Source organism: Hyperoodon ampullatus (assembly GCF_949752795.1).
Source record: "Hyperoodon ampullatus genome assembly, chromosome: 13".
Lineage (NCBI taxonomy): Eukaryota > Metazoa > Chordata > Mammalia > Artiodactyla > Ziphiidae > Hyperoodon > Hyperoodon ampullatus.
In genome coordinates this window covers 24,611,170-24,680,459 of record NC_136926.1, presented here as the reverse complement: position 1 = coordinate 24,680,459, position 69,290 = coordinate 24,611,170, and the positions used below count along the sequence as shown (strand labels likewise).

Sequence of the window (69,290 nt, the reverse complement as noted above, 5' to 3'; positions counted from 1 at the left end):
GACCATATGACAAAGTTAGCAGGGAAAACATTCTCTGGTCTGCTGGGCTCCCTCTTATCAGATCAAGAGAATCGGAGAGCCCAGAGTTGGGTTTCAGGACTGGAAATTGGGCTCTACCCCACTCTGCTGCTGAGCCTGTGTGCGACTTGGGGCGCATGCCTACTCCACTAACAGAAAGTTGGACTACGTGGTCTCTAAGATCCAGTTCTGACATTCTTGGATTTCCCCTTTCTCCTTTGGCAGCTAGGAGCCCCAATCCTAAACACAGGGGCTTCCCTGGTGGTGCAGTGGTTAAGAATCCACCTGCCAATGCAGGCGACACGGGTTCGAGCCCTGGTCTGGGAAGATCCCACATGCCGTGGAGCAACCAAGTCCATGCGCCACAACTACTGAAGCCTGTGCGCCTAGAGCCCGAGCTCCGCAACAAGAGAAGCCACTGCAGTAAGAAACCCGCGCACCACAACAAAGAGTAGCCCCCGCTCACTGCAACTAGAGAAAGCCTGCGTGCAGCAAGGAAGACCCAATGCAACCAAAAATAAATACATAAATCAATAAAAATTTATAATAAAAAAATCCTAAACACAATGCTAAATTTTATAGTAACTGTTTAGAGTTTAGCTTTGTATTTTTTTGTATCTCTACTCCCCCTCCCCATCACATATGGTAAGATGGTAAATAAATAATAAATGAATGTGAATGAATGCTACATGGGATTTGAGTAAATATTTTGGTGGCTGGTCTTATTATATATGTGAATTTTAACATAAGTTGCCCTAAGCCTTTCTCAGAAAAGGGGCATTAGAGATTAATGGAAAAGGTATACCCTTTGAAATCAGACTAGCCAGGGTTCAAATGCTAACCTTCCCTTTAGTAGCCATGTGACCTGGGGCAAGGGGTGCTGTGTCTCTGGGCCTCAGTTTTTTCACCTGAAAATGGAGATCATAGGACTTCCCTGGCAGTCCAGTGGTTAAGACTCTGAGCTCCCAGTGCAGGGGGCATGGGTTCGATCCGTGGTCCGGGAACTAAGATCCCACATGCCACGTGGTATGGCCAAGAATGAATGAATGAATGAATGAATGAATGAATGAATAAATACATAAATAAATAAATAATGGAGATCATAATCCCACTCCCTGTCTGCTGTGACAAGTGGATGCTACTGAGGGCAGGTGTAAGGGGTTACCGGGGGGCAGTGGGATGCTGAGCTGGGCCTGGGGATGTCATGCGGGGAGCATGAGGCCAGGACTCACGTGCAGGACGAACTGGGCAGCCACGGGCTTGTGGTCGCTGACAGTGTATTCCATGTGGCTGTGGTAGCTGTGCTGGGTCACCTGGAGCCGGTGGCTCTCCCGTCCCGAGGGGCTGGGACCTCCACCTGGAGCCTTGACCTTCCACAGGATACGGTCTGTCCAGGCTGGCTTCCGCTTCTTGGCACTGCGGTGGGCAAGGGTAGGCTGAGTATCAGGGGTTGGGGGTCAAGGCACATCTGCCTCCTGTCTCTCTTTCCTGTCTCCCTTATCCAGAAGACCTCAGCCCACATCCCCACCTCTCATCCCAGTTCTGAGCTCACCTGGTATCATATTTGTTAGTACCCACGTCAAACTTGAAGGTGGGCGCAAAGTTGAGGGGCCCCTCCTGGAAGCCCCTCAGGATGGGCCAGGTGTTCTTGGCCATGTTGAGCTGTGAGGGTCCAGAAGCACAGAATTGGACAAGAGCTTGGGCAGTGCAGATGAGGGCAAGGACCATAGCCTAGGGTACAGGTGGTCCTAGGGCATGTTCTGTGTGCTTGGGGTTTTGGGGTCCAGGCTGGGATTCCCCACCTGGTCTTTCTCCCAGAGCTGGTGGAGCTGCTCGCTGTCGATGGCAAATTTGACGAAGTGCAGGTCGTAGCTCTCGATGCGGAAGTTCAGGTCCCCGAACCAGAACACGAGGCTGTTCGGAGGTGGGGGTCAGCGGGGTCCATGGGGTAAAGAGCCCAACCCAGATCCTTCTCTGCCCCCATCCAACCCGACAGCTGCTCCCAGTGATGACGCAGAGGGTGGGTGGGTTGCTGCAGAGCCTCCAGCCCACCACGGAGCAGCAGGGGGTGTAGACCTAGAAGTTAGGTTCCGACCCCCAGCAAGGCCTTGCCCCTCGGCAAAGCTCCACCCTGCAGGCTCCACCTCCCCATCAAACTTACCAGCTTTCTTGTTCCTAGCTATAGTGTGGGTGGTCTCCACCCCCATAGGCCCCGCCTCTCCCCACAAGGCGCACCGGCCTCGCCCCTGAGGCCCACCCCTCCTTCACTAGCCCCGCCCAAGCCCCATTAGGTCCCGCCCCGGCCCATACTCGTGATCCAAGATGCCTTGAGCTCCAGGCCCCTGGAACTGCTGGAGGCTGAGGATGGTCTGGAAGTTGTCCTTGCGCTGCTCCGCTTTGTCCATGTGGGCCGGCAGGTGGCAGTTCAGGAAGCACAGCATGTGCCCGAAGGCGGCCAGTCGCACACTCACTCCACCCTTGTTGCCCTTGGGAAACAAGGTTGGGTGGGTCATGGGCGGGGCCTAGGCTAGGAGGTGAGGCCCGCGGGGCTTAGGTGGGCGGGGTCAGCGGGTGAGGCCCAGGACCCGTGGAGGTGTGGAGAGGGGTGGGTTCTAGGGATGGGAGTGGAACACTAGGAGGGGCGGGGTCTAGAAAACAAGGGGTGGGGGTGGGTGGGGAGAGGCGGGCCTCAGAGTAAGGGGTGTAGCTTGGGGTGGGGATATTGCCAGTACGCGGGGGTCCGGGGACTAATCTACGGATCCCTTAGGGCCCTGTACCCTCCCAGGCCGCTTCCACGCTCACCCAATAGCCACCCAGGCCAGTGCGCGTGCAATCAGTCTGCACATCCCTCAGGAAGGGCAGATGGTAGTACTTGGCGAACAGCAGCAGGATGACGCCCTGCATCCGCACAGTACTTACCTGCAGCAGAGGCGTGAGGAGGCTGAGAGACAGGACACAACTCCCCCGCCCCCGCCCTCGCCTTTTCCGGTTCTTAAAGGTCTGCTCCTCCATCCTCCCATTTCATGGACCCGGCCACCGAGGCCCAGCGGGCCCCACGGTGAATCAAGGCAGAGCTAGGGCCGAGAATCCAGGGGTCTCCACCTGCCCGGGGGTTGAGGGAGGAGTTACCAGCACGAAGTTGAAGGGCCCCAGTGCGTCCATGAAGAGCTCGCTCCACTGGTCGGTGAAGAGCGCGTCCTTGAGCCGCTTGTTGATCATAGAGTTCACTTCCTGCAACCTGTGGGGGACTGTGAGGCGGCCTTCGGATGGGGGGGCGCCCTAGAAACCCCTCCCGCGGGAGAGGGTCTGGGAGGCAGGAGGGGCTCAGGAGGGAGTCTACTCGCCCTGTCCCCTCACCCTATGGCGATCATGTCTGCCCTGTCACTGTCATCGCTGCTGCTGCCCAGGTGAAGGAGGGATGTGACATCATCGGGGGGCATGGCGGTGCCCACGTTCCATGTGACCACAGTGATCCTGGGGATGTGGGGGTACAGAAGGGGTTACTACTGGGGACCACTCTCTTACCCTCAACCTCCCTCCCACAGGGCTTTTTCTGGGGAAATAAGCTTGACTCTCAGCCCTCAGAAGGACCCACAGTGGGCCCAGGGTCCCTTTCACCAGACTCTTCCAGGGGAGATCAACTGAGGGGGGGTAGGCAAGTCCCTTAGGAGAGGATGCTGTCTTCCGAGGGCCCCAGAGTGGGCCTAACACCCACAGGGAGTCTTCCTCAAGGAGGTCAGCTGGGGTGGAGTAGGGTAAGCCACCCTAGAAGGATGGCTAGTCTTAGAGTTCAAGCCCCAGCAATGTCTTGGGAGAGGGCCCCTCACCAGAAGCCAGGGTCGCTCTTGCAGGTGGGCTGAGCTGACCAAGAGGAGGATGACGAGGTGGATGTAGAAGAGGAGGTGGTAAGAGGGGCTGGGGTTTCTCTGGGCTGAAGGTTGGGGCTCAGATGCCCACCAGGCCCGGCACCCAGGGTGCCGGGCCTGGGGAGGGCCATCTCAGGAGCTGGGGGGACACACGGGGAGTGGTTTGGAGAGCGGCTGGGGGAGCGGCTGGGAGATCGGGGTGGCTTGGGCAGAGGTGGGGGCACAGTCTGGGCTAAGGGGGCCCCTGGCCGGAAGGTAGGGTAGAGAAGTCCGGGGGAGCGAGTGCCAGGCTCTGGAGGACCCTGGCCCACATCCAGGGGCAGAGTCTGTGGTGGCCAGGACGAGACAGGATCCTCAGGGCTGCTGTGGGGGGCCTCAGGCCGGGCTCTGAAGGAGGGGGAGATCCAAGGGTCTGGGGGGGCTTGAATCAAGGATGGGGAGCCCACAGGACCAGATGTCTGAGTCGGGGGCTGGAGATGCCCTTCTGAAGGGGAGAGAGGTCTAGGGGCTGGGGCATCCCTCTGTTTAGCTGGTGTCCATCCCACAGAGGCCAGGGCTGATGTCATGGATGCTGGAGTCAGGGCCTGTTCCTGAGAGAGTGACAGAACTGGACTGGGCACTGGGGAAGAGCTGGAGGGGGGCTGTGGGGGCTGTTTCTCAGATGCCACAGCCAGGCTCAGGCCTGAAGCAGCCAGGGCTGGCTTGGGTCCCATGAAGGCAGGTGGCACCTGCTTCTGGTCCCTGGACAGTGGAGCCAGCCTGGGCCCCAGGGTAGCTGGAGGAGGCTTCGGCCCAGCCGAGGCAGACATCACCAACTGGCCCATAGATGTTGGAGCCAGGCTGGAGCTGCGGTGGGCAGGAGCTGTTTTCTGCCCTCCAGGGGTAGACATTGGAGCCAGGATGGGTCCGGGAGATGCCAGAGCCAGCCTTGGCCCCTTTGAGGAAGGTGGCATTGCTGCTGGTGGCCCCACAGGTGTCAGAGCCAACCTTGGTTCCGAGCGTACTGGTGCTGCGTCCTCCTTCGCTGGGAGCTGAAAACATGAGTCCATCTTGGATATAGGACAAGTCAGAGCCTCAGAGTCAACCCTAACCCGGCCTCCACTTCCATATAGACCCCAGCAGACTCTGTCTAGCTAAGAAAGGCCCATCTTTCTGAGGAAGTTCTTCCTAATTTCTCACCTCAATCCATTCTGCTGTGAATCAGCTTCTCTTCTGGAGGAAACAAGACATGGAAACCTATCCCCTCCCTCACCTGTGACACCTCTTTCATAGATGGGGAAACTAAGACCCCCAACTCAAAGGAGGCAGAGTGTGAGCCTGGACCCGAGGGCTCTCCTTGCCTTCCTGGCTGACACCCACTCCCTGGCCACCCTGGAGTGTTGGGTGGCTGGAGTCAGCTTCCCTGAGCACCACGCACCCCTGCAGTCCCTGCTGCTCCCCTAGCCAAGGGCTACTGATCTGACACCCCCCCAGATCTTCCCACTCAGGACACCCTGGGGCCAGCCTGTTAAACACCACCCCCTTTCCTCCACAGTACACAGGAACCCTCAGGTTCCCCCTGCCAAACATCCCCAGTTCCTTGGTCACAGCCCTCTCTGTCCTCGTCACCCATTCCCAGAGCTCCGTGCAGGAGCAAGAGCCTGGGTTAGGACTGGCCATGTCGATTCCCAGCCCAGCTCTGTGTGACCTTAGGCAAGCACTTCCCTGCCCAGGGCCTCAGTTTCCCTGTCTTAAAATGAAGGAACCTGGTGAAGAATCCCTGGCCACACCTTATCCTGGGAAGCCTAAGTCTCATATCCTCTGCATGTATGAGCCCAACATTTGCTAGGCTTCTATTTGAGCTCCATGGAATAGTCCATCCTCCCAAGTGTGATTCTAACACCCAGAGCAAGTCCAGGATTCTGTTGATCCTGGCACTGCACCACTGTGCACAAGTTGTACCCTCTTACCCTTGTCACCCCACCTGTGAGGACAGGCAAGCAAGTATCCTCTTTATGTCCAGCAGGTGGAGTGGCAGGGCGGGTGGGGCCCTGCAGGGACCTCCTCTTCCTTTCCCATCTGTCCCTGTCTGATGTCCCTGTCTCCAGAAGTCAGGATAAAGTGTTCCTGGCCAGGGAGGGTAGAAGGAGGTTTACACTCACCCTGGGGTGGCCCCATCCCTGCCTCCAGAGATGCAGTTCTGTCTGCATCCCGTGTCCTGCTTGGTTCAGAGAATCTGAAACTCTGCCTCCACCTCTGTCCCCAAACTCAGCTCTTTGAGGCTTGCATTTTGGGCATCCTCCTTGGTTCCTAGTGTCCCACTCCAAACCCCCACCCCAAACACCACACCGCCTCCAGCACTAACAACTTAGACATCCCAGATGTCACAGTTTCAGTCTTCAGGGACAAGCCTCCTCATTTTGCATTAGCTCAGAGAGGACAAGCAACTTGCCCAAGGTCACATAGCAAAGCTGGAGCACAGCTGGGTCCCCTGATACCTGGTCCAGGGCTTTCCCAGGAGGTCCTGGAGACAGCTAACTCCACCTCTCTCTGAGTGTCCCATCACTACCCCCTCAGCCCCTAGGGTACCCTGTTTGCCCAGTCCCTGCTTGGTGGGCAGAGAAGAGTGCCAGCCCCTCAGCTGGGGCACCAGGGTGCCTGCAGTATGTGGGGGGGTGTGGGACTAAGGATCAGGAATGGGGGAACTAGGATTTAGGGGTCTTACCTTGGAGGGTGCCCCAGTTTGGGAAATCCCATGGGGCATGGGCAGGGGGCCCAGGCCAGCCCGGGTCCCCGGCCTCACGCTGCCACTGATGCCCTGGCCCTCCATGTCTGCAGCCCCCGGCAGCCCGGGTTCCCTTGGGCTCCAGCTCCTCCGCTAGCTCCCGGGAACCAGTGATGTCATCAGCCGTTTCAACCTGCTGAGAATTTAAAGACACAGGCACCGACTTCCCAACATAGAGGTGGCCAGGGCAAGGTGGCCTACCCTGGGGACTGGCTGCTGAGCCTGGAATGGTCATGGTGGGGGAGGAAGCGGGGGAAGTGGGTCCATTGGCCTGGCACAGGTCCCAGCTGGCAGCATAGTGGAAGCTGTCTTTCTGTTCTTACCCTCCAGCCGGTAGGCCTGGCCAGCGCTTGCTCAAGGGAGGGGCATTGACACACCTGAGGGTAAGGTAGCTCAAAGGTCAGCCCCCTCTCCAAGGCTTCAGAGACACGTGAGTCCCTGCTCTGATCCTGTGACCTTCTTGACTCCCTGCCAGCTCAGGGCTTGCCTTGGCCCCCACCCTTGCCCCATTTTCAGGCCTTGGTGCCCGCCCCTCGCCTGGCTCTATCCTTCCCATCCCAGAGCCAGACACTCAGGCTCCAGCAACTGGAGTCTTTCCCATCTCAACCTCAGCACTGACCCCTCCTCTTCTGCAGACACCTCGCGCCTGCCCTTGGATGTCCCCACAGCCAGGCCCAGCCCAGCTCCTCTCAGCTTTCCTCCTCCAAGACTCACTGGGTGTGGCTTGGGAGAGGGACTTGCTCAAGGTCACCTGGTGAGCTGGGGAGGTCCCCTGATGAGCTGGGGAGGTCCCCTGAGTCTCAGTGAGGAAAGGGAGCTGCCTCAGTGACCCAGGAACCACAAGAGTCAATTGGGATGTCTGGGGGAAGGGAGCTGGGGTGGAGAAATGCCCAGCAGTGGGGGAACAGACTGGCAGGAGGGTCAAAAACAGGTCTGGGAACTTCTTTGGCCAGGACCCAGCATAGGGCCTGGTCTCCAACAGACCTAGGGAAGTGTTTGTTGAATGAATCAACCAATCAGTGAGAAGAGTGAATGAGTGACATGTTCAGATACGGCCGGAGATAGCTGTGGGCTCTGCTTCTGCCTCTTCTCCACTCTCACTCTTATCTGCTAAGCAGTCCCTGAAACCCTGATTCCTCCAGAGCTGCTTGGTTGCTTACAGAGGAGTGATCTCACTCAGTTTAGGCAGAAAATGATCAGAGTTTTGTGCTAAGCAGTCCCTGAAACCCTGATTCCTCCAGAGCTGCTTGATTGCTTACAGAGGGGTGATCTCACTCAGTTTAGGCAGAAAATGATCAGAGTTTTGTGCCCAGAGCTCCCTGCTGATCAAGTCACCTCTGTATCCTCATGGACCAGTGTGGTCCCCTGCATGAAAGTCACGTGGACAGATACCTCATTCTCTCTCCTGGATGGGCTTCCCACCTCTGCTTGACTGTCTCTGGGTCTAGTCTGTGTTTCTGGGCTAGCACCTCTGTGAGGCTGGAATTTGCAGGGGCAGAGACCCAGGCCATATTAGGGTTCTGGGGTAGAAATGTTGTGATGGTGGAAGTGATGACGTTGGTGATCGGGGAGGTAATGACAGTGGTGATCGAAGGGGTGGAGATGATAATGTATGTAATTATGATAATGGAAGTGAGGACTGACAGTGCTGGTGGTGGTGGTGGTGAGGTGACAGTGCTGGCAAAGTGGAGGTGATAGTGGTGGGATGGATATGATAGAGGAGGTAGTGGAGGTAATGGTGATGGCAATAGAAGAGATGATAACAAAGGTTGGTGATGGTGGAGGTGGTAGAATAAAGAGATGAGGGTTATAGTAACAGTGGAGGAGAGATGGGGGCCGATGAGGTGGTGAGGGTGTTATGTTGATGGAAGAAGAGGTGGTGGTGGAGTTGGAGGTGAAGATGCGGGTGGTGGTGAGGGAGGAAGTGAGTGTGAACAGGGTGGTGGTGCTCAGGCCACCAGAGATGGAAGGAAATTTTGAACTTACCCTGCCTAGCCCTCTGACTCCTATTTTACAGATGAGAAAACAGAGGCTCCCAAGAGTACTTGGCTTCTGTTGCAATCCTGGAAGTGATGGGAGACAGATCCAGGTCCCTGGAACCAGTCCTAGGGCTCAGCCATCCGGGCTGAGACAAGGGCATCAATGTCCTTGAGAAACCAGGCAAATGTCATGCAAATAAGTATGCAAAGGGCTCCTCTGCCCCAGTGGGGCAGCCAGGATCTCCACCATGTCCCCTCCCTGAGCTCAGATCCTGCAGGGGACTTTGTTTCTGTCTCTGCCACTGACTTACTTGGAGAGTCACTCAGATTCCTGGTCTGTGTAAGGCAGATAAAAACAGTAGATACCTCCTAAGATTGCTGTGAGAATTCAACAAGATAATACATCTGAGGAGTTTAGCACAGAGCCTGGCACAAGCAAGCTCTCAGTAAGGGCAGCTGTCCTGGAGTTACCACCATCACCACCATCACCACCACCACAATCATCATCATCATCATCATCCCCACCATCATCATCTATTCCAACCTGCCCATTTGGAGGATGCTGAAACTGAGGCCCAGCATAGTTGCATTCCTGGGTCGGGGGGAAGGAAAAGGGGCTCTGAGACCCAGACATGGCCTTGCTAGGGGAAGGGGGCAGGGGGCGGACCTCGGCTGAGAAGAGAACAGGGTAAGAGCTATATTTGAGCTCCTGGTGTGATGACTAAGGAGGTTGATAACAGGCTCTGGGGCTCAGGGTGGCAGGCTGGGGGCAGCTGCCAGGGAGAACCACCCCCCTGGAGATGACTGTCTCTGGAGACACCTCTGGCTCCCTCCCTTCCCTCGCTCCTGGGGGTAGGGGGTGGTGTACTGAGGCAGAGAGTACATCTTGTCCTGCCCCATCCTAGAAATCTTAGTGTTACCCTCAAGGCTGTTTGGGTCAGGGATAGGAAAGGAGGTGGTTGATGGATTATCTCAGTTACTCTCCATAGTAACCCTGTGATGTTGGTAATAAGATCCCCATTTGACAGAGGAAGAAACTGAGGCCTAGGGATTACACAGCCAGCAGGGGACAGAGCATGGGGTTCCCAGGGAGATGGTGGATAATTCTCCCCCACAGAGGTTCCTGTTGAACCTGTTCTTTGAAGGAGAATCTGTATTGCCAAACTGAAAAGAGAAGAAACACCCTGGGAAGCAGAGGGAGCAGCAGGTGCAAAGGTATGGAGTATGAAAGGTTCCAGCTGTGAAAGGATGCAACCTCTGGACACGTGCCCTCATGGCCCTTTGGCTCAGAGTAAATCCCCCAGAAGTAGGGAAGGGAGAGAGAGACGTGCTTCTTCCTCTTTCCTCTTCCTCTTCCTCGATCCACCGCCCAGGGGCACCTGAGGATGGTAATGGTACAGAAGGGTCTGTCCTCTTCGTTTTGCTCGCTGGTCCCCTGTGAGGGAGGTCACACTGTGGCCACTAGTTGAGAAATGTTTTGAGACAGAGGGTGCTACAGGGTAGTGTGGGAAGGTGGAAGAGGTAAGCATCAGGGAGGGCTTCCTGGAGAAGAAAGTATACAGGACCTGGAGGAGCATTTCTCCTCCCAAGGCTTTACTCCAGAGTTCCTTATCGGTACCAACTGCCACATGTTATATCACTCTCCCCTTGTTCTCACCCTCTGGAGTAGGTGTCATCCTCACCTCCCATTCTGCTCCTCAGGAATGGGTTCAAGGAGGAGGAGTGACTTTCCCAAGGTCACACAGCTGGGGCCTGAGCTCAAACATCCTTCCTTCCTCTCCTCAGCTCCCCCTCCTCCCAGGCAGCCTGGCACCCGCTGTCAGCTGCTCTGAAGTGAATGGCTATTTTTATTCTGGTTTGAGGGGATCTCGGGCAGCAGAGACATGTAGGTTAGAAGGCTCTAGGACAACTGGCTTCAGCAGGCAAAGAGAGGTTTACTGCAGGGACAGAAGCTTGCCTGGGGGCTCTCCTTTCTTGCATGCTGACCTGCCCTTGGCGCCCAGGTCTCCAGAAACTTCTATATTGGAGCTCAGAACAGAACACAGAGCCAGACTAAACCCTAGCCCTGATCCCAGATCCAACTTGAGCCCTAATCTTGGTGTTAACTGAGCCCCGATCCCACACTAAGACTGAGCCTCTACCCCAGCTCTAGATTGAGCCTTGGTTCTGGTCAAGTACTGAGCCTGATCCAAGCCTGACCTAGCCTGATTCCAACTGGAGACCTCAATTCTGGACCCAGATTGAGCCCTGATCCTAGCTTAAGACTGAGCCACAGTCACAGACTGAACTTTAACCCTGGTTTGGACTAACCCTTGATTTTAGACTGAGCCCCAAGCCCAGGTCTAGACTGAGATCCAAGTCTGGTCATTAACTGAACCTGGTGGCAGACTGAGTCCTGATCTTGGTCACAGACTGAGCCCTGAATCTAATTATTGACTGAATGCAGGTCTCAAACTGAGCTCTGACCCTGGGTCACACAACTCTGGTCACATACTAGTCCCTGACCTCAGACTGTGCACTGAATCTGGTCAAAGGCTGAGCCCTGAACATAGTCACAGATGGAGACCAAATCCCAATCACTGACTGAGCCCTGACTCCAGCCCCAGACTCAGTTCTGAATCTGGTCATAGGCTAAGGACTGACACTGACCTTGTCTGAACCTGGTTTTATCACAGACTAAACCCCAAACCCAGCCCCACCTGAGGAGGGCTGCTGGCCTAGATTACAAACTGCTCCATAAAGGCATGGATTACGAGCAGAGCTCTGTTCTGGGAGATCCTGGGCCTCCCATGACTGCTGATGCTGGAATGTTCCCGGTACTGTTGTGGCTAGTCTCTACCATCAGTTCCACTAGCTGGCTAGTCAACACTCAGCAGCCCAGGCTATGGCCCCTCCAGGACACAGAGTCCAGGTTAATGCAATGAGGCTGGTTTGGTGGCACCTGTCCAGTGAACAGCGTGGGCCCATGGGGTGCTGAGGTTTGGCTCTGTCAGCAGAAAAGCCACGGGCTCCACGGGGCCTCTGGCTTCAGCCAATCTGAGGTCCTTGCTGGGGTGTGAGGTGGGGTAGAGGGAACCCATGGCATATGACCCATTCTTTTTGTAAACAAATGTTACTGTTTGTGTTTAGGTAATACATGTTTATTATAGAAAACACAGAAAAATATTGTAAAGGAGAAAAAAAATTCACCTATAATTTCATCTACCAAGAGATGACCATTTTGACTTCTTGGGTTGTTTCCTTTAGATTATGGTTTTTGGTGAAGGCATATGTATTTATATATACATATTTTATAAAATCCATTGGCTATTCTGTTGCCGCCACACATCCATTGCAGCTCATATCCTTGACAATCTTCAGGAATGGGTCCCAACTGGTTAAGCCAGGGAGCATTTGCATTTCCCCAGCCACTTGATTAGATCATGGATGGACCTAGTGAGATATAAGGAGACTTTTGCTGGGGGTTTTGGGAAAGAAAGTTTTTTTCCTCTCCTGAGAAGTTTACAAAAAAAAAAAAAAAGATTTCCCCTTAGTTAGTTATGAATGAAGAAGTCTGTGGTGGTACTGGTTACTACTGGCAGCCATCTTGACACCATGCAGGTAATTGGGCTAATGATAAGCTGATGTTCTGGAAGCAGAATGGAAAGAGATAAGGTCTTGGTGACTTTACCAACCAGATCAAACCTCACCTGAAGCCCTCCCTGCCTGGACTATTTTGTTATTTGAGCCAACAGATTCCTTTCATTGTTTAAGCCAGTTAAACTTGAGGTTTCTGTGACTTGTAGCCCAGCGCATCGCAACTCCCAGCTGATATTACTGTTTCATAGCTTTTTAAAAAAATTTGATACTACAACTATGAACATTCTCCATGTCATTCAACAGTATGCTGCATCATTTTAAACAATTGCTTGGCTCTCTACCCTAAGGAGGTATCACCATTTATTTAACTCATCCCCTGCTGTGACAGGCTTCTGTCTTCTCTCCAGTTTTTCACCATGATAAACAGTGTCTTGATAAACATCTTGACCTAACAATTGATTCCCTCTCTGAAGATTACTTTGGGTCAAATTCTGAGAAGTGGAATACTGGGTAGAAGAAATATTTTTAGGGTTTTGATTTATTGTGTCAAATTGCCTTTCAGAAAGCTTGGATGAATTCCCACTTCCACAGCAGTAAATAGAGTGTTAGACATAGCCTGTCATTTCAATAATCTGGATAGAACCAATTATATTTACTGTGTCCTCATGCATTTATAGAGAATGGATATTAAATAACAGCCCTAAGCCTATTATTATTATATCTTCACAATCAAGTCAGTGAATGGGAGGTAGCAGGGTATGAACAAAGGGCAGAACTGACTTTTCCACTAGGCTCAGTGTCTAGGGCCCATCATACTTTTAGGGGTCCACAAAAATATTTTAACTTCTTTTAAAATCGGAAGAAAAAAATGAATAAGTAATCATGAATCCAGCCTGGATTACATTCATTTTTAAAATCAAAGCAGTTGTAAAATCCAATATTTAATATATGTTTTTTAATAAAGGAAGGGGCCCAGGAAGGCAAAACTGGTCATAATACAGCCTTGGTTTGATGTTGAGGAGGATTCTGAGTCCCAGGCTAGATTCAGTGGGGAAGAGCATTGTGATCAATGTGCTGTGTCTGCCTTAGGCTTGAAGAGGGGAAGTAGCATCCTGATCTAGTCATCTTTGTCTTGGTGAGATGAACACAGGCATGTTTTAGGTTCAAATCCCAGATCCACAACTTAATTGTTTTACCTTTTTGAGTCTGTTACCTAACTTGTAAAACGGAGTTCATGGGGCCTTTCTGAGGTACTGTGCCAGGTACTGTTCTAAAGAGCTTTCTAACGTGTATTAACCCTTTTATCCTCCCAGCCCCGACGTAATATTCCCATCGCCACACGTGTGCTCAGGAAATTGAAATCCAGATCGGAATTTCATCCAGAGGAATAAAAAACACAAAAAAGGATTCCCCAGGCCTCAGTTTCCCCATCTTCAAATCGGGTGTCTGACCCAGAAACTCGCGTGTCCGTCCGCCTCCCGCCCGCGCCCCCTGCCGGCATGAGGGGGCACTGCCTGGCCGCATGCTGTCAGAGCGTCCATGCTCTCGGTCAGCAGAGGGAGGGTGGACACTCTCGGGGCTGGGAAAGTAAAGGGCTGAAGGCCGGAGAGGAGCCCAAACCCCGCCGGGAGACCGCGGGCGGCCCCCACGCAGGCCCTGGGCGGAGACCGAGAGCTGGGGGCGTGGTCCCGAGCGGGGTGGGACCTCAAGCAGGGACCTGGCCAGCTCGCGGGCCCAGACGTGGCGCAGTGGCCTGACGGTTCACCTCTAGCTTGCGGATCATCTTCGGCCGGGTTTCAATGCGCCTCCTGCTGCTTTCGCCGCCCCTGCTGCTGCTCCTCGCGGCAGTCTCGGCCACCACCTCCACCTTCCGGCCCGACTGGAGCCGTCTACACGGCCTGGCCCGAGGCCGGGTAGAGGTGAGTGCGGCGGCCCCCAGGCTAGGAACCACCGACCCCTAACCCCGTGGCCCCTTGGCTTTGGAATCACCGCCCGTTCTGACCCAGGACCCTCCTGACTCCCATGTCCCCCTCGGCACCAGGACTGTCCCTTCCACTCCTCAGCCCCAGAACGCCCCAGCACCCACCGTGGAAGCCCGAGACAACCGATCTTGAGGCCTGGAAATCTGAACCCCTCCCCAGTTCCCCATCCGGCCGGACATCGGGCCCCAGACACGTTGGTCCTGTCCCCTAACTTCTTCCGGCCTATGACTTTCCCAAATCTGTCCTCTGGAGCCCAACCTCCCATCCCCCCATCACTTCTCTTTTTCCTGGAATTCCTCCCCACCCCTGTTCCGGTTGGTCTCACTCCCTTTGCCTGGGGGACAGAAGACTTTCTGGGAGCCTCCCTGCCACCTGGCTGGGAACTGTCTTACCAACCCTTACTCCCCAACAATCCCCCCACCCTCCCCTGCCATGAAATGCCCCACCAAAGTCCCTGTGTGACTTGGATCATCACAGACCCTCTCCGGGCCTTAGTTTTCTGCCTGAAAAAAGTTGGGCGGGGGGGCGGGGGTGGGGAGGAGGGAGGACTAGAATGGGTAATGCTGGGGTCTGGACTCCCCTTCAGGGAGTACAGGGAGGGGCCCTCCCAGCTTCCTTTGTTGGGGAAGCAACCAGATGGTCTGTAGGGCTAGGCTGCAGGTGGCAGGGAGAGCCAGCTCTGCACCGGATGAGGTAGGGACCAGATGGTAGGTGTCTCTAATAGGGCCTCTCAGGGAAGTTCTGAGCTGTTTCCTTCTGGTCTGCCTCCACCCTGAGGTTCTAGGGGCCAAAGACCAGGTCCAGGTCTCTATGGCCTGAGCGGGTAGGGTGATCATTTCTCTTGGGCATTGGGCGTGGGTCAACAGTCAGTAAGTTGTGCAGGCAAGAGCCCCAAGGCTGGTAAGTGCCCTTTGGGTTCCTGGTCTTGCTCCTCTTTTCCTCTGGTGTGGGTGGGCCTCGGCTTCCCCATCTGTACAGAGTTCCTCCTTCTACCCACAAGGGGCCTCCATTTCCACATCTTAGGAACTGCTGTTCCAGGGAGTAATTCACAGCTCGATCCAATGCCCAGCTGGGGAATGAGGGTGAGGGTAGATGTGTTACTCCTGACCTATGCCATTTTGTTCCCCTCCAGACATGTGGGGGATGACAGCTTAATCGCCTGAAGGAGGTGAGTTTGAAGGAAGAGATCCCCAGTTTTGTCCCCCCTGAGCCTCTTGGGCAACATGGTCCCAATGACCGGGTGGGGGAGGTTCCCTGGGCTGGGAATCAGGAGCCTGCACATGACTTGCTGTGTGACCTCACTGGGCTTCAGTTTCCTGTTGGTACCTGGAGATGGTTGGGGTCTGATGCTCTGGTTCCTCCCCAGGTGAAGGCCTTCGTCACCCAGGACATCCCACTCTAGTATCCTCCTTCTGTTCTGGGGGAGGGAGAAAGGGGAGGGTATCTGCAAGAATCTCCTTCCACTTAACTTCACAGATAGGGATGACCAACGGTCTTCAACTGACAAATGGGATTGATTGATAGTGGCTGCCCAGCGGATTCTGAGGTGGTCTTGGATTGGCAAGAGAAATTGACTAGTGATGACTGCCACAGACACCGGCACAGAGAGGAGGCCCCCTTACTTCGAACCCTAATTTCCTCACGTGTAAATGGGTATCCCTGCCCTGCTTGGGCAGACGAGGTAGTGTTCACATCGACAAGTCCCCGGGAAACCCCACCTGCCTCCGCCCACCACTACCCACCTTAACGCCATCTCCAGCCACAACCTGGTAATGAAACACCTCCCGGGGGCCGACCCGGAGCTCGTGCTGTTGGGCCAACGCTTTGAGGAACTGGAGGTGAGGCCTGGGGAGGTGGACAGGGGGGAGGAGGGGCGAGAGGCGGGGTCCGGCGCGCTGACCCCGCCCCTCTTCTGCTTCAGCGAATCCCACTCAGCGACATGACCCGCGAGGAGATCAACGCGCTGGTGCAGGAGCTCGGCTTCTACCGCAAGGCGTCGCCCGACGAGGCTGTGCCCCCAGACTACCTGCGGGCGCCCGCTAGGCCCGCCGAAGGCGCTCCTGACCGCGCTGACCTGTAGGTCTAGGGGCGCGGCACCACCCTGCCTGAGCCCTGGGGACAGAATGAAGCGCTCAGCGGCCCGGGAGCACCACCCTCGCTGAGGGCCGACGCCCAGTCCCCGAGCCAGCAGGGATGGAGTTGGGGGGGGGGTCCCTCCTAACCCTCTTTCTTCCCTTCCCAGCTCCACTAAATCCCCTTCCGCCTTCAGCGAGACTCGACTCCTTCTTTGCTGCGGGCAGGTGAGGAATAAGAGCTCCCCGAATACCCATGGGAGACCCCGCATCCCCAGCTGCCTGGCTGCCAGAGTGGGGACGTGGGCACACCTTGCCCAGCTGCCCTCCATTCAGCCCCCCAAGGGAGGCAGAGAGGAATCAGGGTCGTTGAAAACCAATAATTTATCAAAACGCTGCGTGTGTATGCGTGGGAAGGTGTCGCGACAGACAGGGCAGCTGTGGGCCGGCGCACAGGGAGGGGACGGTGCCTGGATGGTGGGGGCAGCTTGCCGCTGCGGCCTTGCGGGCGGCGGGGAAGCTAGACATTCTTGCCGCGCAGGCGCAGCTCGTGGCGCCGCAGGTGGTTGTAGAGCGACTGCACGTAGGTGAAAACGCACTTGGGGTCTGGCTTCTTGCCCATGATCATCATGTCCTCCACCTCCACGAGGGGTACGCAGTCCACCAGCATCCTGCGGGGAGGGGGGCACGGGGGTGGTTGTCAGTGCCGGCCCCGACTCTTGCGGCGACCCTCTACCCAGAGGTCTTTACAACGCCGCAGCCCGCTGGTCTTCCATAAACTCGACTCCTGATTGACTGAATGGGGGAAAAGCCTTCTAGGAAGGCAGAAGCCCCAGGCCCCAGCCACCCAAGCCTGGAGGCACCTCTGTGGGGAGCAAGGCCAAGGCATGTGGAGGTGAAGGAGGAGATCCTTGCCCCATCCCACCGCCCAGGCGCAGCAGACCCAGTGCAGGGTTGGGGTCTCAACCCCTAGCCCTGGGGAGGTCCTCACTCCAGACCCCGCCCACTTCTCTCTGGAGGGCCGCCTCCTTCTCACCCTCAAAGGCACACTCCAGCTGGCACAAGCCTCTCAGTTGGGCCGTTGTACCCAAGGGGCCTCAAATCTTTCCCTGCACCCAGGACCCACTCCAGTGACCCTCTGGGCCCAGGATTATCTGCCAGCTCCCTGACTTGGTACGTCCTGTAGAGCAGCCTGAGAAGCCCCATCTGCCTCAAGGGACATCTCTGCTGTGTGAGATGGTGGCCAGGGAGGTGTGTGTGTAGGTCTGAGAGACAGTTCTCGAACCCTTATTACCCACTTGGGTAGAGCAGGGGAAGCAGATGAGTGTCCCAATCAATACAGACTGGACCAACTACATCACATTCAGGGGCAGGACTTGCTCCCTCCCATGTGCCATGCCTGGCATATAGTTAGCACTGTCAATGTTGTTAAGTGAGTTTCCTTTGGCAGCGAAGGCATGAGGGCAGGAATTGCTCCTGTTCCCAAGACACCCAAGGGCCCAGGACTACCTCCCATCTTGTGCCTTCAAGGTCAGACCTTCAAGGTCAAACAATGTAAGGGCTGGGGCCTACTCTCAGCTCACCAGGACTCCTTTGGGGAAGAAGCCTGGGAAGCAGGAGACCTGTTTCTGTCAAGGCTCTACTGGCCAGCTGTGGAAGCTAGAGAAAACCCTGCCCTGTGACTCAGTTTCCCCATTTTTCTGCAATAGTATAGTCATTCTTTGCTTCATTTGAGTCCTTGGAAGCACCTAGGATGAGTGAGAGGTTTCTGACTCTCTTGTTGAGGTGCTATGTGCCCTTGAGGTCATCTCTGCCCCAGCTTGTTTCAGCTGTACTACGGTGAAGAGGCGGCCTCTCTCTGCAGCTTCTTCCAGCTGTGGCTATCTCCCCAGGGATCCTGGCCTCTCCCAAAGTGGAGCTCCCTCCCATCTCTGGTGTCTTCCCTGGAGACCTTATAAAGCCATTGTTTACACCGGGGCTCATGGCTCAGGGCTCCAGCTGCCCCAGTGACAGGCCAAACACCAGGCAATTCGAGCAACAGCACGGCTGAGTCACACTTTCCAACTGGAACAGGGCCGGACTGGGCCCCTCTCCCTCCAGGCTGGCCTGCTGGGCAGCAGCTCCTAAGTCCATATATGACCTGGAGACAGCACCATGCCCATCTTTCCCTCACCTGCACAGCTTCTCTGAGTATATGTGTGCACGTGTGGGCTGCCCCCCACAATGGCTGCAGGCCCCAAGGGGCATCTGAGTGCACTGCTAGCTCTGTCCCTGATTCACATTACTTTAGGCAATCCCCTTTCTCCCTCTGGGCCTTCGTCTTTTCTTCTCCCTACAAAATGGGTGGGAAAAGTGATGGGGCAAGGAAAACAGCCACAAGGTGGGGAGTCTGGAGTTCCAGTTTTTGGCCCTAGCTCTGACCTAACAACCCCTGGCATGCTCTGAGCCCACCTCTCTCCTCTGAGCTCCTGGTCTGTAATGGGCAGTTAGCTCAGGATCTGAATTCTCTACTGTGGCCCTGAGGTGAGATGACCAGACAGGAAATGCCACAGCTGGCTTGGGGATCCAGGACCCCCACCAGAAATAACTTCCTGTTAAACTGGCCTCGCTCCTGAGCGCCTCAACTTGGAGCATGGCACCCCCAACTTCCCAGTGCACAAACTGGAGGCCTGGGAGGCTTCCCTGACCCTCCTTCTCCCTCCCCAGTGGGTCCATCAAAAAGCCCATCCCTCTGCTTAAGCTTCTCTAGCTGTCTAGTCCGTCCCCTCCCTCCCCATCCCTCATCCAGGCCTCACTCAAGGATTGTTCTTCAATGCTACTAGACCACATACATCCCTTCTCTGTTTGAAAACCTTTTATAACTCTTGTTGTCCTCAGAAGGAAGTTCAGACTCCTGACTGTGACCCCTTCCTCCCCCTCACATCCAGACGAAATAAACTTCCTTCCCTTCCTGGGTGTGCCATGCCCTCCACCTCCCTCGACCCCACCCCTGTGCACTGGCTGATCCCTCTGCCCGGGACTCCCTCTCCCTCCTTTAGCCTGAACTTGTCATTCAGATGCCAGCTTAGTTTGCACTTTTTTGAGAGCTGTCCTGGACCTGCCAGCTGGGTCGGGTGTCTCCCCGGGGATCCCATGGCCTCCTGGGCTTCCTCCATCTCAGTCCTGCCCACCTGGCTCATCACTGCCCATTGAGGAGAATAGTCTTGCCTGTGAGGTCCTGAACAGAAGATAAGGCCGTGCCTGGCTCCTTCTGGCTCTTCTCAGGGTCCCCCTGCTTCCCCACCCCCACTCCCGCCATTTCCCTGGCTTTTCTTTGTGCCCCACTGAGCAGATTCCAGCGGGGCAGCGTAATGGGACAGGGGAGCAAGGCGGCATTCCTCACCGTGGGACCCCAGCAGGGGTTAGGACTTTTTGGTTTTTACCAGCCCCTTCTGGACCAGACAGCGGTAGAACTCCTGGATGTACGTGTACACGCACTTCCAGTCAGGCTCTCGAAGCCGCACCATGTCCTCTGTGTCCAGGAGCTGCGGGCAGTCCGCATGGGTCCTGGGGAGGGTAGGGGGCCGGGAAGGGGCAGGGGGGCGGGGCCCGAGCGGGGCAGCAGGGGAAGAGGCAGAGAAGAGAGAGGGGAGAACAGAGAGACACACACATAAACACACAGAGACATGAGTTCAGTTACGTTCTCAGTGCTGCAGTCTGCCAGCCCCCCGCATGCCCCCTCCCCATTGTGGACGTGCCGCTCACTACCCATCACTAATGGTGTGCAATGCAGACAGGGGTGGGGGGCCAGATCAGTCACAGGTGCAGAGAACTCTCGGGGCAAGCGGGAGGGAACAAGGGGTGGGGGCGATGGCGTTGGCGCTGAGGTTGGAGAGGAGGGCTGTGCCCCAGGGAGGGGGGGTGAGGGAGGCGTGAGAGGAGGTGGAGGGAGGAGAAAGAGGAAGATATCCGGGGGGAAACCAGAAAGAGAAAGATAGAGAAAGACAGGTGGAGGAGGGTGCTGAGGGTGAGGTGAGCAGATGGGGCAACGATTCCAAAGTGGAGGGCTTGCTGATGTCCTATATAAGCCTCTGGCAACACCTATATAGGCTGGGCGGGCACGGTGCCCGGGCCAGGATCCTCCTTTTGGAATCTCCAGCCGGGATCCCGTGGGAGCAGGAAGCTCTGGTGATAGTGGGAGGAGAGCAGGACAGAGAAAGGGAGAGATAGAAGGAGAAGGGGACAGAGGGAGGATGGAGGGGATATGGACAGGGCCACCTGATGGGCCTTGGCCCAGGCTGGTAGGCGGGCCTCTGGCTCCTTCGTTCCGGCGGGCACCTGGCACGCTCAGCAACAGGTGGGTGGGGTGGAAGAGGATGGGGGCTTTCTGGGGAAGGGGGTCTCAGCCGCTGAATGACAGTGCAGCTGACCAGCTCCAGGGGGCCTCGGGGCAGCTGGGCCCGGCCCAGATGCCCAGCCCCAGACGCCCAGCTGACACCAGCAGGGCTGGGACCCACACTTACTCGGCAGATGAGAAGGCCACCTCGAAGTTCTGGCGCCGGTTCTGTGGGCTGAGCTGCCCATAATCGAAGGCTTCAGGGAAGAAGTTGTGCACCAGGGCACAGAAGGCCATCCCGTCACTCCAACTCGAGGAGAAGTTCTGGATGTCCACATGCTACGGGTAGTGGGAAGACTGGTCAGCTCCCTATGTCCTCCACCTTCCAGTGTTTTGTTTGTTTTGTTTTGTTTTTTAACCACACCATGAGGCATGCATGCAGAACTTCTCCAATCAGGGATCAAACCCATGCCCCCTGCAGAGGAAGTATGGAGTCTTAACCACTGGACGACTGGGGAAGTCCTCACCCCCCAGTGTTTTGGTAATCCAGGTCTAGGGCAACTGAGCTCAGAGAGGCCCTGTAGCTTGCTCAAGGTTGCACAGTAGGTAGCCTCCTCCAACTCAGTTTGTTAACTCCCATGTCTGTTGCTTAGGGGGACAGAGTGACCAAGAGGCCCAGCACCACCCAGCTAAGGCCGTGGTCATGCCCTCATCACTCCTTCCCTCATGTACAGAAATTTACCCAGTGCCTCCGACAGAGCAATGAGGCGGGGACTCTAAGGGTGGGGTCTGGCCCTGAACCGTGCCCACCATCCAAGGGCCCTCATTAGGCCCTGCCACTTAATCACTTATCCTGGAATCTAGGGCATGTTATGTGTCCTCTTTGAGCCTGTTTCATTCCAGAAGAAGCCTGTTTCATCTTCCCTGCCAGACATGGTGGCTGTGAAGGGTACAGCTGCAGTTGGGGCCTTGTGAGGGTGAGGAGGCCCTCGCCTGGCCACCTGGTCTCACAGAGCTCACCTCGTAGCCACGCGTCTTGGCTCGGCACCAGTCCAGCAACATCTGCTTGATGCTGTTGGCACTGGGGACACCAAAGCTGGTGGAGCGCTGCACAGCTGCGCGGGGTCCGCCAGAGCTGCTGCGGGGGCGGTGTCGGGAGCGGGGTTACAAGGGGCGCCTCTTCCATTGGCCCACCGAGTAGGCCCCCGCCCCGCCTTCTTTACCTTCAGGCCCCGCCCCCCACTGCTCTAGCCGCTCCCTTCTCGTCTCTGGCCCCGCCCACCACAGCCAAGACCCCGCCCCATGCGGTCATCAGGCCCCGCCCCACCCACTGCTGCTCACCACGCGGTGCCTTCCTTCTCCAGCTTCTCAATCATGGCCTTGCGCGCCTGGGAGGCCGAGGTCTTGGGCAGGCTCTGCGCCTTCATCAGCTCTTTCTTCTTCTCTGCCTGGAGTTTCTCCAGCGCCGCTAGACTGCCGGGCCGCGGGCTGGCCTCATCCTCTCGGTCGAAGATACTAAGGGGTGGGTATGCCACTGTTAGGGCCGGGGAGGGCCGCTCCTGAGCTTCGATCCCCACGAGTGAAGGGAGGGGCCTTGTCACACTCCAGACCCTACACTCTTGTGGTATCTTCACCACCGGCAACGCCGGCCAGCAAGGGAGGTGCTCTTATCATACCCATTTTACAGAAGAGCAGACTGAGGCTCAAACGACAAGAAAATGGGAGCCAAGCTCTTTTCAACAGACTTGGACCCTGGGGAGTTTTCTGCGAAGGCTCATTGTATCGTCAGGTTACAGGTGAGCTTAGATTCTGGGCCCTATCAACTAATAATGACAACCAATGTGATAACAGTAATGGTAATAATAATAATAGCTAGTGTCTGTTGAGCCTTTTCTATGTGTCATTTTAAACTTCACAAGAGTATGGAGGGACTCTTACCACTTCCACTGAAGATGAGGAAACAGAGGCCTTTGGCCTTAGATTTCAGAGAGCATGAGGGGCAGTGCAAGTACTTGAACATAAGTCTCTGACTCAGAGTTCCTGGACCCCTCTGGTTCCCAGCCTGAATTCTGATCCTACCTGCCCCAAAATGCTCTATAACATAGGGTGTATCCCACCTTCATGGGGCTAAGATGTAAAGATGCTCTGTGACATGGGACATGGTCTTCAGACACTGGGAAATGGCAGTGCCACCAGCAGCTCAGTGTGGTGGGGAGGCTTCTCTAAGACCCCGAGCAAATCTCTGGCCTCCCTCATGGTGCGGTTGAGAATTAGGTGAGATGGCAAGGCAAGCAGAAGTAGTTTGACTCCCACTCTGCCCCTCCCTGGCTGTGTACCCTCTTGTAGAATGGGTGTGCAGTGAGGTCCCCTGAGACACTGACTCCTCCGTGGTCTGGGAGTGGGTACCTGTGCTCACCTGCCCATCTTCTTGGATGACGAAGAGGAAAAGGTCTTAGTTTGCATCATGGTGCGGCCACCACCATCTGCAAGAAAGGGGAAGGGGAGCAGGGTGAGGTCCTGGGCTGGATGTGGGAGATGGGGCGGGAGGCTGGTAGAGGGATGGAGGTAGCCACAGGCAGAGAAGAGAAAGTGATGGCTGGACAGAGAGACACACAGACGGAAGTTCGGAGAGAGAGTTTGAGGAAGGTGGGCTGGCAGGCAGGCATGAGAAGACGCCGGGCGGCCTTACTCTCTGAGCGCCTCACAAAACTCGACTCCATCGTGGTGGTGTGGGCCGTCCGTCTGCCATCATCTGCGGGGGCAGGGATGAGAGGAAGGGTGTGAGGGGCACAGGGCCCAGCAAGGTAGATATGTTCCCACCCTGAGCCCTGAGCCCTGCTCGGCCCCTTACTGGAGTGGACGAGCCGCTCGGTCTTGGTGACAGTGCTGACAGCTGAGCCGTCAGCTGTCTGTTGGCTGTGTCGCGTGGTGGTCATGGTGGCCGTGTTGCCACGGCCCTCCCCTGGCCGGGCCCGTGTCTCTTGCAGCCGCCGTTCCCGTTCCTTGTCCCGCTGGTCTGGGCGGGGAATGCCCCACGCACGCCCAGAAGGCCACCATCGCCCACAAAGCACATATGCACGGGCACACAGGGCACACAGATGGGATGGGGGGCAACTTGTTAGCAATACTGAAGACACAGGGGACAACGGCCCTCTCTAGAAGTAGCTGGGGGTGAGGGGGTAGCTATAACTTGGGAGGGAATGGCGGGGTGTGGTGCACTCAGAAACAAGGGGACATGGAATAGCTGAACTCAAAGGGAAAGTATTTGGATCCAAGAAGGGAGTTTCTGTGGGAATGAATAGCTGAGTCCGGAGGGAGTATCTCCATCTAGGGAGGAAGCAGCAGAGGCCAGGGAAGGAGAAGCTGAGTGAGGGCAGTAGCTGAGCGGGCCTTCAAATAGGTCTTAGCAGGGAGAAGAGCAGCTAGAGGAAGAAATATCTAAATCCACGGATGGAGTGATTGTAGGTATCTGAGAAGCAATTCGATCCAGGGGAAGGGTAGTTGGGAGAGAAGCTGACAAAGTGGGTAACTGGGCCTAAAGAAGAAGCAGGTGGGTGGGCATAGAGGCTGGGTGGCCATCCGTGGGCCCTGCAGGAAGCAGCTAGATCCATAGAGGGAGTAATTGAGAGTATCTGGAGAAGCAAATGAATCTAGAATCTGGAAGAAGGAATAGCTGGGTCTGGGGAGGAAGTAGCTGTGTTCAGGGAAGGGGAAGCAGGGAGGAAGCAGAGGCTAAGGTGGTCATCAGTGGACCTTGAGGAGAGAGAAGCAGCTGGGAGAAGGAGTATCTGGATTCAGGGAAGGAGTACTTGACAGAACTTGGAGAAGCAAAGAGGAGTAGCTGGGGGAGAGAGTAACTGGGTCTAGGAAGGAGAAGAGAAGCTGGTTCTGGGTCTAGGAAGTGGGAGAGAAGCAGCTAGGGAACGGAGCAGCTGGATCTGGGGGAAGGAGGCAAGGGAAGAGCTGGGTCTAGAAAAGGAGAAGCTGAGTCTAGAGAAGAAGCTGGGGAGGGCGTTACTGAGCTGGAGTGTCCACGAATGGACCCCAGTGAGGGGAGCAGCTGGATCTAGGGGTGGGGCATTGGGCTCTCTACCTCTCTTCCTTTGTCGGAGCTCACGTAGCGCAGCCCGGATGAGCTTCCGCTCCTCAAAGTCCGTAGTCTGATCCAGCTGCAGACAGAGTCCCCGTCATTGCCTATCTGGTGCCTGCTGGTCCCGGCCCCTGCCAACCCCCAGTCCACCAGATCTGGCCATACCATCTTGTCCAGGATACTCTCATCCTCAATGGTCGTCAGCTCCTTGGCGCTCAGAGGGCTCCGCCTCTCTGGTGCTTTGTCCACGCGGGTCTGCTCGGCGCCATTGGCCACCTCCACTGCTGCAGAGGGGGGCTCTGCTGGTTCTGGCTCCATCTGTGTGGTGGGGAGAGGGCATGGACTTTAAGCAGGGGTGTAAATGAACCCAGCCATGCCCCAAAGTACAGGGGGCCAGGCCCTGGGGCTTCTGGCACAGCCTTTGAAGTACCACTAGCCAGCTGGACGGCCTGCCCAAGGATGACCATGTTGATGTCAGGCTCACAGAAGAGGCACTGAGAGCCTTGTTGTAGGGCTTCCCATGTACCCAGAACTGTCTTAATACAATTAAGGGAGGCAATAATGGTGATTTCCATTCAGTGGTGAGCACTGTATGAACACTAGGTATTTTACTGTCCCTATTTAACAGAAGGGAAAACTGAGGCTCAGGGTAGCTGCATGACTTGCCCACTGTCCTTCTATAAGTGTGATGCAGACTGGGATCTGAGCTGAAGCTAGCCTAACTCCTGTATCCGAGTTCCTTCTGCTGCTTCATTCCCAGCCCCCTCCCAGGCAGGCTGTGCTCTGTCTGCCTGCTCCGAAAGCCTGGGTCCTCCTGGGCCAGTGCCCAGGCAGCAAGCACATGCCCGCCCTCAACACACCAAGGGAGCTGGACCAGGGCCCATAGGCTCCTGACCAGGTGTCTGACCGGGGCTGCCCAGAGCCAAGTCCTCTCTGAAGCTCGCCCCTGCTCCCCACACCCACTAGCATGAATCACCCCCTAAGGGGCCTCCAACCCCAACCTAGCCCCCCACCCCTCTCAGGGCATCTTCCCAGCCCCTTGCAGACAAGCCCCCAGCCCAACTATCAGAGCCCCTCCCCTCCTGGCAGGGCCTCTCTGTTTGCTGTAAGGGTAAGGAGAGCCGAGGTGGCAGCTGCTTCAGGGAGGCTCGGCCTGGCAGGGGCAGGGAGTGGGGGTGGGGCTGGAGGCTGGGCCCCGGCCAGGGGCTGCCAGGGCAGCCGCCACGTGTGCCTCAGGGCCAGGAGCCTGGCACCATCTTGCCTCAGTCTTGGAGCGCTAGTGCCCCAGTCCCCTGTACAGATAGGTAAACTGAGGCTCAGAGAAGGTGGTAGGCCACCTAGGGTCACTGAGCAGAGGCAGAGCCTGGCTCAAAACCACCCGCCTCCCTGCAGCCCATAAGGACTTACGAGACTGCCGCTGTGGGCAGGGCTTGCAGAGGAGCGGCGGCGGGTGCTGAAGGCAGGCGGGTGGGCCACAGGGGTCCCAGCATCCTCGGCCGCCTGGAAGAGGGCCTCAGGGTCGGCAGCGGCCAGGAGCAGCTCACTGGGCTCCAGCTCGGGCTCAAGGTCAGGCACAAGTGGGACCCCCAGCCGCAGGCTCAGCACCTCCACCTGCCTGCCCAGTGCATCCAGCCGCCAGCTCAGCGCTGCTGTCTCAGCCCGCAGCTCTTCAGCTGCCCGGGCCACCGGCTCCACGGCCGAGGCAGCTGCCTCAGCTGCCTGGGTCACTGCCGCCCGGCCAGCCTCCGCCACTGCCTGCATCTCCTCCAACGCCCGGCCCAATCTCTCCTCGAGGGCTGCGTCCAGCTCAGACCTGGGCCCCGGTACCCCCGGCATGGTGATGGTGGGGGCTCTATGGTGAGGTGACGAAGGGGGCAGTGGTAGGGACTGCTGCTTCTGTCTGGCAGAGTCAGTCTTTGCAGCTGGCCTGAGGGCGAAGGCAAGGGCAGTGGGCCTGCCCCGCCCCTGCTGGCCTCCCAGCCCGCCACCTGCCAGCTGGGGCTGTAGCCCAAATAGAAACCTATTCTGGGCTCCCTCTGGAGGGGGCAGTGGGGGAGGGGTGGCCTGCTCAAGCAGGCGGACCGCCAGGCCTGGCCCTGGCCCTGCAGAGATCACAGACTGGCAGTACAGCAAGCCTGCACAGGTTCTGAAGGACTGCCGAGGCCGGGGCCCCATGCCCCATAGGTGGGGAAACTGAGGCAGGGAGCAAGGCATGGGCCTGTCTGGGCCACCATGTGCATTAGCCGTGAGGACCCAGTCTGCCAGACTCCAGAGCCTGCGTCCTCTGCCCTCATGTCATGCTGTTTTAGAAAGCCTTGAACCGATGGGGGCAATGGAGGCACAGAGAGGCGGGACTTCAAGCAATCTGCAGTAGCAAGTGCCTTGTCCCTGAGATAAATGTCCTCTGCCTGCCTCTGGTGCTCAGATCCAACCACAGACTCTGAGCAAGTGCATTACAGGCACACGATCTGCCTCCCCTTGGTTCTGGATGGGGAAACTGAGGCAAGTAGGTGGTCATACCTGGCGCTCCCTGTGGCACCTCCCATCCACCCCAAGGGCCTCAGCCACCCTCTCCTCGCTCCCTTGGCAGAGAGCAGTTAGGTCCTGCTCTGTGAGGGGAAGGGTGCTTTCCTGCCCCCACCCTCTCCCTGTCACCCTTGAGAAAGCCCAAAGCTGGCTCTAGCCATTTCACCTCAAAGTCCTATTCAGCCCCTGGAACAGCACAGAGGCCATTACCTGGGCAGCTGGGCGGCCCGCTGGGGATCCCTTCCCAGGCTGAGCTCCCAGCCAGCTGATCCCGGGCTCCAGAATGAATAATGGAAGGGTGCGGCAGATTCAGTTCCCGTGGCACCTGCTAGGCTGCTGCCTCACCTGACTGGCACCCCCTTGCCTGTCCCCCCTCAGTGCTTCTGCCCAGCACCCCCCCCACCCCGAGATGTTGACGCAGATGGTAATCACTAATCTCCAATCTCCTAACGGGCCAGGCTGATCTTGGATGAGCAGATGAGCGGCTCTGCACCTTGGGGCTGAGGTTCAGTATAGGCTGGGAGCAGGGCCACTGGGGCTGCTACAGGAAGAGGGGGGCAAGCCCTTATTACCCTTCTCTGAGCCTCAGTTTTCCCATCTGTTCACGAGGCATGAACCGACCAATTCTGGAGTAAGGACCAGAGATCATCATGTGGGAAGCTTAAGGCCAGTACAGAGTGAGCTTCTGACATATCTAGTGGCTGATAGGCGAGGGTCTGGCCTTAGCTCTGCCATGAACTGTCTGTGGACTGTGGTCACCTTCTCTCTGTGGGCCTCAGTTTCCCGTGTGTGCAGTAGGGGAAGAGCAGAACAGAGGAGCCCTGAGAGCCCTGCACCCTGAAGCAGTCTACATGAGGTGGCTGATGGTGAGGCTGGTGGGGTGAGGAAGGGCTCACCTTAATGCTGCAGCCTCCTCGGCTACCAGGGGAGGCATGGCTGAAGCTGGTGATGTGAGTGACACTGCCCAGCCGAGCCAGGTTCCCAGGGCTGCTGATATGCGTGATGGTGCTCTTGCCCCCACTGCTGGTGCTAAGGAGGGTGGGGGGCGCCCGCAGCCCCAGCGTCAGTTCTGGATAGGGAGAAGGACTACGGTCAGGATCAGGTGGGGTGAGGGTAATGCCAGTCCAGGTTGATGGCGCCCGTTGCTCCCAGTGCACCCTTTGGAGACACCCTGAGCCCTGACCACAGCACCTGTCCTATGTGCAGAGCTGGGTGGCTGCAGGCAGTCATCCCCAGCAGTGGGGAGGCAGTGGGGAGGCCTACCTGCCCTCTGGTTGCCTGTGGGCAGCAGCACCCGGCCCGTGGAGGCCTTGCCCCGGCCATCCTTGATCTCGATGGTGAATGTGGTCTTCATACTGGCCCCTGGCTCAGCAGTGCCCACGGCCACGGCTAGCGGGGCACTGGGCGCCTCTGAGCGGGCCATGGGCCCCCCTGCTCTGTTTTCAAGGGGCCTGACAACCAAGCCCCGCCCCCTGGGGCCCTCCTCCCTGGGGCAGCTCTGAAGCTGGGCCAGGGGCCGGGCTGTTCCTCGCTGATCCTTGTTGAACTGGGAGGAGGTGTCACTGCGGCCCCGTGAGGAGGGGCCACTGGAGGAGAAGGCAGGGGTGGTGCTGATGTGGGAGGAGCCTGGGAGCCTTGCAGGGGTCGAGGGACCTAGGGCTGCCCGGAGTGGGCCTTCCTGGAGCCCAGCAGCCATAGGAGAATCAGATGTGAACTTGCGCACACGGTCCCGTACGGAGCCAGCCCGCTGGAACGGGGAAGGTCCGCTGGCAAGGGGAGTGGGCTCTAGAAGGGACAGGAGGGCTGTCAGTGGTTGGATGGGACAGGGACTGCCCAGAGCCCGGGGTTGTGGGAATTGGCAGTACCTCGGTTCTGGACTGGCTGGCGGGGGCTCAGCACAGACAGGGAGCGTTGGCAGGGGCGAGGGCCAGCCAGGTCTGGCAGCATGGGAAGGCGGTGGCGGCCATGTGGGAGCAGAGAGAGGAGAGCGGATGGTGGGGTCCACCTCTCATAGTCCTCTCTTCCACACCTCCTCAGCCTCCCAACCCCTTCCTACACCTCAACCTCCCCAGCCCACCCTGCACCTCCCACAGCTCCTAGCCTCCCCACTCAGCAGCGTCTCTCTTACAGGCCCCTCCTTCCCCGACCCCAGGATAACTTGGACACTCCTGGGGGCTGGGGCTAGGCTTGGGCTGGAGGAAGGGTGCCCAGATTCTCCCTGCTGATGGGGATGGTGGACACCCCCCTGGCCAGCACTGCCCACGGCTCCAGCTGGGAGATGGGTGCACTCCCTTATTGGGGAAAAGAATGTGCCTGAGGCCTGTTGCCTTTCAAGGCTGCAGGGAGGCCTCTGGCCATGGGTGGGGGAGTGGGGGGGGCAGGGGCGGGGACACCTCAGAAGCAGTGGGAGGAGTGTCAGAGCCTGCCTGGACCTGAGGGCACTGGAGCCATCTAGACACAAGAACCCATTTTCCAGGCAGGGAAGGGGAGGCCCAGGGAGGCAGATGCCCCTAGCTATCTCTGCTGGAACCCTACCTGCTCTCTTTGTGTCGGAGGGACCTTTGGTAGGGCCATGGGCAGCAGGGGGCTCTGTGGGGCCAGGCAGGAGCTGCAGAGGAGACACGGCATGGGCAGGGCCTGACTCCCAGACTGGGGAGCTCATCTGCCTGGCATCCCTGCCCCTCATCTAGACTCACCTTGTTGACCACCTGCCCCTCCATGCTGGGGGTGGCTGGAGGCTCCTGGGGCTCAGGGCTGGCAGCCCTGGGAGGGCTGGGAGGTGGCTTGGGGCTGCCCAGAGCCTCAGTGGCAGGGCACGGGGCCTCGGCAGGCTCCAGTGGAGGCTCAGGAGAGGTAGTGGTGGGTGAACTGTCGGCTGAGGCAGGTGAGCTGGGTGTGCCCCCAGGTGGGGCCTGAAGCAGTAGTGTCACTGTAGTCACATCATGGCTGGTGCCATTGGGGGCTGGGGTTGGCTCTGGGACCTCTGCCTGCTGCTCCTGTTCCTCTGGCTTCGGCACCTGCGGGAGACCCGTGGGAGACCCACAGGATGTGGCCAAGGCTCTCCAGGCTGGCAGGCACCCAGGGCAGGGCATGCAAAGCAGAGGGGCTGGACACGGTTTCCTGCAGGCACATCTGCACAAGCACGGTCACTGGCACACCATGGGCCATCTTTGATCCCCACTTCCCAACCTCTTGGCACTGCCTACTCAAGGGCAGTTCAGAGATGACCAGATCCTAATGGCAGGGGTTGGGGACAGCAGGAGACCTGCTGGGGACTCCCAGACTTAATCAATTTCTGGCGTGGAGGCCCCTGACCCCTGGCCTCTGCCTGGTTAATTACGGGGTTAGTGGGTAGTCCTGCCAGGACCAGGGACCCAGCGGCCTCTGCTGGCCACTTACGGAACCTGCACGACCCCACCTCTCACCCACACTCCCTGGAGAACAGAGCCGACACTGGCCCCTGACAGCAGGACCTGATAAGCCAAGGTAAGGATGTGGGCTGTACGGAGGGGGAGGGGCAGCCTCGGATGGTTTAAGCTGGGCAAGTACCAGGGTCTCATTTTCATTTCAGGGAGATCCCTCTGTCTGCTGAGTGGAGGCTGGATGGCCAGTGTGGGGGTGGAAGCAGGGAGGCCAGCTGGGAGGTCAACAGGGTGGTAATGAGAGACAGTCAGGAACCTGGGAGCAGTGTAGACAAGCTGGCTTTGCGGGGGAGGCCTGGGTAGAGACAAACTCTGGAGGGGAGACATGTGACCAGAAGTTGCCTGGGAGAGTGGGCAGAGGCCTGACAGAGTCCCACTGTCCCCCAAACACAAGCTGGGGGCCCCCTCAGTTAAGTACCCATCTAGCAAAGACACACAGGCGCTCTGTGCTGCTGGCGTCCATGGGCACAGGACCTTGCCCACACCCCTTACCTCACACCGGTCCAGCCTGTGTGCTGCCCGCCCCTTGCTGTCCTCTCTTGAGCCACTGTTGGGACGCCCGCTGCACAACCTTCCAGCCAATGTGGCGGCTGGAGGGAAAGGGAAAAGTGTCAGGTGAGTAGCAGAGCGTCAGGGTGGGGGGTTGCTGGGGGCAGCATGCAGCAGGGCAGGGGTGGGGCCAGGGCAGGGCGCGTACCCTCAATCTCCTGGGCCCGTACGCGGCGGATGGCGGCTCGGATCAGCTTGCGTTCCTCGTACTCAGCAGCGCCTCGCAGCTGTAGGTGAGGGGTGGGCCACGGGTATGTGGAGTCCAGGTTTTCACCTGCCCTGCCCCCATCCCCTGCCCTGGCCCAGGCCTCACCAGTGTGGTCAGCTCCTCCACATCACTCATGGACTCCAGCCGTCCTGCCAGCCGTGCCAGAGCAGCCTGCTGCTCAGCCTCCCGCTGCTGAGAGCTGCAGGGACACCATGACTATAACCTCCATTGCCAGGGCCAGGTCATGGAGGATGTGGGCTGAAGGCACAGGCCAGGACAGGGTAACTGGAACCTTGGCAGAGGGGCAGGTAGCTGTGCACACCCTCTGGCTATACGCTGGCACATGCACGCCCATGGACCTGAGCGCTAATATCACATGGGCGTGGCCAGGACACCATGACTGGCACGTGGTCCGTGCCCACCAACATCCCTGTGTACTCCAAATGCGTGCCTATGCTGCCATTTGCACACCCAGATGGGCAGCAGACACCTGGCTCATGCCTGCCTGCACAACACGAGCTGAGCCCTGGCACATTTAGCCCCACCTGCATGTCCAACCCCTCGCCACTCACTGCAGCCAGTTCTCCTTGTTGTCCTGCCGCTCGGCACGGAAGCGCTTGGATGCCAGGGCCTCCTCCTCGCGCTCCAGCTCCTGCCGCTGCAGCTCCCGGATTGCTGAGCGGATGCGTCGCCGCTCTGCCAGATCTGCTGTGACCTCCAGCTGCAGGGCAAGGGGTGGTGAGGGGCAGGTCATTTTGGCTGCCAGGGACAGAGGGCGGGCACTGGCCGCCCACGGTTTGGCCTGGGGCACAATGAGTGGTCTGTCTCCACTCCCTCTGCCCCAAGCCCGTCATGTGCCTGCCTGCCCACCCAAACTTGGTCTCAGGGGGAGACTCAGATCATGCAGCGAGGGCTTCTGGACAGCCCACCGTGGACTAAGATTCACAGAGTGGGCAGCCAGCAACCACCCACCTGTGCCAGGTGCCAAGTCAGGCGCTCATTCCTGTGACTCGACTCCTGCCTCTCAGAGCCCTTCATCAAACCCCCAAGAACCAGGGAGTCGTGGCAGGAGGAGGGAGGCCATCCTATGGGCCCCTTACAGTGTCCCTGGGGAGGGAAGGGTGATTGGGCTGCTGGAATCTAGCTGTCAGCACGAGAGACTCCCAAAGTACCACAGCCCTCCTGATGGGTGGCAGCCTCGTCCACACTGGACAGATGGGGAAACTGAGGCAGGGGCAGGCCCTCAGGAGTCATAGCTCCCTGCCTGGCTGGGGGCTATTGTTCTCCCTGCACTGGTGCTGCTCTAGCCATCACTGAAGGGGCAAAGGGGCCGGGGCTCAGAGTGGGAGGGCCAACACCCCAGACAGATAAGGCAGCTGCACTAGGGTCCACCCAGGGCCCTAGAGAGGGCATCCATGGGGGACAGGTGCTCCCACCAGCTTCTTAGCCTGTCACTCCCTGGGAAATTGGGGGTGGCTGGTCTAACCAGGTCCAGGAAAGGGCACCTTCTCTGGGCAGTCAGCCAATCATGTTGCCCCTCTCACTCCTCTACCCCCTACAGAGCCTCTGTGGCTCAAGGGAGAGAGGACAGGCCCAGGGCCCCCAGGAAAATAATGGCAGAGATAAGCCTCCAGTGTGGGTGTGCGCCAGGTGGGAGCAAGTATAGGCAGTGATTTCCTCCGCCTCCACCCCCACCCCCAAATCATTCAGGGGTAGGCCCAGGAACTCTCTACTCCCTTCCTTTTTAGCCTCTTTTCCCATCATTCCTTCCTGCTCCACAGGGGAGCCTGGTGGGAGGGGGAATGGTTTCAGCAGGGAGTGTGGGCTGACCCAGCTTAGCCATGAGCTCACTTGTCCCAGTCTGAAGAGGGTAGAGACAAGTGACAGAGCCCTCCAGGGAGCCTTCAGTCTTCACATTCCTGAGGAGATATGGGAGGGCCCCCAGAAGGCTCAAGCCCGGACCCCCAGCTGGCTCCAGCCCCAATCCAGTCCTGGCTGCGTGGTCAGGATCATATCCTTAACATCCCTGGTCTTGGTTAACATCTCATTTGTCAGACGGGACAATGGCCTCCCTTTAGGGCAGTGGGTGAGGATGGGGGCAGTGACTTGGGGTGCCCCCCCCTCCTTGCAGAGCAATGTATTGTCGGTTCCAGCCAGTCAGCAGGGGAGAGAGAGAAGTGAGGGCAAGTGAGGACAAGATACCCAGAGGCATCTGTAACATTTACTGAGAAACCATGTGCTGGATCCTGTGCTGAGCCCCTTACTTGTCCTAACTTCACAGAAACCCTAGGCAATTTATTACTCCCATTTGACAGATGAGGAAACTGAGGCTCAGGGGGAAGTGATTTGCTTATGGTCAAGTGACCTGAGCCAGGATTTGAACCCAGGTTTCCATGACTCTGGGGCCTTCCCTGGGCTGAGGATATCTCTGTGGCTGGGGTCTGTCTGCTATGGTGGGTACCTTGAAGATCCTTGTACTATACTGGGGACCCTTCCAGCCTGGACTAGAGATGCCCTGGGGCTTAAGGGGGCCTATCATGTGGGGGGGGGTGGAGAAGGCTCACCTTCCCACCCTCAGTCCTGGCCTTGACTCAGGCCCAGAGCCCTCCGTGGTACACTAGGAGATTCCGGGCTTGAGGGGACAGCTGGTCCAGCCCCTCCTGTGCAGAGGGTAAAGAGGCTCAGAGACGCAATGACTAGCCCTTTTCCTCCTGTGTGTCCCTTCCCAACCCCCTGGGCTCCAGAGATGGGGTTCTCCTCCCTGAAAAAAGCCTGATGTGGGAACTTGGTCACTTCTGCAACCCCTGGGAGTCCCCCTCTGGAAAATGGGAGCCTCTGTCTGATCCCCCGAGTGGGTGGGGCAGGGTTGTGGAATGGACAACCTCATCCCACTCGTCACCCTCCGGCATGACCCTTCCCTTTAGGCCTGGAGACAAAGGTCCGCCCACAGTGTCCCTGATGTGTGTCCTGCGTTCCCCGTCCTCTCAGGCCCCACCATCCTGAGTGGAGGGGGCTGTTGTTGGGAGGGAAGGAAGTACAAAGCGCCATTGTCCACTGGGGGAAAGGGAAGGAGATGGGGGGGGGTTCCGAAACTACCCAGTGAAATTCTCCTGGGAGGAAAGAGGGTGCTTCCTCTTCCCGGGGGGCCGGGCCTCCGGATACTTTGTACCCTCGCTGCTGGAGGCGTCTGACAGGCCCCCGGCATCTTCCTGGGCCTCAGACTCCCCACCAGCACTACGTAGGAGACTTTCCAGGCATTCGCTCAGTCCCAGCGCCTCCAGTTGACCGATGGGGGACCGGCCGGCAGTGAAGCGTGGCCTAGCCAGGGGGCGCTGAAGGCCCGCGGACCCCGCGACCGCAGCCGCCTGTACCGCCCACGCCTCTCCCACGCAGCCCCGTGCAAGGCGCCCAGCCAGGAGCCAGCAGGACAGGAAGCCGCCCAGGTTCCGCCTGCTTTAACATCCCCGGCTACAGAGAGGAAACCCAGGTTCACAGACTTAAGCAGCTTCCGCAGGTCACCCAGCTAGTGAGTGTCGGAGCCCGATCTCGAACCCGGGACCGAGGCGGAGGGCGTCCCAATTTGTGGCGAAGGAGCACGTGGTGCTCGTGTCCCCAGGTGTCCCCATCCCGCACAGCCCCCCTCCCTGTTCGCAGGAATGTGCAAGAGCCGAGGTTGGGAGCGGGTCCCTGGGTCCTCAAGTCGGCCGGACGCTGGGGCTCGGGTCAGCTTTCCCTTATAAGGCCCGGCCCCGTGGGGAGGAACCCGGCTCCGGACGCCCCAGTTCCTGCCAGGAGGCCGGCGCACGGGGCGGGACCCTCGGCAGCGCTGGGGCGCAGTAATGGCGGGCGCCCGGCGGTGGAGGACCCCGGTCCCGAAATGGGAAAGACCTCCGGGGTCCCGAGACGAGGGGCGGGATCTTGCTAGTCCTTTCCCAGGGAGGGGGCCGGGGTTGGGGGGGCAGACTACAGCCAATGCTCCGGCTTCTCTGAAACCCTTTTCCAGCACCCAAACCCACATGGGGTGGTGGGTGGCGGCTGGAGAACCCTGATCTTCAGAGTGGACCCCTAGAGAAGGGGATGAGCAAAGACCTGGCTTTCTCTCCACTACCCACGTTAGGATTCTGACTTCCTGATGGGAGGTCGAGCTGACGTGGTGGGACCCTTTGGAAACCCATCTCCCTCAGGCTGCACATAGCGCCTGTGGCGGTGGCAGACACCCAAAGTCTAAGGTGCTGTCCGAGGACACAGAGGCCGAGTGCCTTGGGTAGATGATGGCAGTGGCTGGGCACTGCCCAGTGACTGGGCTGAGCTAGCTGGCTCCAGCCCCTGCCTCCAGAGGAATGGTATGGGGGTGGGGTGGGTCATTTGCCTTCTCCCAGGGAAGGTAAATCTTTAATTTACCCCTTGGACAAGGGTCAGGGGCTGGGGGGTGGAGCTCTGGCCCCTCTTCCAGTTCCAGGGCACACTGCCCTTGCTGGTGGGCACATGCCTGCCCTGCTATATTGCCCCACATCCTCTCTGTGCATGGTATGTGTGTTGTGGGGGAGGGCGGGCTTCAAGAAGAAGCTGGGGAAAGGGGATAGAGTGGGCCCATCCTTCTTCCATGCCAAGATCTGGGCCCACGCCTCATTCCATCCCCATGTCAACTGTAGGACCTAGATATTATGTTCACACACATTCCCCCCACCTCCCATTTTACAGATAAAGAAACTGAGGCTCAGAGTGGGAAAAATGACAGATTAGAAGTCACAGTGTTCATAAGGGTCCCCAAGGCCTGTCTCTCTCTATGGGCTCTTCTGGACTTGACTTATCCAGGTCTCTTGGTCCCCCATGACCCCTTTTGGGGTTTGTTTGGATCCTGGCACACCCTTTTCCGAGCTGGGTGCGCTTGGGCAGGTGACTTCACCTGTCTGAGCCACAGTGTCCTCCTGGCTCTTGGAGCTACTGTAACCATTCTGTGGGATGGTGTGCTTAGCGCCCAGACTGCCCCTTCTGTGCCCTGGCTTATTAATCATTGTTGCTACTGTTATCATTGGGCCAGCCTCCAGGGGTGGGTACTGCCCAGGCTGTTGCTTGAGAGAGGCAAATCCAGCCTCCCCACACCTGTGACTGCACATGGGTGAGTCCTCACCAGTTACTATTTAAACAGGTGGTGGCAGTGGGGGGCTGGGAGGAACAAGGCCTCAGCACCTGGCATGGACAAGTACATGCCACCAGGGCCTCTGCATCAGCCACGCGGAACAGGCCTAGCCCTGTTCCCCGGAGCCCTTCTCCTGTGCCCTCCCCCATCACCTCCTCTTGTCAGCTGAGAGGTATCCTGGACAGGCCCTGCCTCTCTGGCCTGTCTTGTCTGTCCTCATAGTAGGGATAATGGAACCACTTACCAGCTTCCGCAAGGCTCCCTCATCCAGCCCAGCTAATGTTTCGTCCGCCATCTTGCTGGCCCCTAGCTCCGTCCGTCCCCTCCTGGTGAGTTCCCCAGTGCCTTTGGCAGCTGACATCAGCTCAGGGAATTCTGCAGGGGACAGACATGAATCAGGCCTTCTGGGGCCTCTAGAAACCACAGGCACTTGGGCTTTGTGCCTCAGTTTCCCCCTCTAACCCATGATTATCCATTGGTGTCTAATCCTTATCTGTGATGTGACTCCTGGCTGGGAGGTGCCCTCTGCCCTTGGGTACTGTGCTGGAAAACTCAACAAACCAAGAGTAGGAGTCCCTGGTTCCAGTCCAGCCAGCTGGACTGCTAGCTTGCTGTGTGGCCTAAGCTGGGCCCTTGCCACAGCTAAGCATCAAACAGGGAGGGTAGGGACCTGGATTGTGAAGCCAGGGCCCAGCAAGGCCCACCCAAGCTGTGCTCACCACCAGGGGGTGCCTACCACACTCCATAGCTTCCTGCCCCACCCACCCATCCCCAGGGCCTGCCCAGCCCCCACTCACCCCAAAAGCTCAACCTCTGGCTATGGGCTAAACCCATATCCAAGTCCTTGCTGCCTTTGCCACTCTCATTCCCCCAGGTAACTTAAGCCATTGGAGGTAACAGTCTGTCTTCTAATTCTTGAGGACAGCCCTCTGTACACACCCCTCTCCACTCCTCCCTTTCCCGCCCTCCCCCTGATGCCAACTGCCCTGACCTCATGAAGCCAGGTGTCCAGGCACCCGGCTCCTCCTGCCAGTTCACACACTTAGAATTCAGTTCCCCAGCTGGAAGGGCCTTCAGAAACTGATCCGTCCAGCTTCTGGACTTAGGCAAACAGGATTGGAGAGGACCAGAGGATGGTCATGGGGGAAGGAGGATCCCAAAGACCCAGCGGGCAGGGAATGGATTTAATCTTGGCCACCTCTAGCTTCTGAAGTCCCCTTCCAAAGTGCCCTCAGGGGCTCAGGACACTCCCTCTTGCTCTATCACTGCCTATCAAAATGGCCCCCTAAATCCTGGCCCAGCCTCCCAGTGTAGCTCTTTCCTTCCCCCTGCAGCCCTAATGTCTTTCTGAAATTTGAGGACCCACAGCGTGACACACCATAGGTGCTTAGTTAATATATGGTGACTGAAATGGCCCCTGGATTGCCCCCGCTCCTGTTGATTCATCACTCAGTCATCCCTTCCCCTTCTCCAGAACAGTCACTTGTCGAGTCATCCCATCCGGTGAATGGGTCTGGGGGAGGTCCTAGTCCACACAGTTGGGGTTCTTCGGACGCTGCCTGTTCAAGTCGCTGCTTGCTTTTCCCATCCCTGTAGGCTCGGACAGGTAGCAACCTCCCAGCCGCCCTCTGCTGGGGTCCTTCACTTAGCAATCACCAGACTTGGGTTCTGTGGACACTCTGAGTTCCCCCATGTCTTCTGAGGGACAGGGGTCCCTAATGCAGAATCTAGGACACCCAGGGAAGTCTCTTTCTCCTCAGGGATTCCCGCCGCTGCTCCACTTCAGTTCCATGGCTCCCTGTCACACAGTGTGAGGTCCCCGAAGATTGCGAGGGGTCTCAGAGGAACGTAGGAGCTTCCTCAGGGTTTCTGCCCCCACAGACTAGCACCCCTGGGGGTCGCAGAGTCTCCTGGAGGTCCGTGAGCGTCCTTCCCCCAGGTCTCAGAACTTTATCGCATGGGTTAGAGCCCCTGTGGATGGGTGGGGGCTCCCAAGTTCAGGAGTCCCAGAACCCTGGGAGTCCACCTATCCGGGTTCCACCCTCGGACCCGTCGGGGGTCCTGCTGTCGCCCGGAGGTCCGCACACCCACCTCTTAGTCCGGCCCGCCCGTCCGGTACGGGCTCAGTTTAGGTCGTTCGGGATCCAACAGATGGACTAGGAGCGGTCAGGCGGAAGGCGCCGCGACCGGGATGCCAAGCCCGCTCAGCAACCGTCCCCGGGATTCTGCAAGCGCCGCCCGTCCAGCCGCGCCAGCAGCCCCGCGGGTCCCGCCCCGCGCCACGGCGCCAACCAATCCTGGGGAGGATCCCGCCCACCCCGTGCCCCATTGGGGAAATTCAATTTGACGGCCACGCCCCTAACAGAGGCCCCGCCCCTCACGGGCCTAGGTTGTAGGGGTTTGCAGTCTTGGGGCCACTGTTCAAGCGGCCTTCGCTGGTCGGGTGGGCGTCACCAGGAGGATGCAGCTTTGCGCCAAAGTCAGGGAGGGCGCCCAAAGCCGCGGTAAGTGGTCCGGGATCGTACTATTCGCGGAGCCTTCAGGACTGTCCCTCTCCGCCCTCCTCTTTGTTCGTGAGACCCTGTCCCCTCACTCGACTCCGCCCCCTCCTCGCTTCAGTGCCCTGGCTTGGCCGCTGCCCCCAGGCTGCTTTCGGCACACCTGGGCCGGGTCACCTCAGAGCAGGGACTAAGTGGCTGGCAGCACCTTAACCCTACGTTGAAGTACCTCAGGGATCACCTCAGATGGAGCAGGGTCAATCACACAACTCCCCTTCCCCAGCCGACACACCTTTGCACAGATATTGACCTTATCTGTCATGCTTCTCGCTTCCAAGCCCCTCAGCGTCGGCCTCTTGCAGCGCTGTGGAGTTAAATAGGGAACACGAAGTCCAGAATTCAACAAATGGAGGAAACTGAGACCCAGAGAGAGCCAACATGCCCAAGACAACATAAGGAATCAGCCAGGGGACCCAAGAGCTCAGACCCACTGGAGAAAACCACTCTGTCCCCTGTGATAGAGGTCAGGGTGCCTCCCACAGGTCTCCATGGACATCAAAGGGAGTTGGAGCCTGGGAGGTGGGGTCTGGAATCCTGTCTGTCAAATAATAACAATAATAATATAGACTCATTTTTTTGTACTTGCCATGTACCAGGCATATAGTCCCTATAACGACCATTTGAGCCCAGGATTACTGTCCCATTTTACAGTTGAGGACAACAGCTGATAGGTAGTGGAACTGTGGTTCCTACCAGCACCTTCTGAGTATAGAATCTGTGCTTTTAACCACTGTGATACGGGGTTGTGTGGAAGTGATTTCAGCCTGTTGCTCCAGCAGAGCCCCTCAGGCCCACTGTCCAGGTCCTCTGTGACCACCCACTACCACACCTTGCCCCCATCTAGAGTGAGAGCCAGTATCCACTCTGAGACTCTTTTAAAGGTGTCGTCTTACTGCATTCCCACATCCCTGAGAGGTGGTCCCGTTTTACACATGGGAAAACCACGGCTCTGAGAGGGAAGAGGCTTGTTAAGGTCACATGGGAGGAGGAGCAAACAGAGCCCAATTTGGGGCTTTAGTTCGAGGTCCCCTTCTCCTGAGCAGGCCCCATGTAGGCCCTCTCTGGTTAACCTAGATGTCATTTTCTTTTTAATAAACTTTATTTTTTTATTTTTTATTTTTGGCCACGTGGCTTGTGGGATCTTAGTTCCCCGACCAGGGATTAAACCTGGGCACTTGGCAGCAAGAGCTCAGAGTCCTAACCACTGGACCGCCAGGGAATTCCCAACTTAGATGTCATCTTATTCTCCAGAACAAGGTTCAGCGCCCTCCAAAGCCAACTCGGTCCTATTCAAACCTCGCACGCCCATTGGAACAGCCCCCTGGGGCGGCACATACGTAAGCCGCCTGAGTGGCGTCTCTTGGCTCCAGTGAATGGCCTGCTTCGTGCTAGCTCTGCCCCCACCCCCCAGGAGGGAGGAATGGCCCAGGTGAGTTTCTGAGAGAGGACTTTGTGTCACACACGTGCTCACTAGTTCCTGGTAGTACTGAAGATAAGCATGGGTCCTGCCCCTCCATCAAGCCCTCAGGGCTGGGGTCCTCCTCCACACCTACTTGCTTTCCCTTCCTATCTGAAAGGGGTGGGATGAGATAGTGGTGAAACAAATATCAAAGGGCAGTCCGGGTGCGGTTCTGGAGAAGTTTGCAGCCACAGCACAGGAAGGAGTAAACGTCCCATGAGGAGGGTCCTGGTGTTTACTGAGCACCAATTGCATGTCTGACACGGGGTTTGCCCCGTTGCAAATTGAGCACTGTGCAAGATAAGTATTACCCGGATTCTACAGAGGTGGAAGCTGAAGCTCAGGGAAGTGAAGGCACCTTGGCTGGTAATGGCATTCAAACTTGAGTGGAATTCTGCCCCATACTAAAGCCCCTTTCTTCCACCTTGCTGCCTCTAGGATGGAGGAAATCCTGGAAGACTTCTTAGAGGAGGAGCAAACTGATCCTTGAGGAAGGGTGCAAAGAAATCCATCCCACAGAGAAGAGGGAGAAAGACATGAAAGGGTATTAGTGGCAGGGGGACAGTGTGAATAAAGGCCAGGAGGTTTGTAAGTGAGAAAAGGAGGAGAGATGGACTGTGGATGGAGCAGGAAATGGGGATGGAAGACCTTTCATCTGTGAAAGGCCCTGAGTGACAGGTGAGTAGGGTGAACATGTCTTATGGGCACTGGGGTGGCCTGGGCCTCAGTCTATCCATTTATAAAATGAGGAGCTTGGACTGGCTCACTTCAGGCCCTCCCAGAAAGGGTCCAGATTTCTCCAGGTCCAACCCTGGACTGGCAGAGTGGGGAGTGGCTGGAGCAGCTCAGGGGCCAAGGGTGTTATTTTGGTCCAGTCTCTCAGTCTGAGAATAAATATTTTTACCAAGCTGGCAGTACCAGATCCCTGAATCTCCCTGGCTTCCCCTCCCCCTCCCTGGGGTCCTGCAGAGAAAGTCCAGTCCTGTGGTCAGGAGGCAAGAGGAGTGATGGGTCTTAGACCCGGCTTCAGCCCAGGCAAAGTTTTGTTCCCCTTGGAGCCTCAGTTTCCTCATCTGCAAGATGGGGGAGTTGTGGCCTGAGCTTTCTAAGCCCTTTCCCCACCAGACTAGACAACATAAAATTCCAAGACTTTCAGGGAGACCCCACCTTGGGATGTGCTCACAAGTGGCTGTGAGGCCAGCCAAGGCCAAGACCTTGAGCCTGTGAGGGGTCCAGAGCCTGCTGGGCAGTGGAAGGTGTGGAGGGGTTAGAGCTAGATTGGAGTTGGGCCTGCTGTTGGGGTCTCACAGCCTGGTGAGGGTAGGGGGAGAGATGGTATCTGGACTCTAAAAGTTGTGAAGAAAAAGCCCTCACTTGCTGTTTGGAATGTGAAAGGGGTGGGGAAAGGCAACCTGGAGAGAGCACAGCATGAGAGCAAAGGAAGTCAGGTAGGACTCTGAGGACTTTGCTGGGGAAAAGTCAAGTAGGCGAGGCTGGAGCATGGGGACCCTGGAGGAGAAGAACTGGTTCTTGCTGGGGTTGGCTGGATCCAAGGGCCGTGACCCTCTCCCTTGTGGGCAGAACTGGAGGCCCCCAAGGTCAGCAGCCACAGGAGTGGGGCTGGGGATCTGTTTGGCAAACCAGTTTGGCAAGGCTGTCTCCTCCATGATGTCATCCAGCTGCTGTGTTCTCTGAGCGACAGTGTCAGATAAACTTCCGGCCTTGGAGGAGAAGGGGGCCTGGCCCCAGGTGCTGAAGGATGGGAAAGGAGTGACTCTTCAGTGTAGGAAACTTGGAGGCAAGTGAGCCCTGGGAAGGAGAAGGGGATCTGAGATGCCCAATGGGCTGTGATGAACCCCAGGAGACCAGCCTCATGGAAAAAGGAGAGGGTTCTGGATGGGCCGGCCTGGACTTCTTATCACTTCTGGGAGTTCCCTGATGCCTGGCGTAATCTAGGCTTATGGTAGCGGCCCTGTATAATTGCTGCCCAGTGGTTTGGAACCATAAAAACACATGAGTGGCAGTTTTGTTATTATCATGAACCTCACAGCTTGAACGCCGTGAGGTAGAACCATCATTATACAGAAGAGGAGACAGGCTCAGCAAGGCCAAGCCACACCAGCACCTCACACAGGATTAGAACCCAGAACCCTTGATTTTTTTTTTTTTTTTTGGCTGCATGGCGTGGCTTGTGGGATCTTAGTTCCCCTACCAGGGATTGAACCTGGGCTCCAGCAGTGAAAGCGTGGAGTCCTAACCACTGGACTGCCCGGGAATTCCCCAGAACCCTTGCTCCTAACCATGGTACCCTGCCATTTGGGATCTCTGCCCACATGGGGCCTTGTCATATTTCTTAACTACTTGTGAGCACAGCAGCTGAATTGTGGCATCATAGAGTCCTAGATGCCCACCTCGTGGTAATCTGAGTTCCAGAGAGGGCAAGGAACAGGCTTCAGGTCACACAGCAATTGGAGGTGGAGCCACTTGGCACCCCAAATCCCCAGCCTCCCCAAATCCTTGTTTCCCTCTCAGGGCCTGGCACACTCAAGCATGAAATAACAATAACTAGCACATACTGAGTCCCTACTATGTGCCATTCGTTCATTTATACATCACCATAGCCATGTGAGGTAGGTGCTAAGATTATACCCATTTTATAGATTAAAAAAACTGAGGCTCAGGGGGAAGTCACTTGTCCACATTGACACTGCATATTGGTGGTAGGGCTGGGATTTGCACCCAGCTGTGTGGACCCTTTCCCCTTGGTGGACCCAGTAGGCCTCACTGTAGGTATGAAGACCTTTAGACAGGAGGGTGGTTGACCCCTTTGCAGGCTCCAGAGGCATGCAGTGTCCAATTCGTAGTTTCTACGCAGGCCTGGCCTCCCTGGGGCGGGCAGAAAAGTGCTGAGGCCACGAAATGCTCTGAACCTTCCCAGAGGAGGCGGCCACGGTGGGAGGGAGTGTTTGGTGCAGACCTCAGAGCCAAGTGTAGACGTGGCGGCTGGACCCACTGCAGGCGAGGGAGGGCAGGCGGGGTGGGGCCCAAACCCAAACCGGCCTCCCAGCAGTGTTCCCAGCCATCCGCCAGCCAGGCCCAGCCCTGCCCGCCCTTCTAGCTCCCCATCTGGATTTGAGATGAGGACGCTGGGCCTAATAATAGCTGAATGGTAGCAAAGGCAGTGCCTGGAGCCTCAGCCAGTGGGGGGCTGGGATCCCCATCATCTCATGCTAGCTTGGAACAGGTTTCTGAACTTTTAAAATAATAGCAAGTGCTTATGAAGTGCATCCATGTGCCAGGCATTGTGCTGAGGTTAGCCCACAGTAACTCATTTATTCCTCACAACAACCCAATGAGATAAATCTGTCATTAGCTCTATCTGACAGATAGAGAAACCGAGGCACAGAGAGTTAAGCAACTTGCCCCTGACTGTTATAGCAGCCTCTCATTGCTGAGCACACAAGTCTGTCCCAGGCACTGTGCTAAGCACTTTCCATGTATTTTCCCATTTGAGGAAAATGCACAAGGCATCATAAGCAGATCATCATTTATTTAGATGATGAGAAAAATGAGACCGAGAGAGAAAAGGGACTTGCCCAAGGTCACATGGCTGCAAGAGGCAACTCAAACCTAGGACTCTAGAGAGGGTAAGACCTTGGCTTCTGGAATCAGATAGACCTGAGTACATCACTGGTGACATCACTGCTCCTTAGCTGTGTGGCCTTGGCAAGTCACATCACCTGCCTGAGCTTCTGTTTTCTCCTCTGTAAAATGGGGGTTTGGTTGACATGATGCTAACACCACCTGCCAGCTATTAAGTCCACCTTGGGGGTAGTAGGTCATTTACATCATGCATTTATGTTGTGCATTCTCTCATTCAGTTCTCACAACAGCCCCGAAGATGGGGACTCCTCTTCTCTCACACCTGTTTTATAGAAGAGAATGTGAGGCTCAGAGAGTGAAAGGGCCTTGCCCAGGACCGACGACAGGTGAGTCAGGATTTGAGCCCAGTGCTGTGATTCCAGAGACTGAGCACTTTTCTCTTTATACTTTGCATCCTTATACTGAGGCACAGAGAGGGTGTGGGCTCTGCCTGGGTCACAGAGTGAAGTAGGACTCTAGGGCCATCCGATGTGTAAAGGCCAGGAGGGGAAGGCCTTTCTGCCAGCCCCAGGTCACTGCAGTCACAGCTTCTCAAGGCTTGAAGCTCAAGGTGTTTCCTAGACTCAAATATCTGAAAAGATGCCCTGTTCTTCCAAAGGCCAGAGTGAGATCCAGATTTGGGGGCCCCTTCCCTGGGAGGCCAGGGTGCTGGATTCCTGGTTCAGCTAGCAGAGGTGGGGAGGTTCCTTCTGGGCAAAGAGGACCGGTCTTCGGAGTCATACGGGAAGCTTGGGGCATGAAGAGAGCTTCGGGTTTTGCTTAAATCCTGATTCTTCCATTCACTAGCCACTTCATCTTCCTGAACCTGGGAAGGAAGTTTCAAATGGGGGCACTAATACCTCCTGTAGTAGTTTGGTTGCAAAATAACTTCAGTGCTTTGCTTCCCTGTATGCAAGCCCCTTTGCAGTGTGACTTTGGAACTCCTCCCATCAGGAGATGGAGCCTATTTCCTCATTCCTTGAACCTGGGCTCAGCCATATGACCTATTTTGGCCAATAGAATACAGCAGAGGTGACATTGCCTGTTCCGAGTCTGGACTGTAAGAAGTCTTGTAGCCTCCGCCCATTCTCTTGGAATCCTCCCAGCTGTCATGTGAACAGGCCTGAGCTATCCTGCTCCGGGATGAGAGACCACTGGAACAGGAATGAGCTGCCCTGGCTGAGGCTGTGCTAATCAGCCAATTAAGACTAAAAGAACCTTTAGCTGAGCCCAGACCAAATTGCCAATCCATGAAATCATGAGCTAACTAAATGGTTGCTGGTTTTTGTGGGGTTTTTTGTTTTGTTTTTCTTGGCCGCGCTGCGCAGCATGCGAGATCTTAGTTCCCCGACCAGGGATCGAACCTGTGCCCCCTGCAGTGGAAGCATGGAGTCCTAACCACTGGACCACTACAGAAGTCCCTGGTTGCTGTTTTAAGGCACTAAGTTTTGGGGTGATTTGTTATGCAGCATTATTATGGAAACTAATAACTGATACATTTTCATTCAGTGCAATTAATGGTAACTGCTGTAACAAAACAAAAATCTCAGTGGCTTAACCCAATGATACTTTATTCCTCACTCATGCAAAGTCTGATATAGGTCAGGGGTCTCCTAACCCATCTGCCTTGGAAGGCAGCTCTCTTCCAGGCAGTGACTCCCCGAGGCGCTCCCTGGAATCCATTCCTGAATCCTCTGCATGTGGAAAGGGAGACTAAAAATCAAAAGAGACTCACCCATTCTTAATTGCCTTGGCCCAGGGATGACATGTAATTTTCACTGGCCAGAATGTAGTCACATGACTCTGCTAACTGTAGGGCCCAGGAAGAGGAAACAGGTTGAAGAACACAAATCATTGGCTCTGCCACATTCCCTCCCTCACCAGGCACCGTGAGGAGTCAGGCAGTACCTAGCACAGAGTGGCTTAAATAAGGGGCAATTTATAGGTGAAGAATCTGAGGCTTGGGACTTCCCTGGCGGTCCAGGGGTTAAGACTCCGTGCTTCGGGCTTCTTAACCACTGGTGGCACAGTGGTTAAGAATCCGCCTGCCAATGCAGGGGACACGGGTTCGAGCCCTGGTCCCGGAAGATCCCACATGACGTGGAGCAACTAAGCTCATATGCCACAACTACTGAGCCTGCGCTCTAGAATCTGCAAGCCACAACTACTGAGCCTGTGTGCTGCAACTACTGAAGCCCGAGCGCCCTAGAGCCCGTGCTCTGCAACAAGAGAAGCCACAGCAATGAGAAGGCCACGCACCGCAAAGAAGAGTAGCCCCCGCTCGCCACAACTAGAGAAAGCCTGTGCGCAGCAACGAAGACCCAACGCAGCCAAAAATAAGTAAATATAATAAATAAATTTATTTTAAAAAAGACTGTGCTTCTACTGCAGGGGGCATGGGTTCAAGCAAAAGAAAAAAAGATTATGGGGCTCAGAGAGGTTGACAAATTTGCCCAAAACCACACAGCAAGCCAAATGAGTAGCTGTTTTGTGGTAGTGAAGGGCTCAGAACAGATCTGGAGTTGGACAGATCTGGGTGCAAATCCCAACTCTTGTCGTTTCCTTGCTGTGTGACATTAGGCTAGTTACCCAGTTTCTCTGCGTTTCAGTTTCCTCATCCACAAAGTGGGGAGGGGAATAGTTCCAACTTCACAGGGTTAGGGTGAGCATTCAGGAGCTTACGTGTGTCAAGAGCTTAGCTCAGATCCTGGTACATGGCACTTACTTAATAAATGTGAGCCACCTGGGCAGGCATGATGCTCTTTCTCATCTTGCCAGGGTCAACAAATTTTTATGTTTTGTGCAAATTCTGTCCCTTCCTCCTACCTCTTGTGGTATGAATGGTTTTATTTACTTGGTTAAGAGAAGGAAAATTTCCCCCAATTGGATATTAGTTACTCAAGCCTTTACAAGCACAAAGCCCCCAAACACCCATGGCTGTTCTGCTGTCAGAGGTCTGAAATTATTTCATTATTGCTTCCTTTAGACTAAAGCTTGGCTCTGTAAAATGCATCCCCTTCCCAACCCACCCCTAGGATTGTCCCATCACTGGGAACGGGGCAAGAGGGTCTGAAGCTAATGGGCTCCAGCTGGGGAAAGGCCAGGGCCCGGGCCAGAGCAGACCCTGCTGGGTGTGTGGTCTGGGCATTATGAAAATTTCTGCGCAACCCGAAGGAAAGGTCCAAGATGGGTGAGATATGGCTTCCCCTCCTTTCACCCCGTTTAACCCATCTCTGAGCCTCCCTTTGAAGCCAGGCAGACAGGTTCCTGAGCATCGTGGCACTCACAGTCTGGAGGTGGAGACAGACTCAGCGAACAGAGCGCCATATAAAATTTTCATTACAGATTACGGTCATTTCTTTGAAGTGAGAACCACGTGGCACTATGGGAGCTTGTACTGGGGGCCTACTTTAAATTATTTTTAAACTTTTGTATTTGAAGAGATAATCCTGGGAGGTCAGAGAAGTTGTCTCTCAGGAGGTAACTATGCTCAGGTCTGGAGGATAAGAAGAAATTTGCTGAAGAAAGAGTTGGTCTTGGGATGAGGGGTGGTGTTCCAGGTAAGAAACAGGTTGTGCAAATGCCCTGAGGCAGGAAGGAACAACCTCCAGGAACTGATGGAAGACTAAAGCAACTGGAGTTTGAAGGATTAGGGAGAAGCGGGGTGCAAATGAGAAGGGAGAGGGGAGCAGGGGCCAGTCCCTGTGGGCAGGACTGGCTACATAATTTGTGGGGCCTGATGCAAAGCAAAAACATGAGACCCCTTTAGGAATTTCAAGATGGTGACAGTAAATCATTAAACTAAGCGTGGGGCCCTGTGCAATTGCACAGGTCATACACCCAGGACGATGGTCCTGCACTTGGACCATTGTAAGAAGGAAGGAGTTTGCTGTGAGGGCTGCAGGGAGCCACCGAAAGCTTTTGAGCTAGGGGTGGTAAGATCTGATTTGCATAAACCCAGGTGCTGTCTCACTATACCACACCTGGATTGTATGTGACCCTCTCCTCTCTGCACAGGTGGCCTGATTCATTTTCCTAAAATATTTTACTTGGAATATCACTCTCCTGATCAAGAACCTGCAGTGGCTCCCACCCCCTTATGAGATCCGGCCCAAACTCCCTTCCTAGACGTTCAAGGCCTTTCATAATCTGCCCACACCTGATTTAGTTAACCTGCTATCAACATAAGGCTAAGTGCCGAATCCCAGAGCTGATGAACTAACCCAAGGACTCATGGTAATTACAGGAGGCCAAGGCAGGACCGGAACCCAGATCTTCTGCGCTAGGCAACCCCCTGCCCTGGAGGAGGGTGCAGCCTCACAATGTGCTTTGTACCCCCCAACCTAGCACAGAGACTTGCACCAATAGGTGCTCAGTATGTGTCTGTGGCAGCGAGTTCCTCCTCCAGGGCAGGGTATTTCAGAATCCAGGATGTAGTTAGTGTCCTTCCTGACTCCTTCTCTCCATCACCTCTACCACGAGGTATTCGCCACGCCCCACAGCACCGCCCCGGGCAGTGGGGGGGTGGGGGTGGGGGTGGGGGTGCGGGGGCCGGGTCCTGCCTATAGGCACGTGTTTGGCCTGCACAGCTTTTAAAAAGCTTTTCCAACTTATCATTAACGTTTAAAAATCAAGAAATTTCACATGGCAATCTGCATTGTTGTTTCTCTGCAGAGTCCTGGGCCTGGATTCCCCAGGGGAAGCCGCGTGCTCCCTAACTGGACCCTCCGAGGGGTTCCGCCCTAAGTCCTAAGTAAGACTGTGGAGTTTGGAACCTTGAAGAAAGAGCGCCCTAGTTACCACCAAAGGCCAATCAGGATCCTGAAATCTGACCAATCAGATGATTGGAGGTGGGGCCATGTAGAGTAAGCCTCACCCCCAGCCTCTGCAAAAGAGGAGAGGAAAGGTTTTGCTCCAATTCTTACAACCAGCTCCAACCTGCTGGTTGACTCCCGAATCCCTGGGGGCTGAAAGGATGCAGTGAGTGTTCCTCAGACAGGCCAAGCTGGTCCCTCCCACCCAGCCTTTGATCTTGCCCGTGCTTTCTGCTTGGACAGCTCTTTCTCCTCATCATCACTCTGGCTGGCTCCTGAGTACCATTCAGGTCTCAACTCAAATGTCACCTCCTTAGAAAGGCCTTCCCAGCGCACCTATCTGAAGCTTCAGGCATTACTCTGTATTGTATTATCCTTTTGTATTTTTATTATTTGTTAAATCATAGCAGTTATTATCTGAAATTTATGTGTTGCTGTTTGTTTTTCTTTATTTTTAAAAAATAAATTTATTTATTTATTTTTGGCTGCATCAGGCCTTCATTGTTGGGTCTTCGTTGCTGCGCTTGGGCTTTCTCTAGTTGCCATAAGTGGGGGCTACTCTTTTTTTTTTTTAATTCTATTTATTTATTTTTGGCTGTGTTGGGTCTAAGTTGCAGTGCGCGGGCTTCTCATTGCGGTGGCTTCTCTTGTTGCAGAGCACGGCTCTAGGTGCCCAGGCTTCAGGAGTTGTGGCTCTCGGGCTCTGGAGCGCAGGCTCAGTAGTTGTGGCATACGGGCTTAGTTGTTCCTCAGCATGTGGGATCTTCCTGGACCAGGGCTCGAACCGGTGTCCCCTGCATTGGCAGGAGGATTCTTAACCACTGTGCCACCAGGGAAGCCCGAGTGGGGGCTACTTTTCATTGCAGTGCACGGGCTTCTCATTGCAGTGGCTTCTCTTGTTTCGGAGCTCGGGCTCTAGGCACGCGGGCTTCAGTACTTGTGGCACATGGGCTCAGTAGTTGTGGCTCATGGGCTCTAGAACTCAGGCTCAATAGTTGTGGCACACGGGCTTAGTTGCTCCGCAGCATGTGGGATCTTCCTGGACCGGGGCTCAAACCCGTGTCCCCTGCATTGGCAGGCGGATTCTTAACCACTGCGCCACCAGGGAAGTCCCTGTGTTGCTATTTGGCTCCCACTAGATGTGAGCTCTGAAGGCAAGGACCAAGTCTGTCTTGCTCACCACCGAGTCCCCAGGGCTGCGAATGTGACCTGGTACCACAGAAGAAGTTCAGCCCACATTTGTGGAAAAGTGAACCACTGGACTCACAAAAGACCTTTCCCTGGAGGATGCCCATGACTCCTTGATGCAAGTGTGGGTGGGAGCCAGTTGACAATTAGGAAGCATTTAGTCACCAGCTAATTAATGCACAAGACAGCTTAGGGGCTGGGAGGCAATCAAGGGACTGAAGCCCACAAAGGAGCCTCAGGTCTCTGGGAAAATATTGAGAGAGGGCAACGAAGAATCCCCGGGGTAATGTTTGAAAACCTCTTCTGTGTTGTTGAAGGAGATTTAAATGATCAGAAGCCCCCCAAAAGGGGACTTGGTCCCTTTAAGAAGCAGGTGGGTCTAGCCAGTCTCTGGTGGTGGGTCTGGAAGAACTGGCCTGTAAAATAAGCGATGGAATGAGGAAGAGTCACCCTTTCCTATTTGGAGGATTTACCTTTGGATATTAGGAAAGGTTCTTTTGTTTGCAAATACCAGAAACCTCCTAGACTAACCTGAGTTATTAAATGGGGACTTTATTGGGAGGCCATCAGAAGGGGTATCAAGGTTATAAAATTTCAAGGTAGAAAGAGGGGACCCAACAACTCATGTTGTTTCCGTTTACTCAACATTGTTTTCTGGTTTCCAGACCCTTCTGATCAGCCTGTGGTCTGGAGCTTTGCATTCAAAGTGTGGTCTGCGGAGCAGCAGCTTTGGCATCTTCTAGGAGCTTGTTGGAAATGCAGAGTCTCAGGCCTTGCCGCAGACCTACTGCATCAGGATCTGTATTTTAACAAGATTCTCAGGGGATTCATGTGCACATTATCGTTTGGGTTCATGGCCACAGGAATCAACTGGGTAATGGTGGGGACAGTCTCTTAAACCTGAAGGTTCCTAGGAGAGCTGCTGCCTTGGTGGTCTCCAGGGTATGGTTGTTCCCCAGGGTCCACTGAGGAGAGGGCAGTAAAATCGGCAATCTTGAGCTGCTGTTACCGATTCTTGCTCGGGTGCTAGCTGGTCAGGAGTCCAGCCCACAGCAGCCTGCTCCTCAGATAGGAGATGGCCCTGGGGAACCCAGGCCTGTGACTTGCCAAGGAGGAAACTACTCGGGACCCTGGAGGGAATGCCCTGTATGCTGCTGGATTCCTACTTAGGGGATTCTATTTTGAAGGGCTCATCTTCTTGGCTGAAGGAAGGTAGAGGATGGCCTGGGCTGATGCTGGAGCTGGGACTTCCAATCTGCCTGCTCTGATCCTGGCAAGCAGTTCCTAAAAAGCTGCCCTCAGGGCACAGAATGGGAACAGCCATATTGACTCTGCACAGTAGGAGTTCCAGAGCACCTTCACCTCTTACCGTATTTGATCTTCCTAATGATCATGTACAAAGGATGTAAACAAATTAAAAAGCAAAACCACCAGTCAAGCATAAAAGTTTCCTGCCTTTAAAAAGGGTTAAGTGCAACCCAAGGAGTGTTGCTACTTAACTTGTACCTCCCTCTTGGTTTGTTAAAATCCTGTTCTCAAATTAAGATGCTGTTGGGATAGGAGGTTGGATCGTGGGTGAGCTCATCCTCTCACATTATGAAGTTTTTCATTTAAAGTGTGCCTATGATGGGATTCCCTGGTGGTCCAGTGGTTAAGACTCAGCGCTCCCAATGCAGGGGGCCTGCGTTTGATCCCTGGTCAGGGAATAAGATCCCACATGTCGCAACTAAAGATCCAGTGTGCAGCAACTGAGACCCAGTGCAGCCAAATAAATAAATAATGATAAAAAAAAAATAAAGTGTGCCTATGTAGATCTCTCAGCAAGACACAAGTATCCATGCAGGCTTATTCAGTACTCTCTGGAGCTCAAGAGTTTCCCTTTTAGGGCCAAAGCATTATTGGAAGAAGGCAATTCCTACTTCTCCCACTATTTCTCCCATTGGAGAAAGGATCTCCTGCCTGCCACCCACAGGTCCCAGGCATCACACGGCATCTCGAGGCAGCTCCCAAAATTGCATTCAGATGCTCCAGAAGGAAACTGTGCGTCTCCACAAGGCTCACCTTGTGTCTCTACAACTTATTAAGTGACATCATAAGTAAGGCTTGGCAAATAGGATGAAGGAGTCTGGACAGTGAGGACATACAGAAGCCTGTGGGTATGGATGCAGGCAGAACAGAAATGGAGACTGGTAATAGGTGGAGGTGAGGACAGAGCTGAGTGCCTTGGACAGAGAATGAACAATCCCAGTTAGCTTTACAGGATACTTTCATAAACATGGTCCTCCTCTATCCTCAGAAGCCCTGAGTGGTAAAATTTAATTATACCCAATTCATAGATGAGGATCCTAAGGTCCTGCAAGGTCATCAAGCTACACAAAACTGAGCCATGCATCTTAGACCAGTGCTTAGTTCATAGTGGGTGAATAGTTGATGTTTGTTGAATAAAAGTAGAAAGTGTGCATTGCATAGCACCTTTAAAAAGAACTGTAAATGATGAGAAGTTTACATTTTTGCATAGTCTTAAGTATCTCCCCACAAGATACTTACTAATTATAAAGGAACCCTTTACAAGAGAAACTTGGCAGGCACCTCCTTAAACCAGGTGATCAATGTTAACTTCACTGGTAATAAATCACGCTGACAAGATGAAGCCCTTGTATGCTGTACTAAGAAGGGCACAGCATTACTTCTGTGCTATTCTTGCCAAAAATGCATAATCTTGATCTGATCAAGCGAAAACCACGAGACATCCAAATTGAGGGATATACTGTAAAATGACTGACCAGTACTCTTCAGTGTCAAGGTTATAAGAGATAAGAGAGACTGAGGAACTGTCACAGATTGGAGGAGGCTAAGAAGACATAACAACTAAATACAAAGTGGGATGCTGGATTTGATTGCAAGGAAAACTGGCAAAATTCAAATAAGTCTGTAGGTTAGTTAATAGCACTGTATTAGTGTTGATTTCCTGGCTTTGATAACTGTACCAAGATTAGGTAAGATGTTAATATTAGGGGAAGCTAGGTGAGGGATATAGGAGGTGAAGAGTTTAGGAGAGCTCTCTGAACTATTTTTGCAACTTTTCTGTAAGTCAAATTATTTCAAAATAAAAAAATTAAACTATAAGGTAAATTTTATATATGAATTCTAAATTTATAAAACTATACATGCAACTCAATGTTCATAGCAGCATTATTATTTTTTTATAGCAGCATTATTTACAATTGCCAAAATATGGAAGCAACCTGTGTCCATCAACAGATGAATGGATAAAGATGTGGTATATATATATATATATATATATATATATATATATATATATATATATATATATATATATATATATATATATAAAATGGAATACTATTCAGTCATAAAAAAGAACAAAATTTGCCATTTGCAGCAATATGGATGGACTTGGAAAGCAGTACACTAAGTGAAATAAGTCAGGCAGAGAAAGATAAATACTGTATAATATCACTTATATTTGGAATCTAAAAAATACAACAAACTAGTGAATATTACAAAAAAGAAGCAGACTCACTCACTGACACAGAGAACAAACTAGTGGTTACCAGTTGTGGGGGGCATTATAAGGTTGGGGAAGTGGGAAGTACAAACTATTGCATGTAAGATAGGCTCAAGGATATACTGTACAACAGGGAGAATATAGCTAATGTTTTGTAATAACTGTAAATAACTTAAAAAAATTTTAAATTAGATTAACTCTAAAAATCTTGACAAAGTAAGGCATTAATATATAGCTCCTTTGGATGACACCTCTACCAGTGCTCACTTTTCTCTTCTAATTTGAGATAACATTTTGAAACTCTGTATATTCCAGATTATTCTTAGCTCAAATGCCACCTCTTCCAAGAAGCTCTACTTGATCCCTACAGCTAGAAGTTGTGCCTTCCTCCCCTGAACTCCCACAACACCTTATTTGCACCTCTGTTAGGGCATTTATCACCTCCATGGTGGACATCTATGGTATCATCCACCCAGCCTACCCGCCCAGCTCTTTTTCCTCCTGTTCCTGACTCCAACCATGATGTTCTCACAGGAGCTGCCATGTTGTTACAGACCCCACCCCAAGCCACAGTTGATTGGTCCAAGGGTAGACATCTGACTCTGTTGGGCCAATCAGACACCTTCCAGGTTCCCCCCACTGGAACTGAGAAGTTAATTGGTCTGTCTCTGGTTGCTGGAGCCATGAGATAAGAAGTTGGAGCCATGAGATATGAATGTGGAAGCTGTTAGCCATTGTGTTCTCTGACACATGGAGGAACCCTGTCCGCAACTAGAGAGAAGATAGAAAACACAGCAAGAAGGAGAGAAAGAGAGAGAGAGAGCTGATTCCATCTGTTTTGTTCTTTTGTTTGTTTTTATTTTGGGGTTTTTTTTGGTGTAAACAACATATTTATTTCTCACAATTTTGGAGACTGGGAAATTTGAGATCAGGGTGCCAGCCTTGTCGAGTTTTGGTGAGGGCCCACTTCCTGGGTTGTAGACAGCTGCTTTCTCACTGTCCTCACTTGGTGAAGAGCAGAGAGAGGACTCTGATTCCATCTGTTCTTGAAGTTTTCTGTCCTTGCCAGGAGTGGTTGGTTGGTTGGCCCTGCTGTCTACTATGTAACCCCCAGAATCCAATCTTCCAATAAAATCCCCTTCCAATAAATCTTTCTTTATTAAAGTAGCCAGAATAGTTTTCGTGTCTTTCAACCAAAAGATACTCAATGAATATAACTATTCTGAGTTATATGCATAAATGTTTTCTCTCTCCCATTCATCTGGAGATTGCCAAATGCCCATCTTGAATACAGTTCTCCTTGCCCTGCAACTAGGACCATTACTTATAAAGGTAATTTTCAAAAATTGCTAAATTCTGAGATTAGTCCTTATTAAATTTGATGGTGACAGAAAATAATGTTTTATTTTTCCTTTTCTTTAATGCTCTTTGACAAATAACAAAATGTTGGCAACTGTGTGCCTCATTTGGGGAGAACACTTTACTGGAATGTGAAATCGCAGAGTCTGGGGAGCACTGTCCAGGTATGGATTCCTCTGACAGGGCCCTTGTCTGGCTCCCAGTACAGCTCCTGGCACAGGGTAAGACAGGAGATGCCTCCAAAAATGAGTGAGATGAGGTAACGGGTTTAGAGAGCGGTTCTGGTCTACTGCCTGTCATGAGGAGATGATCTGATTTAAAACTATTGCGGCTTGTTCATTCATTCTTTTATGATTTTTCAAAGGAAGCCTAATTTCTTTATATATTTGCATAATGCCCCACTAGTCCTGCCTGACTATCCCTTTCAAGCGGACCTCAGATTAATTTTCTCTTTTATCCTAATTGTTTAGGAACGGCTTGGCTGGGAGGAAAGGGAGGGCACCTGTCTCAGAAAGTGGTCAGTTCACCGTGGTGGGGAGAGAGCACTGGAATGGGGGTCATACAACACTGCAGTCCAACTCTGGCTTCCCCTCAGGCTGGTTGCAAGGTCTCAGGCAACTTGCTTAATTTCTCTGAGCCTTGGTGTCCCCATCTGTGAAATGGGGATGATATCTAGCATACCTTCTGCACAGAACTATTATGAGGGGCTGAATAAGTCTTTGGCAGCAGTTTGGAAATTGGACGCGGAGGGAACAGGTGCCAGGTATTGTTTTACAGGAGCTGTTGGGGGGCATTGGGTGGGGAAATGATTAAGAAATAGAAATGAGAATGTAGGAAAGTGCAGGGGAGTGGCGAGGTGCTTCTAGCTAGTCCTGGCTCTGTCTATTACTTGCATGTGACCTTACCTCTCTGTGCCTCAGTTTCTTTATCTGGAAACCCAGGTCCCACAGTCAGGAAGTAACTCTTCCTGATACCTCACTCTGGGCATCAAAGAATGCCTTGAGCTGGGAGAGAGAGAGAGGCACTCCAGGTGGAGGAGTGTGCATGAGCAAAGGCTTGGAGTTCGGAGTTACTGCAGCATGGATGAGAAACACTGGTCTCACGTGTTTTGTTTCATGGGGACAATAATAATATTTCTCTATCGTGATGAGAATTAAACAAGAAATGCAGGTAGAGCCCTTAGCACAGACTGGCACATAGCAAACTCAGTAATGGTGCTTGTCCTTACTGCTCTTGTTTTATTTTACAGATAAAGAAAACAGAGCCTCCAAGAGGTGATGCACCCGGCCCAGTCACACAGCCATCAGTAGTCGAGCAGGATTTGAACCCACATCTTCTTGGCTCTAGAGGCCAGGCTCTGAACCACTGTGTTACAGTCACCCCATTCTGGGGCCTCTGCTCTCGACCTCAGCTGCCATCCTGACTCAGCAACTGTGGGTGGCCTTGCTCCGGTGCATGGGCAGCAGAGCCAGTGAGAAGCCTCCCAGTTCCTTGAAAACCAAATATGGCCAGGCCAGGCCCTCGGAGGCCCGACTCCAAGGCTGGTCTTGCTCTTGCCTGCTCCTCTGTGCTGTGGGGCCCTACTTCCTGTGCAACCTCCTGGCTCTGCCACAGGGGACTCTGGGAGAGCCTCCATCCAGAGGCCCCTCCTCATAGGATCTTGTTGAGCAAGTTACTGAAGGAGAACACATGAGACCAGTATCTCTTCCGTGCTGCAGTAATTCCCAACTCCAGGCCTTTGCTCATGCAGTCCCCTCCACCTGGACTTCCTCTCCCTCTCTAACCGGCTCTTATGCATTCTTTGGGGCCCAGTGTGAGCTATCAGGAAGGGTTACCTCCTGACTGTATGACCTGGAGTAAATCTCTCATCCTATCCGTCTGTCTGTCGGGCCGTTCATCCATCCATCCATCCTTCCATCCAGTGGGCACCTACCTGTGCCAGGCATTTTACATATAGTCTCTCCTTTCAGACTAGAAGCTCCTTGAGGATTGCAGACCAAGTGTAGAAGATAATTGTTCAACTAATATCCATGGGCCAAGTCCTGTCCTTACTACAGTCCTGGCGAGGCTCTTATCATTATCACCCCCTTTTCACAGTTGGGAAGACTGTACTCAGACAGGGGAAGTCCAAGGAACTCAGCAGAGATGAGTGGAGCTGAGACCTGAACCCTGATCTGTTGGACTCTGGAGGCCAAGTTCCTAACCACTAGGCAGTACTGCCCAACTCCTAATGGAGGGAGTTGGTGGTGAGAGTCAGGTCCTGGGAGACCACTTCTCCTTCAGTTTTTGGCTCCCCGAGTAGTCCCCTTAACACAGCCTGAGGCAGCTGTACCTTGCCTACCTTCCTATTCCGTACCTCTGTGACCAGAGCTGGTCTGACACTTGCCAGGGTGGCTGGGAGAGCATTAATTTTTTCCCTTGCCTCCCGCTGACTGAGACTTTGAGAATGCCTGTCCCATCTCAGAGCCTACAAAGTCCTTTTCAAGGTCACCAGCTTCCTCACCTCAGCCCTGCAGGGGAGGCAGGGCAGGGAGGCTTTTCCTCATAGTTCTGATGGGGGACCTACAGCCCCAGCACTGGTCATATGCCACATCAGGGTGCGGCCCAGCTGGGCCTGGAATCTCTTGTTTCAAGGAACGGAGCCATGGTATGAGGTACTTACGAGTCTGACAGATTCCAGCTCTGCTACCCACCAGCTGTGCAGCCTCATGGGGGTCACTTCACCTCTCGGAACCTCAGTCTCCTCCTCTGAAATATGGGGACATGCTAGTACCCAGCTGAGTGATGTTGGGAGGATGAAATGAACTAATGCTCGTGAAGTACTTAGCCTGGAACATAGTGGGTGCTCAGACAATGAGGTTATTATTGTTCTAAGTGCTAACACAGAACATCAGATCAGGAGGCTCATCCAGGCCAAGGGTAATAGCCCCTAACATTCCTTTATCACTGCTGTGTACCAGGCTCGTTCATCAGAGCAACGTCTCTATAACTGTGCCATTTTACAGCTGGGGTAACTGAGGCTCAGAGAGGGAAAATTACTTGCCCTAACTCCCTGCCCAGCAAGGGGAAGAGCCCGGGCTTGGACTCAAGTCTATGTCTATAATTCAGCTCTGATCCACTGTGCTGGATTCTCCATCTCCATCATGCTAAGGCCCAGAGAGGGAAAAGGAGTTACTCGGGGCCTCACAGCAGTTGGGGGTGGGTCAGACCACACTGGGGAGGACTTTTGCATCCTGGCAACTCCACACGGGTCTGGATAATTCTCCAGCCCTAAGATTAAGAGTGATACATTCAGTCTTCAGAAGGGTCTGGGGATCTAGTCCACAGTCTCAGGCTGACCCCAGATCCTGTCTTCCCCAGACACCCCACGACCACCCCTTCCCCACCCCCAGCCTTCTGCATGGGCCCCCCTTTAAAAAAAAAATCAGCTGAAACCTTCGGCCAAAGAAAACTCGTTGATGCTCACAACCAGCCAGCCAGGGAGAAGGCTGCCCTGGAATGTTGGAGGGGGTCACCAAGCTGTTTATGAGCAGGCCAGCAGAGAAATAAGGGCAGCTACCTTTTTTGGGGAAAGACATAACTCCCTCTGTGGGAAAGGATCCAGGGCAGGCCAGCTCAGAGGCTTTGGCCTCAGTTTCCCCATAATCACCACCACGGCATTTATGCGGTATGAATAACTTCATATTGTTGATTCAACAAATATTGGTTGGGTGTCTGCTGTGTGCCAGGCACTGCCTGCTTAGGGCATAGCAGGGACAGAGCTAAGCCCTGTCCTCCGGGGTTGACTTTCCAGCAGAAAGCAGTCTCTCAGTAAGTCTCCCAAAGAGCCAGAGACCAGTGACCCAGGCCCACAACCCTAGATCAATACTTTTGGGGCTGGATAGTTTTCAGAATTCAGAATTTTGGGGGATCTTAAAAAGTGATTGGGTGGAGTCTGGGCCCACCCATCTCCAATCAAACATATAGATATTGCTATAGTGAGAAGTGTGTGTTGACTCTAAGTGGGATGAATAAAAGTTTGGCACAGCTTCAGTCCATTTGGGTCAGATTTTGCCTCAAAATGAGTTTTCTTTGTGTATACAGAAAAGCCCTTGGTTGTCTAGGTGTTCTGGACTATGGTGTTGAAGGTAGGTATTAGGGACCTGATTCCTCTCCCCGTTATATAGACGAGAAAACTGAGACTCCAGCTAGTGGAATCACATACCCAAGTCCCTGGAGCAAGCAAATGGTGGGTGAGAATGCAGGTCTCAGTGACTCTAATTTAGGGCTTGCCACCTCCACGGACCCTGCCTGTGAGAGAAGCTGAGTAGAGAAGGCTCCTTGGTCAAGCCTCAGCAGCCCAGTAGCCAGTTCTGCCAGGAAGGAGTTAAGCACCACCTGGGCCTCCGCCAGGCCTCTGCACCGAGTCTCCTTGCAGGGCTTGCCTGTCTGGGGCCTGTTTACCAGGCCGCGCTTGCATCACCGGCTTCGACATGCAGTACAAACACACTCACATTCTTGGGTCATGAGAAATGCACAGTTGTGGTGACATCATGCCCAGAGAGGAGGTTTTTGCCAGCCTCCTCCTGCCCACAGTCAAAGCTGTTTAATTAGCACTCTTAACTGGAACTCTTGTCTTCTTATAAAAACCAACTGGAGAAACTCTCATGGGTGGAGGTGATGGGGGTTGGAGTGTGTGTGTGTGTTTTAAGGGATAAAAATAGCCCATCTGGGACTCCTTTTGGGGTATTTGTGAGTATTAATGCACCACTGTTTACTTAAATCTCTGTCACACTGGACATTTTCATTTGAATTTGGCTTGAAGATGGGACCAGAGAAACAACCCATGTCTTTTTGTTCCCTCTAGTTTTTCCTTTGGGAGGGAGACACGTAGGCCAAGTGAAAGGGCACTTGGAAACCATTTAGACTAACCTTTCATTATATAGCCAAGGAAAGGGAGGCCCAGAGAGGACAGGGCCTTCCCTGAGGTCACACAGCAAGGCTCCGTGTTCCCACACCCCTTACATGCATTTTACAGCACTGCCCTCAGCCCCCACTTTGGTTTTGTGAGTTGGTTTTTCAGGGTATTGAAAAGAGAGATGCTTCTGGCTAGAGGTTCCTGGCTGTGTTTGAGATCAGAGTGGAGGTGATGGTGGGGTGGTGATGGTGGTGATGGAAACAGAGAAGAGTGATTGAGCCCACAGGAGATCTCAACCTCACCCACCTACCTCCTCAACAAAACCTCCCCTAGACTTTGAAACATCTGTTCCTCCCCCAGACCATCCCAGCCTCATTTTGCTGCCTCTTCTCAAGAAATACTACCCCCTCACTGGCCTCCTTCCATGACTATTGAAGACTTACTTCCCACCGAGGGGTGCTAGATTTTTAGCAAATGAAAATGGCACCCAGTTAAGTCTGACTTTCAGATAAAAAACAAATAGTGTTTTCATATAAATATGTCCCATGTAATTTTTTTTTTTTGGCCACACTGCATGGCTGGTGGGATCTTAGTTCCTGACCAGGGATTGAACCTGTACCCTCAGCAGTGAAAGCGTGGAGTCCTAACCACTGGACTGCCAGGGAATTCCCTGTCCCATGCAATGTTGAGACATAGAGTTATCTGGCAGCCCTATTCCCCTTCATCTGTGTCATCATTACTGTGGCAGACACTCTCCTCTGTCTTCCCATCAGCCTTCCTTCTCCTTCCTCGAGAACTGAACCCTGATTTTGTCTGGGGTGGCATTGTGTCCCAGGCAATGAATCATGATTAGTATAAGCTAGTCCTGACAACTCTGTTCTCCTTTGCTTTCCCAAACTCCCCTGCAGACAGGGATGATCTGGTGCCTGCAAATTTTTTGACACCTTCCCTTTCAAAAAGTAGAAGCTCACCCCCCCATCTTGAATGTAGGCTGGACTTACTGATTCATTTCAAAGAGTGACTTCCAAGGCTAGGCCATAAAAAACATTGTTGCTTCTGCCCTGCTCTCTTAGGTTACTCACTCTGGGGGAAGTTAGCTGCCATGTTGTGAGAACACTCAACAGCCCTGTGGAGAGGCCCACGTGGGAGGAACTAACAGCCAGCACCAACATGCCAGGCTTGTAGGTGAGTCCCCTTGGAAGTGGCTCCACTCCCAGTCAAGCCTATGGATGACTACAGTGTGGTCCAACAATTTGACTGTAGCATGAGCCAGGGACATACTCATATTAATCATATTTTTTATTTTCTATATTTTATGATGTTTCAACGTCTTTGGGAGCCTTGGTGTCTGGGAAGACACTGCCCCTCCCAGGGCTAGCTAGTTCCTAGAGACAGTAAACAACTTGTCAGTGAGCCTGCCTTTCATGTACAAACCAACCAACCCTGTGTCTATACCCCCAACCACCTCCTTATCTAACTCTCACACATCAAGCCAATATTTCCTCTGCCATAAATCAACCCAGGGCCAGGCACTGGACAACTAGGTACAGCCCCTATGCCCCAAAGATCACTGGAATTATTCAAACTAGCCAGCTCTAAGCTGTTTACCCTGCCCTGCCTTGCCCCTTCTGCAGAAACCCCAATAAAGGCTGTGCTCTTGGACTTCTGTCTTTCCTTTCTGCCTCCTGACTGACACTGGTGCTTTCCCCTGTGGCCCTGCATGGCACAGTATGCCTCCTGTTTCTAGGGGAACTGTAAGTAACATTAAACTTTTCTTTCAATGGCATTGACTTCCCCATGTTGTCACACAGTCACCTTTATAAATTGAGTCAGGCACAGATCAATCCTGAGAGATCCTGATCTAGAACCACCTAACTAAGCCATTCCTGGGTACTTGACTCACAGAAAATTCTAGAGATAGTAGATATTTATTGCAGCAGCTAGGTTTTGGGTAATTTGTTTTACAGCAATGGATAACTGATACAGATGGTCGTGTGACCTAGTTCTGGCTAATGAAGCTTTCCTGATAAAAGGATCAGAAAGGAGAGAAGAGCTCACGGGAATTGTTACAAGGATGATGTAAGTTACAGAAGTGATAGCCATCCTGGGACCATGAGGTGCTGAAATACAAGGATGAAGGAATGAAAAAATAGGAGGAACCTGGGTCTTTTATGACATCATTAAGCTGGTGGAACAACTCTGTGGTCTCCTGCATCCAGATTTGTAGACAAGCAAACAATAAATATCTTTGTGGTTTGAGCCACTGTGTCATGCAACTTGCAGCTTAATGCATCCCTAACTGATAGAATCAGCATACACAATAGCATCTCACTTAACTGGAGTAACTCTGTGCAATGACTTCACTTATCTAGAATCTGAAATGAAGCTAAAAGGACAACTGAGCTAAAAGGACAAAAGCAGCACCACAACATCCATACCAAGCACCTTACTCTTAGGTAAGCTTTCCTGGCCTTAACTCATAGCCTTTTTACTCTTACTTTACATACAATTCTAACAAGCTTCTCTTTTTTCTTTTTTTTTTTTTTGGCCGCACCACGCGGCATGTGGGATGTTATCTTAGTTCCCTGACCAAGGATCAAATCTGCACCCCCTGCAGTGGAAAAGCTCAGAGTCTTAACCACTGGACCATCAGGGAATTCCTTCTAACAAGCTTTTTTAGGGCATCTTCCCAGGCCATAGCTTGGAAATCAAATTCAATTCCATAATCAATCATCTGCTATGCGCAAAGCACCGTGGGAGGCCCTGCTAGGCACCAGGTATGCACAGATGAGTTTCAAGCGGAAGAGCAACATGATCCAATTGGCCAGGTAACTTGGGCTACAATGTAGAGATTGGAGCAAGCCTGGAAAAAGGAAAAGAGAAAATTGTCTGGTGGAGTGTCAATTTATTAAGAAAATATATATTTAAAATTATTTCCCATGGAAAATTCCACCTACAGGACAAGTCACTCTAACTCTTCTTCATTGTTGCTAATCCTGGTTTCCAAAATACTTGTCTGCTTTGACCTTCTGAACCCCTTAAAAGCTTTCAGAAGTGAAATAATGTGCCAGGCCTGGATCTGAGTTCTGAGGAGATGCAGAATGCAGCAGCTCTAACATATCCCGAAGCATGATTATTCTACCTCCAGACTTCATAGAATCTAAGGCCCAGGAGAGGGGAAGGAACAGCTCAGAGTGACCCAGCTAGTGGCAGAGTGAGGACTAGAACCCAGGACTCTGTACTTTCCCTTTCTCCAGGCAGTGAGGAAGGCAACGCCAATTCCATCAAACCACTCAAACATTTCCTCCCATGGGGAGCAGAGCCTTGACCCAGTGCCCCGAGCTCCCCCAGGGTCAGGAAGCTCTGCCTGCTCAGGATTTCCTGTGTGTGGGAAAGAAACAGGATGAGCAGATAAATCCTCCAAGGCTTATTTTCAAGTGCGTGAAGGTTACCCTTTCGTGAGTCTGCAGCAGCCCTGGCCAAGAGGACCAACACATTGACATGTGTTTTGCATGTCTCTAAAAGTAATAAAAAAAAAAAGGATGACCCTGCACCCATGAAGCACAAGGCTGGACATGGTAGGGAGAAGAGCATGGGTCATTGTCCCTGCCCTTGGGAGCAACCTTGGTTTGAGTCCTCCCAGAAGCAGACTCTAAGACAAATATTTAAGTGCAAATAATCTAATTTGGAGGTGATCCCAGGGCATTCCTGTAGGGGAGGGAAGGGAAGGCCTCCAGTAAAGGAAGCATTATCAAGGCAGTTACCGTGGTGGGAAACCAGAGCTCAACCCTGCTAAGGAGCTCTCAGAGACAGGGTAGAGTAGGCCTCACTCATCTCAACCAAGGGGCAAGGGAGCTGGGATACTCATCCTTTGTTGGTTGAGGGCTGGGGTGGGGCAGGGGCTGGGGCAGGGGGTGGCATGGAGGTCGGGGGCGGGCGCCAACTCTTGGCACTTCCGGCTTGCCTGCATGCAGACCCAAGAGTGCTCCTGAGGCCAGAACAACGTAAGCAGCCTTTGGGGAGTTGTGGCAGTTGTCAGGGGGATATGGGCAGTGTCTGCTCCAGGGGCTGACCACGAATTGGTTTTACATTTACAGGAAAAGGCAGTCACAGGCCCAGGAGACCTGCCTCCTCCTCCCTGTGTGGGGATGTGGGGTGTTTATACAGTGCAATAGGGGGGCTTTTGCCTCTCCAGGCCCCCATCGTCACTATCTTCTCATGTTGGGGAACCACGTTGCCCACTGTGATACAGTCATCTGGCCTGCACGAACATCCACATCTTCCTCTTGGACACTCAGCTAGACCACATCTCCCAGCCTCCCTTGCAGTTAGAAGGGGTCATGTGACTGATTCCAGCCAATGAAATTGTGAGTAAAAGGAACGTGCATCTCTTATAGGCTTAGGCCGCAGAAACCTAGGTACTCTTTTCGCTTTCCTTTTCATGGTGACCTTGGAGACCACATGACAGAGGTGGTGGGCTGTATTCAATGGTCTTGGAAGGAAGATGACATCTCACAAATTACTACACAAATCACTATTGTTAGTTAGCTCTAAGAAGGAAATGGTTAAGGTTCCTTGAGCACTTTGCCTGATCCAGGCAGAGGACACAGCATGGGCAAAGGCCCTGAGGCAGGAAGAAGGAACCCAAAGTGAGCTAGGGTGACTGGAGGTAATGAGCAAGGGAGAGTGGCATGAGAGGAAGGTGCATGATCCTGATACAAGATTCATGGGTTTGTGGGAGGAATTTGGTGGGTATGGCCTGGACACAGCACTGGCAGCCTCCCCACTCTCCCTGGGGGTAGAGTATCAGTTTAAAAAAACAGATTGTCCAAGAGAGGCTGAATCTAGAACCTCAGAATCTGGGTATATGTGTACTTTGGATAGTCATGGGGTTCAGAGAGCCCTGTGTCTGGAGGCCCCTGTCCCAGAGTCAGGGCCCCCTGCTGGGTCTGCAGTGGTGGAAGGGCTTTTCTGTCACCTCAGAGGATCGTTTCTGGGTCACATGGTCTGCCTTTAGTGAGTCTTTTTTTTTTTTTTTTTTAATATTTATTTATTTGGCTGCGCCAGGTCTTAGTTGTGGCATGCGGGATCTAGTTCCCTTACCAGGGATTGAACCCAGGTCCCCTGCATTAAGACCCCTGTGGAGTCTTAACCTCTGGACCACCAGGGAAGTCCCATGGTGAGTCTTGAAATCAGGTGGCCCAGGCCCTCTCCTGAGCTGGATTCCTCTTATCCCACCAAGATGACTCCAATATCAGTGCTTCAGGCTCTTCTTATGGGCTAGCCTGGGAACCTCACCACATTGTCTTGTTAAACCTTGAGTAACTGACTTAATAATGAACTGTGGGGCCAGAGCTGCTTGCTTGACCTCAGGAGCTGCCTTTTGCCTGCCCCACCCTCTCCCCTAGAGCAGTGTCCTCTCGGGAAATGCAGCCGACCCAGCTGCATCCGTGGGAAGGCCTGGCCCCCCTACCTCGCCCTCCCGGCCCTGCTGAGGCCACAGGAAATGACCCTCTTAGCAGCCACAAGCTGTGATCCAGAGGACAATGACAGAGGGACGGAAGCCCGCTTGTCCCAGCTAACTTGTCCCTTTGGGGGCATGCCAGCTGCTGGAAACACAAAACTGAAGATTCAGTGGGAAAATATATTCTTAAGAAAACGAACAAACAATCCTATGGGCTTTAGCCAACTTCTGAGGCTCTGAGGGGTTTTGTTTTCTTTATTTCTGTATGTGAGTGTGCGTGTGTGTTTAAAACATAAACAAGACTCAGAATCAAAGAATCTAAGGCTTGGAAGGTCAGCCATCCCACCCAAGCAGCAGGCCCCCTGTGGCATCTGTCTTCATGTGGCTGCGACCCACCCCTCCACACCGCTGTTAATCACGTCACGTGGCTCTGGCCACTGTCACCCACCCCATCTCCACTCACCATCTGGAATCCAGAGAGCTCTTCTCAAACTCAAATCAGCTCAGGACTTCTGGTGCTCTGCAGGCTGGCCCTGTCTCATTCTTCAGGTGTCGCCTCTAATGCCACCTCCTCCAAGGGCCTTCCTGGACACTGTCTGTGAAACAGCACCTCTCAACGGTAATCTCTCATAGCGCTGAACCCTGTCTGGAAAGCTCTGGTTTCTTTACATGTGCCAGGCGCATAGTAGGCACTCAACAAATGTTTCTTGACCGACTGAATGTTTTTCAGTGGTTGTTGCATTCAGATCAGAGTTGGCTGAGAGAATCCAGATTTTATTGTATTTCAACCAACATTATTGGCTACAAATTGTGTGCCAGGGCAGGAGGCAAATCAAGCAGGAATTCCGCTCATTCATTCATTTGTTCATTTGGAGGGGACAGCCCTAAGTGAATAGTGATTCAGTCTGGGGTGTGCAGAGACCCAAGAACGCTTCACAGAAGAGGGGATTTGAGGTGGACTTTCCATCAAAAGGGAAGCCAGGTGGGGTGGGGTAGGTTGTCCAACTGGAAGGAAGTGCAGAAGTTTGGAAGTTGAAAGTGAATATGTTTGGAAAAGGAAGAGAACCGTGGAGTGTGGAGTTTAATTTATTCCCACTTTGGATGTTCAGGGAAGGCAGGGACCTGATTATTGTCTGGGGCAGCAGGGTGGGGGGACACTCCACCTTGTTTAAGCAATAAAGAGATGGATGTGCCTGGCTGAGGTGAGAGACGAAGCTATTCTGTGGCCCTGGAGGCCTTGAATGCCGTGTTGAGCGGTCTGGCTTTTCAGCCATAGGCAACAGAGTCTAATAAAAATAATCATTTTGAGAAGGCTGTTTCGAGAGCCTGGATGTCCTTGGCTCCTGAACTCTAGTTTTCTAGCAATGCAGACACCGCCCCCCACCCCCACACACAGGATGCTTCTAGAAAATACAGTTGCCAGGGCCCCATCCTGGAAGAGTCTGATTCTCTGTAAGTCAGAGTTGGGGCCTGGTCATTCGCATTTTCCCAACCTTTTCACATGTTCTCATCATTCACGGGGTTTGGTGACTAGTGAGGCTCAGAGAGGTAAAGGCATTTGCCCAAGGTCACCCAGCCAGACAGTGGCAAAGGGGGCATTTTGAACCAGGTCCGTCTGGCCCTCCACATTTACTCACTTTATCTGCAGCCTCCTCTGGACAAACTCCTTTCTCCAGTTTTACTTTCCCCTGAATGCGAGAATCTGGGCTATGGCTGGGTCTACCCACCCTGTGCTCCCTTCCCCTCCCCGCTCCAAGCCTCAAAGGTCAGGTACCTCCCAGCCTCCCGCGGGCATGTCCATTTATGGCTCTGTTGTTCCAAAATGTGGCCAAATTTATAAACTCCCCCTTCCCGGAGACACGAAACAATTTGTGCAGAGTGCAGTGCGGGGGCAGAGCTGGGAGCTTCGGCCGAGGCCTGGACTTCAGCCCGGGCCCAGGCCCAATGAGCTCTGGTGTTGGATGGGCCCCAGACCCTCCCTGGGCCTCAGTTTCTCCACCTACAGAGCAAAGGAACTGGACTAGATCATTCCTTAAACCCTTCCTAAGTCTGGACACATCCAACTTACTGCTTACAAATGCCAATTCCCTAAACCCATGTCCCCAATAATTGTAAAAGGAGGTGCTAGAGGATGGACTGCATGCAGCCTCTAGCCTCTCTCCTTTGCATTGCTTTTCTTTTTCTTTTTTTTTTTTTTGGCCATGCCATGTATCATGCAGGATCTTAGTTCCCTGACCAGGGATTTGAACCCATGCCCTGTGCAGTGGAAGTGCAGAGCCCTAATGACTGGACCACCAGAAAATTCCCTGCATTGCTTCTTTTCTTTCTTTTTTCTGCTTGATTTGTTTTTAATTAAAAAATTACCCAAGGAATATACTTTCATGGAAAAATAAAAGTAGCCCTCCCCAGCCCCCATTCCTTTTCTCCTTCTCAGAAATAATGATTGTCAAAAGTGTGAAGTGGAGCTTTCAAGACATGATTCTCTGCATTTATTTATACATGCATTCATGTTCATGTGGGAGGGTTTTTATTCCATTTATTTTTTACATAAATGGGAGTTGTATTTTTTGTTCAGCATCTTTCTTTTTTCACTTAATGTCTTATTCCTTTTTCCATATCAGCCTCTTCCTTAAAAAAGTTTGAATGAGGTATGACTTACATACTATAAAATTCACCTGTTGTGAATGTAGAGCTCAAAGATTTTTAGTAAATTTATGGAGCTGTGCATGCATCATCACAATCCAGTTTTAGAGCATTTCCAGCCCCCCATAAGTGCCCTTATGCTCATTTGTGAGTCAATCCCTGCTCTCACCCCTGGCCACAGATGCTCACTGATCTTTCTGTAAGTTTGCCTTTTCCGGACGTTTCATGTAAATGGAATCAAACAATACATTGTCTTTTGCCTCTGACTACTTTTATTAGCATAACTATTTGGAGGTTCATCCATGCTGTAGAGTGTATCATCTTTTTTTTTTTTTTTTTTTGCTACTCTTCCATTTTATAGATATACTATACTACATTTTGCTTATTGCTTACCAGTTGATGGACACTTGGAATGTTTCCAGTTTGGAGCTATTAGGAATAATATTGCTATAAATGTTCGCACCTAAGTCTTTGTGTGGGCGTGTGTTCTCATTTCTCTTGGATGGACACGTTAATCCCAACCTTTTAAACTGCTGTGGCATCCTCCATTGGCAGGACACACTCTGATGTCATAACCAGTCCCCCATCCATGGACACTTAGGTTGTTTCCAAGGTTTCACTCTCACAAACCTCACTGCTCTGAGCTGTTTCACACATCCATCTTTGGGCACATGTGCAGGGAGAGAGATAGCTGGGTCACAGAGTATGTACAGTTTACATTTGTTGAACTGTTGTCTTTTCCTCAAATGAACAGGAAATGATGAAAGAGAGAGAGAGTCCACAGTGAAGATATCACGCCCACCTGCACCCCACCCATTGAGCTTGAGGGACTAGACAAGGAGGAAAAAGGCGGCTTCTGGAGAAAAGTCCCCAGGACAGGGCAGTCACAGGATGGCCAAGTCCAGACAGGAGGAAGCAGAGGCTCATATAGGGACTAGAACCCTTCCTCCCAAGCTTCTCATTTGCAGGGCTGTAGGTAAAGGGCTCTCAATCGCTGGAGGTATACAAATGGAGGCTGGCCAGCCATGTGGCAGGGGCTATAAAGGAGCTCTCAAAATCTGATGGGGGACTGGGCTGTATGGCTTCTGAGACAGCGGTGTGGCTGAGGGGTTAAGAATGTGGCTTTTGCTGGTAGGGACCCTTGGTTCAAACTCCAGCTCTGCCATTTCCTAGCTCCGTGATGCTGAGAGAGTAAATTCAGTGCCCCCAGTCTCAGTTCTCTCAGCT

At 53.8% G+C, this 69,290-nt stretch overlaps 3 protein-coding genes across 10 annotated transcripts in view; 1 reads left to right on the top strand and 2 right to left on the bottom strand.

The window, feature by feature from the left end:
- The window catches only part of INPP5J (inositol polyphosphate-5-phosphatase J), a gene marked incomplete at both ends in the record, with an annotated part of 9,503 nt that extends 2,665 nt beyond the window's left edge, over positions 1-6,838 (bottom strand). Inside the window, 9 exons of one of the 6 annotated variants that reach the window (XM_079718237.1) lie at positions 1,251-1,434; positions 1,571-1,680; positions 1,821-1,932; positions 2,329-2,504; positions 2,821-2,937; positions 3,148-3,256; positions 3,376-3,492; positions 3,846-4,933; positions 6,589-6,838. In XM_079718237.1, coding sequence (XP_079574363.1) covers positions 1,251-1,434; positions 1,571-1,680; positions 1,821-1,932; positions 2,329-2,504; positions 2,821-2,937; positions 3,148-3,256; positions 3,376-3,492; positions 3,846-4,933; positions 6,589-6,693 — 2,118 coding nt within the window. Of the gene's footprint in view, positions 1-1,250; positions 1,435-1,570; positions 1,681-1,820; positions 1,933-2,328; positions 2,505-2,820; positions 2,938-3,147; positions 3,257-3,375; positions 3,493-3,845; positions 4,934-6,588 lie in introns of those variants that run through there. The other 5 variants (XM_079718238.1, XM_079718239.1, XM_079718236.1 and 2 more) reach the window with 5 other exon arrangements.
- A 6,997-nt stretch (positions 6,839-13,835) lies between these two features.
- On the top strand, positions 13,836-16,456 carry SELENOM (selenoprotein M). Its single transcript, XM_079717683.1, has 5 exons — positions 13,836-14,125; positions 15,321-15,356; positions 15,555-15,589; positions 15,948-16,026; positions 16,110-16,456. The coding sequence occupies exons 1-5, from the start codon at positions 14,006-14,008 to the stop codon at positions 16,266-16,268; spliced, it is 429 nt and encodes a 142-aa protein (XP_079573809.1). The 5' UTR covers positions 13,836-14,005; the 3' UTR covers positions 16,269-16,456.
- A 170-nt stretch (positions 16,457-16,626) lies between these two features.
- SMTN (smoothelin) lies at positions 16,627-36,820 on the bottom strand (the record flags this gene model as incomplete). Of its 3 annotated transcripts, none has more annotated exons than XM_079717865.1 (20): positions 16,627-16,931; positions 20,763-20,914; positions 21,596-21,713; positions 21,917-22,090; positions 22,992-23,058; positions 23,265-23,327; positions 23,427-23,591; positions 24,669-24,744; positions 24,831-24,983; positions 26,073-26,165; positions 28,088-28,260; positions 28,455-28,976; positions 29,057-29,128; positions 29,727-29,799; positions 29,888-30,208; positions 31,106-31,203; positions 31,311-31,389; positions 31,476-31,569; positions 31,943-32,091; positions 36,755-36,820. In XM_079717865.1, the coding sequence occupies 20 exons, from the start codon at positions 36,803-36,805 to the stop codon at positions 16,781-16,783; spliced, it is 2,844 nt and encodes a 947-aa protein (XP_079573991.1). In that variant the 3' UTR covers positions 16,627-16,780. The 3 variants fall into 3 exon arrangements, with proteins under 3 accessions (XP_079573991.1, XP_079573989.1, XP_079573990.1); XM_079717863.1 differs by lacking the exon at positions 26,073-26,165 and adding an exon at positions 19,738-19,806 and having other exon boundaries at positions 36,755-36,805; XM_079717864.1 differs by lacking the exon at positions 26,073-26,165 and having other exon boundaries at positions 36,755-36,805.
- Between the last annotated feature and the right edge of the window lie 32,470 nt (positions 36,821-69,290).